Source organism: Lithobates pipiens, unplaced genomic scaffold, assembly GCF_037356315.1.
Source record: "Lithobates pipiens isolate NorthernLeopardFrog02 unplaced genomic scaffold, aLitPip1_a1.2 Scaffold_30, whole genome shotgun sequence".
Classification (NCBI taxonomy): Eukaryota; Metazoa; Chordata; class Amphibia; order Anura; family Ranidae; genus Lithobates; species Lithobates pipiens.
The window spans coordinates 8,962,458-9,024,306 of NW_027507791.1; the positions used below are offsets into that span (position 1 = coordinate 8,962,458).

The 61,849-nt window shown below is 46.2% G+C and overlaps 1 protein-coding gene across 1 annotated transcript; it reads left to right on the forward strand.

Moving 5' to 3' along the window:
- The first annotated feature begins 12,531 nt into the window (after positions 1-12,531).
- ZDHHC22 (zDHHC palmitoyltransferase 22) lies at positions 12,532-36,404 on the forward strand. The gene is made up of 3 exons (XM_077463617.1): positions 12,532-14,780; positions 25,035-25,641; positions 34,647-36,404. Exons 2-3 carry the CDS (start codon positions 25,146-25,148, stop codon positions 34,880-34,882), a joined length of 732 nt encoding a protein of 243 aa, XP_077319743.1. The 5' UTR covers positions 12,532-14,780; positions 25,035-25,145; the 3' UTR covers positions 34,883-36,404.
- The last annotated feature ends 25,445 nt before the right edge of the window (positions 36,405-61,849 follow it).

A 61,849-nucleotide genomic window follows, 5' to 3' on the forward strand; every position in this document is an offset into this window, starting at 1 on the left:
TTGTTTTTGGCTGCTGTAAAGCGATTTAAGTTTAATAAACCCTTTTTTGTGTGCAAAGCCTGTGTCCTGCGATCTACCTGGTCCCCCGAACATTACAAGTGGTGCTCGAATGCGGGCAGGACAAAGTAACAGGCGTTTTTTTCTTGCTATTTTTTATTTTTTTTTTGCATGGGATTTGAACTGACATTTAAAGGGACAGTACAGTGAATTTATGTCCTGGGTTAAAGCTGCACAGCTGTTGAAAGCTGAAACAATGGAGGAGCTAATTAAACAGCTGTCCTTAGCTAATATACAAGCGCAGACTCGCCATGAGGAAGCTAATCAGTGCTTAGCAACCCAGCTAGAGGTACAAAAAACGCACCACAACGAGTTGGTGGCCCAGTTAGCAGCCAAGCTAGCGACCCAACAAGAGGTTATGCAGGCTCAGATGGCGGCCTTAAAAGAAGCAGTGCAGCAGCTTTCTCAGGGCCGTGAACAAGTGGCCGTTGCCCCTGGCAACCAGGTGACCATAAAGGCAAGCCATTTTTTGCAGAAGTTGTCCCTGAGTGATGACGTAGAGGCGTTTCTGGCAACATTTGAGAGGACGGCAGAGAGAGAAGGGTGGCCCCAGGACCAGTGGGCCGGCTTAATTGCTCCTTTCCTCACCGGAGATTCTCAAAAAGCCTATTTTGACCTACCACCAGAAGATGCTAAAAATTATCAAAAACTAAAGGCAGAAATACTGGCTCGGTTGGGGGTGACTACGGCCGTTCGGGCCCAACGAGTGCACCAATGGAAGTATCGTTCAAACCGGCCACCGCGATCTCAAATGCATGACCTGGTGCAACTAGTAAAAAAATGGCTGCAGCCCGAAGTGTTGTCTGGCCCCCAAATTGTGGAGCGGGTCGTGCTGGACCGATACTTAAGGTCACTGCCAGATGACCTTCAACGGTGGGTCAGCCATGGAGACCCCAAAACCGCGAACTGCCTTGTTGAGATGGTGGAACGATATACGGTGGTGGAGGATCTGCTTGGCCCCACCAAGCGTCAAGGGCCCAGTCTGCCACGGCCCTTCCGACCAACTGCCGCCCTTCGAAAGGATGTCCCCAGGAGCCCTGGAACCAACACCCCGGAAGGCCAAGAGTCACACCCGTTACCCCCTCAGCGACCTGTTCCTGATCGGAGAGGAGGAGATGTACAATGTTGGCGATGTCATGCCTGGGGCCATACCCGGGCCCACTGCCCATTGCAGGAAGAACCCATGGAATGCGGGGTTCTTCGGAGGGAGTCTTTTTATGCCCATAAAGCGTGTACAACACATCTTGACCTTGGAGAGGGGAAGTTTGAGTGTGAAGTCCAAGTGAACCACCACCCTGCACAGGCTTTGCTGGACTCTGGAAGCATGGTAACCCTGGTTCACCCTAGAGTAATTGGGAAGATTGGTCCGGTAAGCAAAATTTTGCGGGTTGTGTGCATCCATGGGGACACTAGAGAGTACCCTCTCATCTCGGTGTCCATCTCCACAGCATGTGGCACTAGTACTCAAGAGGTGGGGGTGGTAAAAAACTTGGTACATGACGTTATCATAGGACGTGACTGTCCGTTATTTGCAAAACTTTGGAGACAAGGAGAACTATCTGAAAGGTCCAGAGACTGGGAAGAAACTAGTCCCTCTGTTCCTGTTGTTGAGGGTAATAACCCTGAGATGCCACATGTTCGTAATATGGACCCAGTTGATAAAAACGCCAAGACTTTGGTTAATAATGATGAAAATAGTGCTGATACTGTTAAGGATGTCAATATGTGGGGGTCTCAGACCTACCTGAACACTGAGGGGGGGGAACCTTCCCCGCTCCAGGTAATGCCGGGGGAAGAGGATGAGGAAATGGCCTCTACCCCTGACTTGCCAGATTTGGGTGTTCCCCAGGGGGCATTTGGTACTGCCCAGATGCAGGACCCCACTTTGGCCAGGGCACGGGAACAGGTTGTAGTAATAAATGGGGAGCCCCAAGAGCCAGGTGCTAATGAGCGGTGGCCACATTTTTCAATATGTAATGAATTGCTTTATCGGGTTACTAAAGTGAGAGAAAATGTGGTAGAACAATTATTGGTACCCCAACAGTATAGACGCAAGGTCCTGGACCTGGCCCATGATGATGTGTTAGGGGGACACCTGGGAGTTGAAAAGACGGAGGCACGGATCGCAGACCGGTTTTACTGGCCAGGCTTGAAAGCAGAGGTAAGGAGATACTGTACCTCTTGTCCCACCTGTCAGTTGACCGCTCCAGCGACCCATTTCCGGAGCCCGTTGGTCCCTCTGCCCATAATTGAGGTCCCATTCGAGAGGATAGCCATGGATATAGTGGGTCCCTTGGTAAAGTCGGCTCGAGGTCATTCTTACATACTGGTGATCCTCGACTATGCCACTCGATATCCTGAGGCGCTACCCCTACGGAATACCTCCTCTAAGGCTATTGCACTGGAGTTATTCCAGTTGTTTACATGGACAGGTTTTCCCAAGGAAATTCTCACAGACCAGGGCACCCCGTTTATGTCGAAGGTTATGGCTGATGTATGCAAACTGTTCCGGATTAAACAGCTGCGCACATCGGTCTACCATCCCCAAACAGATGGATTGGTAGAACGTTTTAATAAGACCCTTAAGTCTATGCTCAAGAGAGTGGTACAAAGGGATGGGAAAGACTGGGACTGCCTGTTACCAGCTCTCCTATTTGCTATCCGAGAAGTGCCCCAGGCCTCCACTGGGTTTTCGCCCTTTGAATTGGTATATGGGCGGAGACCTCGTGGATTACTGGACTTTGTTAAAGAAGAATGGGAAAGTGAACCAATTCAGCATAAAAGTGTTCTTGAATATGTCTCTCAAATGCAGGAGAGGATCCGAACGGTGATGCCGCTAGTTAAGGAACACTTACAAAAAGCCCAGGAGGCTCAACGACGGGTCTATAATAGGGCAGCCAAAATTAGGAACTTCCAAGTGGGGGATCGAGTAGCAGTGTTGATTCCCACTGTGGAAAGTAAGTTCTTGGCCAGATGGCAAGGCCCTTTCGAGGTTGTAGAAAAAGTGGGAGAGGTAAATTATAGAGTCCACCAGCCAGGCAAGAGGAAACCCTTCCAGATATATCATGTAAACTTGCTAAAGCCCTGGACAGACAGGGAACCAGTGACCTCCCTGGCTAGTACAAAACTTGAGCCTCGGGTTGGGGTGGAGAGTGTCCAAGTAGCAAATACCCGGTCTAAAACCCAAAGTCAGCAGGCAAAGGAGTTCTTGCAGAGAAATAAAGAAAAATGTTCAGACTTGCCAGGGCTCACTAGTGTCATAGAGCATGATATTGTCACAGAACCAGGAGTCAAAGTTTTTGTCCGTCCCTACCGCATCCCAGAGGCTCAAAGGAAGGCCGTTTCAGAGGAAGTAAAAAAGGAATCGCAGAGTGAGTGGTCGAGCCCGATTGTGTTGGTACCGAAGCCCAACGGGACTCTGCGATTTTGCAATGATTTACGGAAACTTAATGAAGTTTCCCGGTTTGATGCCTACCCCATGCCCCGGGTAGATGAGCTTATCGAGAGACTAGGTCCAGGCAGGTATATCACTACGTTAGACCTTACCAAGGGGTATTGGCAAATACCGTTGACTAAGGCCGCTAGAGAGAAAACAGCTTTTTCTACCCCAGAGGGGAGTTTTCAGTACAAAAGGATGCCTTTTGGATTGCAAACTGCTCCAGCCACGTTCCAGAGAGCAATGGATAGGATTTTACGACCTCACCGGAAGTATGCCTCAGTATACTTGGACGATATAGTCATTTTTAGCAAAGACTGGGAATCACATTTGCCCAAAGTGCAGGCAGTGCTGGACTCTCTTTGGAAGGAGGGGTTTACAATAAACCCTGAAAAATGTGCTTTGGGAATGGAGGAGGTGAAATACCTGGGTTATATCGTGGGTAGAGGGGTAGTGAAACCTCAGGTCAACAAGATAGAGGCTATACAGAATTGGCCCCGCCCCCTCACAAAAAAGCAGGTACGTGCATTCCTGGGCATGGTGGGATACTACAGGAGGTTTGTACCCAACTTTGCCACGTTGGCGGCTCCGTTGACCGATCTGACTAAGGGTCGGAAATCGGTCATGGTGGAGTGGAATGCAGACGCTGAGAAGGCTTTTTTGGAGCTCAAGTCGGCGCTGTGCCAACACCCTGTCCTTGTAGCACCCAATTTTTCAAAAGAATTTATTGTCCAGACTGATGCTTCCGATGTAGGATTGGGAGCGGTGTTGTCACAGGTTATTCATGGCGAGGAACACCCGATAGTCTTCCTCAGCAGGAAGTTAACACCAGCGGAGAAAAACTATGCCATAATTGAACGAGAGTGTCTGGCCATTAAGTGGGCTCTGGAATCCCTCAGATATTACCTTTTGGGAAGGAAGTTTAGGTTGATTTCTGACCATGCCCCTTTAACATGGCTGAGACAGGGAAAAGGGACTAATGCCAGGGTTACCCGGTGGTTCCTGGCACTCCAGGAATTTAAATTTGTAGTGGAGCATAGGCCCGGGAGACTGCATCAAAATGCAGATGCCCTCTCCCGAGTCCATTGTTTGAGCTCCACTGTTGCCTCCACCTCCTTGGCGTTGGGGCACAGGGGGGGATATGTACAGGACGCCGTGGCTGGGTCCTGGAAGGACGCTATATTTCCCCTCTGTTTGGGTTGTGGTCTTTTTAAATGAATAAAATTGATTAACCCACCTGTTAAGGGAGTGCCTTTAAAAAACAAGACAGGAAGTGGTAGGTGTGTGTGGAGGAGTGGAGAACACATGGTGGATGGTGTTTGTTTGGGTTGCAGCAGCTGAAGTGGACAGCAGTGTCCTGTTTGGAAGGCTCCTGGCAGGGGAAGCTACCTGCCATCAAGATCAAGCTCTGTTTCTGATAAAGACTGCTGGTCTGGACTTTGCAAGTCGGTGAGACTATAAACCTTTTTCCTTTTGTTTTTGGCTGCTGTAAAGCGATTTAAGTTTAATAAACCCTTTTTTGTGTGCAAAGCCTGTGTCCTGCGATCTACCTGGTCCCCCGAACATTACAGTATATATATATATATATATATATATATATATATATATATAATATAATATGTATACATACATGTGTATATATTCTGGATGTACTTCTGCCATTAATAATGGCCCAACTGTATATAATCCATTTATATATTGACCACTTGATTACAGTAAAATAAACTAAAACACCCCCTCCCCCCTTTTTAAAACACACCCTCCCCTTATTTAATAACTAATTTTAAAATTAATACATTTTTTGATTCCACAATTATCTGTACTGTTTTTGTCTGTACATGTACATTTATGCAGTCTTAAGATCATGTTTTTAACACTTATGCCTTGTACACACAGTTAGGAAATTCTGACGGAAAAGGTCCGATCGGATTATATTGTTGGAAAATCTGATTGTGTGTGGGCTCTATCTGACTTTTTCCATTGGAAATTCCGACTAAAAAAATTTGAGAGCAGGATCTCAAATTTTCCGACAAAAAAATCCGATCTGACTTTTTCCGATCGCTTGTAGAGAATTCCGATCGGACAAAGTGCCACGCATGCTGAGATCAAATTACGAGACCAAAGCTATTGGCTAGTAGCCTCAACGTAGTCCCGTCGTAACGAACGAACTTCAGCACGTTCCGTACGATCAGATTTTCCGACAAGTTTGTCTGACCTTGTGTATGCAACACCAGTTTAGGACAAAATCCATCGGAAAAAATCTGACAGATTTTGTTGTCGGAATGTCCGACCGTGTGTACAAGGCATTAGTGATTTTTATCAATTGTGATTTTTTTTTTATCATTATTATTTATACTGATTGATATGGCGTAGTCATTGATAATGTTACTGTATGCTATATGTCAGTATTACATTGTATATCCCTGTATGTTGTGGTCTTTCAGGAGCTTATCTAATAGTTTGTTGAATCTATTGATGCCCCTCGCTGAAACCGCCGCCTGTGGAAGGGAATTCCACATCCTTGCCGCTCTTGCAGTAAAGAACCTTCTATGTAGTTTAAGGTTAAACCTCTTTTCTTCAAATTTTAATGAGTGGCCACGGGTCTTATTACCCTTCCGCGTGAAAAAGTTTCATCCCTGTTGTGGGGTCACCAGTATTGTTTTTGTAAATTGAAAACATATCCCCTCTCAAGAGTCTTCACCAGAGAGAATTAGTTCAGTGCTCCTAACCTTTCCTCCTAGCTAAGAGCCTCCAGTCCCTTTATTAGTTTTGTTGCCCTTCTTTGTACTCGCTCCATTTCCAGTACATCCTTCCTGAGGACTGGTGCCCAGAACTGGACAACATACTCCAGGTGAGGCCAGACCAGAGTCTTGTAGAGCGGGAGAATTATCATTTTATCTCTGGAGTTGATCCCCTTTTTAATGCATGCCAATATTCTGTTTTCTGATTGCTTTGTTAGCAGCAGCTTGGCATTGCATGCTATTGCTGAGCCTATCATCTACTAGGACCCCCAGGTCTTTTTCCATCCTTTGTCATTGAGTAAAAGAAGTATGTGGTAACTCCATAACATCAAGTGTATTTTTTTATTTTCAAGATTTCACAGTGAGTACAGTCAGCAGCAGACTAGTTTCTGCGATAAGCCTTGTTCACAGCACTTTTCCATCCTTGATTCCTCAGAGGTCCCCCCTCCCCCCCAGTGAGTAGATTGCATTCATATTTTTGTCTCCCAAATGCATCATTTGTCCACACTAAACCTAATTTGCCATGTAGTTGCCCACCCCATTAATTTGTTCAGATCTACTTGAAAGGTTTCCACATCCTGCAGAGATTTAACTGTTTATCCCATCCTCCAGGTCGTTTATGAACAAATTAAATAGGATTGGTCCCAGGACAAAACCCTGGGGGACCCCACTTTCCACCCCTGACCATTCCGAGTAGTCCCCATTTATCACCACCCTCTGAACTCGCCTTGTAGCCAGTTTTCAGTCCATATATTCACCCTATGGTCCATGCCAACGGACCTTATTTTGTAAAGTAAATGTTTATGGGGAACTGTGCCAAATGCTTTTGCAAAATCCAGATACACCACATCTACGGGCCTTACTTTATCTAGATGGCAACTCACCTTCTCATAAAAGGTTAATAGATTGGTTTGGCAAGAACGATTCTTCATGAATTCATGCTGATTACTGCTACTAAGACCATTTTCATTACTAAAGTCTTGAATATAGTCACTTATCATCCCCTCAAAGAGCTTGCATACTATTGATGTTAAGCTAACTGGTCTGTGAGTCCCAGGGATGTATTTTGGCGCTTTGTTAAATATTGGTGCTACATTGGCTTTTCTCCAATCAGCTAGTCCCATTCCAGTCAGTAGACTGTCAGTAAATTAGGAACAATGGTCTGGCAATTACTTGACTGAATACCCTAAGGACCCTCGGGTGCAAGCCATCTGGTCCCGTTGACTTATTAATGTTACGTTTTTCAAGTCAATTCCTAATTCTGTCCTCTTTTAGCCATGAGGGTGCTTCCTGTGATGTGTCATGAAGTTAAACATCGCAGTTTTGGTTACTGATGCCCCCCAGATTCCCTCGTGAAGACTGAGAAGAAGATTACATTCAATACCTTCACCATCTCACCATCCTTTGTAACCAGATTCCCTTCCTCATTCTTTATGGGGCCAATATGGTCTGACCTCCCTCTTTTACTGTTTATATACATTTATTGCGTTTTTTTTTGTTCTCCTCCGCTATATGTCTTTCGTGTTCTATCTTAGCCGCCCTAATTGCACCCTTACATTTTCTGTTGCATTCTTTGTAAAGTTTGAATGCTGATGATCCCTCAGCCTTGTATTTTTTGAAGGCCTTTTATCTTTGCTTTTAAATCTATTTTTACATTGGAATTAAGCCACCCAGGAAAATTAAATTTATTTCCCAATGGGATGCACTGACGAATGCCCTTATTTAATATTCTCTTAAAGCAAACCCATCTCTCTTCCGTGTTCTTTGTTCCTAAGATTTTAACCCAATTAAAATCTTCTAGCAAGGTTCGTAGTTTAGAAAAGTTGTCTCTTTTGAAATGCAGTATCTTTATATTCCCCTTATGTTTCCTATTTGTGTTATTCATATTAAAGCTAATTGACGTGTGATCACTGTTTCTTAAATTGCCCCATATTTCCACATCCGTGATCAGGTCTGTATTGTTGGTAATCAGTAGATCTAGTAACGCTTTGTTTCTTGTCCTGCAAGATATTTAGGAACTGGCGAGCCTCAGACGAATGCGTGGTTCCTTCCACCCAGTCTATGTCTGGATAATTAAAATCCCCCAGTGGATGTTGTCACCCGCCATACATTCAGGGAAAGCTCTGATTGCAGCTTGCACTGTTGCTGAGTGGCGCAGTTGTGGCAGCAGGGACGCTGACTGGGTATTTGGGCAGGACGCTCTGGGAGGGGGGACCCAGCAACAACTGGCTGTGGCTGCGCCTTGGGGCGGCTGCCTAGTTCACCTAGTGGTAGCACCAGCCCTTTTAACATGTCAATGGCTTAACGTGGAAGCTGTAACTTGGACCAAAGATTGTCCATTGCAGTCTATCTGGTCACTGACTGTGTATGCAAATACATGTACGTGAGACCTCTGCGTTTTTTTTATGACTTTGAAAGTGGATTTTATGGCAGGAGATCCCATCTAGGTCATTGCACAGACCCCATGGAGGGGGTGATGACAGGTATAAATAATTTCACCCTGCTAAGAATGGAACCCCGTTGCTCATCTGGAGGGAGAAGTGTACCTAAGCAGAAAAAAAAACTATAAAAATAGAGCAGAAAGACAAAACCATCCTTCACTGGAAGGAAGTGACCCTATTTGCATCTGTTGGCAAGCCTGCCTTGTTCCACATACTTATACAAAACAAACAAGGAAAAAGGATCACAGCCAAAGAACACGGAAAATAAGCTAAATGTATCTGAAATGCCAGTCTGAAATATGGCCTGAGCCTGTAGTGATATATTCTTCCATGCAAGAGAAAAAACTATCTACACTACAGAGAGCTGTGCATACAGCTCACAGACATAACACAGACAGTGGGCTGTATACAGTGCAGACTTGAAGGGGATGTGAAGGTTAATCCTCAGTACAGACACACAGTGGCGCCTGGCCAGGTCCCTGGATGTAAGTGATGGAGAGGATGAGGGAGGTATCTGGTGCAGAATGAAGAGGAGGGATGCAGGGGACAGGGAGGAGGTATCTGGCACAGGATGCAGACAATTGATTTAAGGTATCTGGTACAGGAAGGAGAGGAGGGATGAGAAGGAGAAAAGGGGGAGTTATTCAGTACAGGGTGGAAAAGAGGGGTAAGGAGGCAAGGAGAGCAAATGCCAGGGGAAGAAATGAGAGCAAGGATGAAGGGGGGGGGGGGGTACAGGTATGAGGTACAACATGGAGAGGAGTGATGCAGAGGAGGAAAGGGTGGGTATCTGGTAGAGGATGGAGAAGAGAAATGAGGAGTAGGGGAGGGCAAAGTGTCTGATATGATGTAGAGAAAATAGATAGGAAGGGCAGGTATCTAGCAAAGGATGGAAAGGAGGGATTCAGAAGAAAGGAGGCAAGTGTCTAGTGCAGGACGAAGAGGAAGGATGAGGAGTAGGGGAGGACGGGTATCTGGTACAGAGTAAAGAGATGCAGAGGAAGGAAAGGGCAGGTAACTAATACAGGATTAAGATGAGGGGAGGAGAGAAGGCGGGTATCTGGTACTGGATGGAGAGAAGGAATGCAGAAGTAAGGAAGCAGGTATCTAATGTAGGGTGGTGAAGAGCAATGAGGAGTACAGGAGGATGGGTATCTGGTACAGAGTGAAGGGGAGCAGAGGGAAAAAAGCAAGGGTATCTGGTACAGGAGTAGGAGATGCAGTGCAGAGTAGAAGAGGCAGGTATCTGGGACTGGATGGAGAGGTGCAATGTGGAAATTAGGAGGCAGGTGTCTAGTTCAAGGTGGGGAAGAGGAATGAGGCGTATGGGAGCAGGGCTGGTGCTACCACTAGGCAAACTAGGCAGCTGCCTAGGGCACACTGCTGCCTAGGACGCCCGGCTACTGGTGTTCCTATTCTCTTCTCTCTGTAGCGAGCAACTAAGTCTCAGCATCAGCAGACGGCTGCCGCTCCATTTGCACATGGTGTCAGGGGCGCAGTGGCCCGAGGACTGTGTCTGTGTCCCGACTCCTGAATGAATGGAAGCAAGCAAGCATTCATTGATGGCCACTGGTAGGTTGCATTGATGGGCGCTGGTAGGCTGCATTGATGGGTGCTGGTAGGCTGCATTGATGGGTGCTGGTAGGCTGCATTGATGGGCGCTGGTAGGCTGCATTGATGGGCGCTGGTAGGCTGCATTGATGGGCGCTGGTAGGCTGCATTGATGGGCGCTGGTAGGCTGCATTGATGGGCGCTGGTAGGCTGCATTGATGGGCGCTGGTAGGCTGCATTTAATGGGCGCTGGTGAGGCTGCATTTAATGGGCGCTGGTGAGGCTGCATTTGATGGGTGCTTCATTAAAAAGGTGGGGTATACATGGGCAGGGCAAATGGGGGGGGGGAGTCAGAGATGGAGACAAGGGGGGCGGAAAAATTAGGTTTAGCATTTAGCAGGCTGCATTTGATGGGCGCTGGTGAGGCTGCATTGATGGGCACTGGTGAGGCTGCATTGATGGGTGCTGGTAGGTTGCATTGATCGGGGCTGGTGAGGCTGCATTTGATGGGCACTGGTGAGGCTGAATTTGATGGGCGCTGATGGGCTGCATTTGATGGGTGCTTCATTAAAAAGGTGGGGTATACATGGGCAGGGCAAATGGGGTGGAGTCAGAGATGGAGACAAGGGGGGCGGAAAAATTAGGCTTAGCCTAGGGTGTCAAAAATCCTTGCACCAACTCTGTATGGGAGGATGGGTATCTGATACAGAGTGGAGTGATGCAGAGAGGGAACGTGAGGGTAGGTAACTAGTACAAGCTTAGGATGATGGGTGTAAAGGAGAGTAGGCAGGTATCTGGTACTGGATGGAGAGGAGGAATGTGGAAATAAGGAGGCAGCTGTCTAGTTCATGGAGGGGGAAAAGAAATGAGAAATATGGGAGGATGGGTATCTGGTACAGAGTGAAGGGAAGCAGAGGGGGAGAAGTGAGGGTATCTGGTACAAGATTAGGACGAGGGGTGCAGAGGAGAGGAAGCAGGTTTGTGGTACTGGATGGAGAGGTGGAATGCAGAAAAAGGAGGCAGGTGTCTAGTCCAGGGTGGTGAAAAGGAATAAGAAGTATGGGAGGATGTGTATCCTGTACAGAGTGAAGGGAAGCAGAGGGGGAGAAGTGAGGGTATCTGGAACAGGATTAGGAGTAGGGGTGCAGAGGAGAGGAGGCAGGTATATGGTACTAGGTGGAGAGGGTTATGAGGAGAAGGGGAGAGAATGTATCCAGTACAGGATGGAGGGGAAGGATGAAAAGGCCAGAAGAGTAGGTACTGGATACAGGCCTGAGAGGGGTGATGCAGGTATCTAATACAGGATGAAAATGAGGAATGAGGTTTATGTTTTTCTGGAATGGGCTAGAAAGGAGAGGTGAAGAAATGAGGAGGACACTTGGCACATAGTCCATGCAGTAAAAAGAGAAAAGAAGTGGAGGAACGTTATCTGTTATAGTATGTAGGGGGAGGAGGGCAGGTATCTTGAACAGGATGGGGAGAAGGAATGAGGTGTAGGGGAGGGCAGATATATGGTACAGGATGAAGAGGATGGATGAGGAGTAAATCAGGATAAGAAGTAGGGGTGGGCAAGTGTTCAATATAGGATGGAGAGTAAGGACGCAGGAGTAGGAAGGGTGGCTATCTTGTACAGGAACGAGAGGAAAGATATGGAGGCTAGGTAACCAGTACAGGATGGAGAGGAGGTATATATCTGGTACAATACAGAGAGAAGTGATATGGAGGCCAGGATGGATGGAGGAGAGATGAAAAGGCCAGGAGAACAGGAATCCGCTACAAGAGAGAGGAGGAATAAGAAGTAGGGGAGGTCATGTATTTGGTACAAGGTGGATGAGGAGTATGGAAGGATAGGTATATGGTATAGGGTAGTGGAATGCAGAGGAGACGAGGCCGGTATGTGATACAATGTGGAGAGAAGAGATTGGGAGTAGAGGAGAGCAGTTATCTGGTACAGGACAGAGAAGAAAGATGTGGAGGCCAGGTATCTAGTATAGGATGAAGAGGAGGGATGCAGATGAATGGAGACAGGGATATATATGGAGGACAGGAAGGCAAGTATCCAGTTACAGGATGGAGAGGAGAGAAGGGCAGATACCTGGTACAGAATAAAAAGGAATTGATTAGGAGTTAGACGAGGGCAGGTATCTGGTACAGGATAGAGAGGAGGGATGAGGAGCAGAGGACAGCAGGTATATAGTACAGGATGAAGAGGAGCAATGAGGAGTAGGGGAGAGCAGGTTTCCAGCACACTGCGAAGCAGGGGGATTTCGAGGAAAGGAGGGCAGGTATCTGGCACAAAATGGAGGGGGGGAGGGGGAATGAAGAATAAAAGAGAGCAAGTATCTGACACAGAAAAGGGAGAAGGATGTGGAGGCCAGATATCCAGTACAGAATGGAGAGGAGGCATAAGGAGAAGGGGTGGGTGGAACTGGTACAGGATGACGAAAAGGGATGGAGAAGAAAATGGAGGCAAGCATCGGGTACATGGTAGAGAGGATGAACGAAGAGTACAGGTACAGCATAGAAAGGCGGTGTGAAGAGGAGGAGAGAAAGATATTGGTAAAGGATGGAGAAGAGTGATGAGTAGTAAGGAAGGGTGGGTGCCTGGTACAGAATAGAGAGGGGGGTGAAGAGGAGGGGAAGGCAGGTATCTGGTACAGGATGGAGAGGAGGGGAGAAGAGGAGGAGAGGCAGGTGCAGGATGGAGGAAAGTGATGAAGAGTAGGGAAGGGCAGGTGTCTGGTACAGGATAAAGAGGTGGTGTGAAGAGGAGGAGAGGCAGGTATCTGGTACAGGATAGAGAGGAGGAATGAGGAGTAGGGAAGGATGGGTGTCTGGTACAGGATAGAGAGGAGGGGCAAAGAGGAGGAGAGGCAGTTATCTGGTACAGGATGGAGAAAAGGGATGAGGAGTAGGGAAGGGTGGGTGTATGGTAGAGCAGTGGTAAAAAGGAGGAGAAGCAGGTATCTGGTACAGGATGGTGGAGAGTGATGAAAAGTAAGGAAGGACGGGTGTCTTGTAAAGGCTAGAGAGGAGGTGAAGAGGAGGAGATGCAGGTACCTGGTACACAATGAAGAAGAGGAATGAGGAGTAAGGAAGGACGGGTGTCTGGTACAGGATAGAGAGGAGGGATGAAGTGGAGAGGCAGGTACCTGGTACAGGATGGAGAAGAGGGATGAGGAGTAGGGAAGGGCGGGTGTATGGTACAGCATTGAAAGGTGGTGGTGATGAGGAGGAGAGGAAGGTACCTGGTACAGGATGGAAGAAAGTAAGGAAGGAGGGACGCCTGCTACAGGATACAGAGGAGGGGTGAAGAGGAGGAGAGGCAGGTTTCTAGTACAGAATGGAGGAGAGTGATAAGTAGGGAAGGACGAGTGTCTGGTACAGGATAGAGAGGAGGGGTGAGGAGGAGGAGAGGCAGGTATCTGGTACATGATGCAGATAAGGGATGAGGAGTAGGGAAGAGCGGGTGTATGGTACAGGATAGAGAGGAGGGATGAAGAGGAGGAGAGGCAGGTATCTGGTACATGATGCAGAAGAGGGATGAGGAGTAGGGAAGCGCGGGTGTCTGGTACAGGATAGAGAGGAGGGGTGAGGAGGAGGAGAGGCAGGTATCTGGTACATGATGCAGAAGAGGGATGAGGAGTAGGGATGAGCGGGTGTATGGTACAGGATAGAGAGGAGGGGTGAAGAGGAGGAGAGGCAGGTATCTGGTACATGATGCAGAAGAGGGATGAGGAGTAGGGATGAGCGGGTGTATGGTACAGGATAGAGAGGAGGGGTGAAGAGGAGGAGAGGCAGGTATCTGGTACAGGATGGAGAAGAGGGATGAGGAGTAGGGAAGCACGGGTGTCTGGTACAGGATAGAGAGGAGGGGTGAAGAGGAGGAGAGGCAGGTATCTGGTACAGGATGGAGGAGAGTGATGATGAGTAGGGAAGGGTGGGTGACTGGTACAGGATAGAGAGGAGGGGTGAAGAGGAGGAGAGGCAGGTATCTGGTACAGGATGGAGGAGAATGATGATGAGTAGGGAAGGGTGGGTGACTGGTACAGGATAGAGAGGAGGGGTGAAGAGGAGGAGATGCATGATACCTGGTACAGGATGGAGGAGAGTGATGAGGAGTAGAGGAGAGCAAGCAGCTGGCACATGATGGAAAGGAGGGATGCAGAAGAGAGGAGGGAAGTATCTAATACAGGATTGAGAGGAAGGATGTGGAGGCCAGGTATCCAGTGCAGGCTGGAGAGCAGGGATGATGAGTAGGGGAAGGTGGGTGACTGGTACAGGATAGAGAGGAGAGGAGGCAGGTATACAGTAGAGGATGCAGAGGAGAGGAGGCAGGTGTCTGGTATAGGATGGAGAGGAGGGATGGGGAGCAGAGGAGGATGGGTATCCATCCAGTACAGGATAGAGAGGAGGGGTGAAGAGGAGGGGAGGGCAGGTATGTGGTATAGGGGGAGGAGAATGGATGCTGAATGAGATATTACAGATGAAGCCACCCCAGGATGAGCCGGGACCAGCACTGCAGACAGACGGAAAGCTCCTTTTCTGGCCAAGGTCAGTGGGACACGGAGCGGGTGGGCAGAAGAGCTGACACACTACAGATGATGGGCATAGGGGAGCCCAAGACAAGACAAGATTCAATCTCTGCACAGTCTTCAACTTTTAGTATTTACTTTCTACAATTCACACCCAAATAACCTGCAGAGGTAGGACAGACAGGTTACCTGTGCACCCAAAACAGCCTAGGGCAAAGGATACAAGTACAGTGCAGTGTATACAGTGTGCGTACAGTATGTATAGAGTGCCATGTGTACAGTGTGTATACAGTGCCTTGTATACAAGGTGAGTACAGTGCAGTGTATACAATGCCATATGTACAGTGTGTGTACAGTGGGTATTGGAAAAAAAAAAAAGGGAGGGGGGGGGGGTAATGTGGCACTACCTAAATATAAGTGGACTCAATAATAAATATAAATATCAAAAAAATTAAATATTCAAGAAAAGTGGTAAAGAAAAAAATATATAAATAAATATATCATATACCTATTAAATAAACAAATTCATATGTATAAATTTTTTTTTTAAAATAATTTTATTTCATTATTTATACATATGAATTTGTTTATTTAATAGGTATATGATATATTTATTTATATATTTTTTTTCTTTACCACTTTATTTGAGTATTAATTTTTTTTCATATTTATATTTATTATTGAGTCCACTTATATTTAAGTAGCGCCACATTACCCCCCTTTTTTTCATTATTCATTTCATGGCGTAGAGAACACTTTTTTTCATGTGAGCGGCTTCCTAGAGTTGAAAGATTAGTAGATAGCTGGCAAGGTTTGTGCGCACCAGTACTGTTGTTTTATATTTAGTTTTGTACAGTGGGTATACAGTCCCATGTATACAAGGTACAGTGTGTATACAGTGAGATGTATATAAGGTGCGTACAGTTTGTATATAGTGCTATGTATATAAGGGGAGTACAGTGTGTATATAGTGCTATGTATATAAGGTGCGTACAGTTTTTATATAGTGCCATGTATATAAGGTGAGTACGGTGTGTATATAGTGCTATGTATATAAGGTGAGTACAGTGTGTATATAGTGGCGTATATAAGGTGAGTACAGTGTGTATATAGTGGTGTATATGAGGTGAGTACAGTGTGTATATAGTGGTGTATATGAGGTGAGTGAAGTGTATACAGTATGAGTGCAGAGTATATATAGTGCAGTGTATACAGTGTGAGTACAGTGTACAGTGTGGTGTAGTGTATACAGTAAGTGCATTCTGTTTATTGTGAAGTACATACACTGTGTGAAGTGTATACTGTATACAGTGTGCGTATAGTGCAGTATGTACAGTGTGAGTGTAGTGTACACAATGTGAGTATACAATACATTGCTGTGCGCAACATGAATACTGTATATATTGCAGCTCACTAAATGTACGTCTAGCACAGTGTATATAGTGAAATGTACAGATAGTATATAACTTTTCTGTGTATAGTGCAGTGTACAGAGTGTTTGTACAGAGCAGTTCATACAATGTATGGTATGTAGGACAAGTACAGCACAGCACACGGGGTACATATACAATGTTTGGTATATACAGTGTATGTGTGTGCACATATATATATATATATATATATATATATATATATATATATATATATAATATATATATATATATATATATATATATATATATATATTATAATATAATATATGGCAAGTACAGCATAGCATGGGGGGGGGAATTGGTACATATATATATATATATATATATATATATATATATAAGTACAGGATATTTTGTACAGTGCTAGAAGTTTCTTCAGATTATTTTGTGTCCAAAGGTGGCTGCAGACACAGAAATGTGTTTTGTGTCTATGGAGGGGAAAAGAGATGTAGAGAGATTCCTCCAATGCCACCTATCTGTGCACACCATAACATTAGCAACTATAAGGCCAGCAGGCTATTAAGACTCTGCTACAGAAGGAGGCAGGCAAAACAAGCTACTGGGAGAAACTGAAAGTGGTTTTGCTGTATGGTTTGAGGATGAATTATTCCACATTGCCTGAAGCTACTGAGGTCAATGAGGGCTTGATTTAAAACTTGTGTATTACTTGTTAAAATATGTAAATATGAATAGACTGGCCACAATTCTACTTTAACACTTAACACTGAGTAGATAAAAACAACATAATAATGCAGGTATTGTTTTTAATACAATGTATTTATGCAGAACGTCAGCCAAAAATAAAAAAAAGGAAGAATGAATAAACCATTAAAAAAATAAAATTACCAAATCAGCATTTGCTGCAATAACAACCTTCAACCCAGAGACTTCCACTACAGTACTTTTCTTATGCCACCTGATGTCCTCATTTTGATGGCTGGCGCCATTTTCTCCTATCCTAGGTCTTCCTGGACCTGCCCCAGCTCTACTTTCCTCCTATTAGGATACGTCTTGTCTTCACATAAACTGATTGGTCCCTTGTGCTGCTTCTCCCTTCCTGATTCTGAGCTCTGCTACACAAGGGCAGCAAGATGCTGATACCAGGTCAACCTGAGATACACACTGCTTGTAATGATGTATTAACAATTACAGAGCTGCAGTAATGTGTATATTTTATATCTGCCTAGACTATAATTTTTTTTTCGAGCTGAAAAAAATTACAGCTCGCGTATTAACATAAGTGATGTTAGTGTTGCAATCTGCCCCACTGAGCTATTGTGTTCTGACAGGGGAACTGCCCAAATCCCCCACGCCAGAACACACTGATCAGCACTTGCAAGCCATTAGCTGCAAGCACTGATAGGATGTTGGTTTTCCAGCATGCATGTTCCACAGAAACTGGTCATAAGACTGGCTTCTGTCAGACAGGGAGCTGTACACGGGGGGGGCAAAAGTTGGACAGTTCCTGCTGAACTGACTGTTTGCGGCTGATTTTTGGCCCACGTGAACCCAGCCATAGCTTCACTCTAGTCGTGCGACCTCTGCAGGCTCCCTCGCTGGAGCCAACATCACCTCCCCAGCGTTTTCCAGGTTCAGGGTATTTGACAATGTTGTTTGTCCGGTGTGTAATGATGTAACTCTTGCGCACGCACAGCTTGGTGTAGAAGAAGATTGCGAGAAGGAAGGTAAGAAGCCTTTGTTACAGAAGAGATATAGTGATACCCCATACACACGAGCGGAAATTCCGCCAGCAAAAGTCCGATGAGAGCTTTTGGTCGAAAATTGCGATCGTGTGTATGCTCCATCTGACTTTTGCTGGCGGAATTCCAGCCAGGAAAAGATTGAGAACTTGTTCTCTATTTTTCGGTCGGAAAAAGTTCAGATCGGAAATTCCGATCGTCTGTACCAAGTCCGACGCATGCTCAGAAACAATTCGACGCATGCTCGGAAGCATTGAACTTAATTTTCTCGGCTTGTCGTAGTGTTGTACGTCACCGCGTTCTTGACGGTCGAAAGCTCCGAGAACTTTTGTGTGACCGTGTGTATGTAAGCCCGTCAGAATTCAGTTGGAAAAACCATCCGCTCTTGTGTATGGGGCATTAGTCTCTTCTGTAATATAAAAACTTTCCTGCTCGCCATTTTTTGTTTGCAGGCCCCAGTTATGCATTCAGCCTAATCATTTAGGCTACTAGGACCAGTGCAGTGATTGTGCATTCCAGTGACGGCTGGTGCCTACCATTTTTGGGGGGGCAGCACAACCAACACAACTACCCCAGTAGTAGTTGTGAGACGGTCACCCCTCAGCACCCCCCCCCCCCGTGCGTGCAGGAGACACGGACAGCTGCGATCACCCTGCAGCACCAGACACCCCCCCCCCATGTGCTGAAGAAGACAAGGACACATCGGAAATCACCCCACAGCATCCCCCCCAGACATTGACACATCCAGCTGGCAGCAGCGAACACCCTGCAAAGGCCCCCCCCCCCCCCCGGCAGGAGACATGGCCAGCAGTGATCATCCCGCAGCATCCTCCCCCCCCCAGACACCGACACATCCAGCAGGCAGCAGCGATCACCCCGCAGCAACCCCCCGTCGGCAGACACAGTAGTGGAGGCATGGAGTCATAAGACTCCCTGGCCAATAGATGCTTCCTGATTGGCAGGGAGGAGAATGTGGCAGGATAGCAAATTTCCATTCGCTAGGGTCACAAAACTGGGTGGGATCAGGGCGCACTCTCTGCGCTCAAAGCCCACCCTATTTTGAAGCCTATTAGAGCCTCTGGTTATAATCAGGTGCTTCGAAATACACTCCCTCCGCCTATCCCTGCAACTGTAATATATGTGTCCGGCGTCCTGAAAGGGGCCGGGCACATGGATAGGGAGGGTGGCGGTGGTGTAAGGGGGGCGGCGCCCGCAATGCACGGGCCGCCACTGGTGCATTCTCTGTCTGCAAACCTATTTTGCTCTGATGGTGACTGGTTTGCTTTAATATAATTAAGGATCACCAAACAGAATTCAGCAAAGGTGATATTATTATATTAAAACATTATAAAAGGCCTTTTAACATGGACATCTGGATCCTAAACAGACATCTTTGACTTGCATCAAGGAGAGTCTGCTCTGCACAAAAATAGTCAGAACTAATCGTGTCTCTTAACTGTAGGTTCAAAAGAAAGCAATGTAAGTACCTGCGTCTGACCCTCTATAACCTGTTGCAGTCCCTGTACAGCAGAGCTGGAGAATGAGAGGAAGAAGCAGTAGAAGGAGCCAATCAGTTCATGTGCTAACAAGGAGCATGCTGATAGGAGGAGAGAGCAGAGTGAAAGATGAGCTCATCAGTCTTCTATTTCTCCAGTCAGAATCTGGAGGTAGAAACAAGACCTAGATGATGCTGGATATCCTCCAGCCAGGGAACAGGTTGGGCTCTGTCTGACATGGTGCAGTTTCTAATGCACACAGTGTACAGTGAAATCCAAGTAAGCAAATTGAGTATAGGAGAAAACTCTGTCCAACTGCACAAGACTGAAGGTAAGGCTGGAGTTTAGCATTAAAAGGGTTGTAAAGGTAGAAGGTGCATTCTATGCATTAGGATAAAAAGTCTTCTGTGTGCAGCAGCCCCCCAATACTTACCTGAGCCCATCTCAGTCTGGCGATGTTGCAGGAGTGTCTCATCTGCCATTGGCTCCCACTGATGTGAACCAAAATCAGGAAACCAATGAGGAAAGAAAGGGGGATGGGTTGGGTTGCGGCTCTGTGTCTGAATGGACACAGTGAGCTGTGGCTTGGCTCAGGTGCCCCTATAGCAAGCTGCTTGCTGTGGGGGCACTCAACAGGAGGGAGGGGCCAGGAGCACCGAAGAGAGACCCTAGAAGAGGAGGATCAAGGCTGCTCTGTGCAAAATCACTACACAGGGCAGGTTTGTTATGTTTAACTAAAAAAAAAAAAAAATGAGACTTTACAATAACTTTAGCCGCAGTAATAAAAGATGTCTGTGAAGGTTCTCATTGATCCAGGTCATGGCATATCTAGTAGTAGTTGGTCACATTCAGCTGGACTTGTCCAGTAATTTTAACCACTTCAATGCTGGGCACTTTCACCCCCTTCCTGCCCAGGCCAATTTTCATCTTTCAGCGCTGTGGCATATTGAATGACAATTGCGCGGTCTTGCAAGACATTTTTTTATCATTTTTTTGAGACAGATGGAGCTTTCTTTTAGTGATATTTAAATGTCACTTGTTTTTTTTTTAATATATAAAAAAAAGCTTATATTTTTGTTTCTGTTATAAAATTTTGTAAATAAATAATTTTTCCCCATTTATTAATGTGCACCGATAGGCTGCACTAATGCGCACTGATGAGGTTGCACTGACAGGACAGGGGGCATGCGGGAGCATGGTTCTGGAAGGATGCCCCTTGACACCCTCCCAGAACTGGATGACCATGCTGTAGCCGTCCTTTTGCTATAGCGCGGTTGGGAAGAGGTTAAAGACATTTTGTAGCTTATCCAAGCTACTACTGCCATTCTAATGAGCAGGAAAATACAACAGCCATGGACTTCCGCAGAACTTTTTTTCGGGGGGGGGGACATAATTTTAGGGTCACCCATGCGCCGCCCTTTTTGACAATGTCATTATCACATTATCATGGTCAGGGACTGCAGACATAGTACAATCCCTAGGATAAGTAAGGGATAATGGCCAACAGGTCCTCTTACCAGACCCAGCGAAACGACAGCAACGCTCACTCTGGGTTCCCCGGGGGCAATTCTGGTCAGTAGTGTAGCATGTCTGTACCCTGGCTCAGTCTTTCTCTCCCTGGCGGTGCTGGGCAGCGTGGCTCTCTCTGGTGGCGCTGGACAGCATGGCCCTCTCTGGTGGCTCGTGGCAGTGTAGCTCTCACTCTGGTGGCGCTGGGCAGTGTGGCTCTCTCTGGCTTCTGCCCAGCACACGCCTCGATCTTTTTCCTGTAGCACTCTCTCCCTCAGCTTTTTTCCAGGCTGCAGTCTCTCAGTCTCTCTCTTGATCGAGTTGTAGCCTCCTCCCTGTGGAAAATGGGGCCACCAATCTTTGGGACTACATGTCCCATGATGCTCTCCTCTCCTAGTCTCCTTTGATTGGCCCTCATTTGTGGCCAATAGGGAAGGAATGGAGTGGGCAGGAAGCTGGGCGAGGAACCTGGTGAGAGCCGTTGTCTCTTCTCCCTGACAGGAGAAAGGGGGGGGTGACTGGGGGTAACCTGATAGCCCTCAGCTCGCCTTTCTCCTGTCACAGCGCCGTCGAGTTCTCTGCTGGTCTGAGAAGGGAAAATAGCCCACAGTCACACTACACTGATAGGGGGGCTTGACAGAACCTTGATGGTGTCACCCGCTGGCGGGTTGCACACGGGTGTGGGCTGGCCGCACTCCAATAGCGATGGAACTGTGTTGAATTTAAGATCCGATCCCTGATTCCGGGGGGGGGGCACTTGACCCCCCTTGCCCCTACCTGTGGACACCCATGACAACAGCATTTATATTCGCACAGGTAGCACACACACCGTAATTCAATCACCATGGAAAGGCAGGTGTTATTGACCATGAACAGAATGGGAGGTGTGAAAGTTGTGGAACCCCCCCCTGTTCTTAGTTGCATAATCATATCCTTGGTGTCAGAAGGTGTGAATTGTTGTCATAACGCCAGGGCAGAGATATTAATTATGACATTATATGTGGAAGACAACAAACACAGAGTTTAAAGTCAAAGAACACCAATATTTCAAGAGGGCTTTCAAAGTCTGTGGCTACTCAGATTGGGCTTGTGTCAAAACACTCACAAGATCAACCAACAACATGGGACGTCAAGCAGAAGGGAGAAACAGAACACAAGGAACAATCCCTTATGTAGCTGGAGTGAAGGAAGTACTGCAAATCACCTTCACCAAAGATCACATCCCCGTGTCTTTCGTGTCCAGCAATACATTGAGACAGAAGCTTCTACATCCAAAAGACCCAACACCTAAACACAAGTAAAGTAATAGTGTGATAATACAAGGACCTCTACATTGGGGAGACTAGGCAACCTCTCAACAAACAAATAGTCCAACAGAGGAGGGAAAATTCCACAGGTCAAGATTCTTTTGAAGATAGTGAGGTACACATTTTGGATGGAAAGGACAACTGGTTCGCAAGAGGCATAAAAGAGACCATCAACGTCAAACTGGAACAGTCATCACTGAACAAGGGTTGGATCTTCAGCACCATTTGTCTTCCACATATAATACCATTTTAACATCTCTACCCCAGCGTTTTTATAGCAAATTCTGCCACGTAAATAGAAGAATGAACACTAAAGCCCCGTACACACGAGAGGACTTATGTCCAACAGACTTCCGAAGGAGTTCCGTCGGAGTTCTGCTGGAATTCCGACGGAGTTCTGACAGACTTTTCGGCTGAGCGGACTTGGCCACACACGATCACACTAAACTCCGACAGATTCGAACGTGATGACGTACGACTCGGCTCAAATAAGGAAGTTCATAGCCAGTAGCCAATAGCTGCCCTAGCGTCGGTTTTAGTCCGTCGGAGTAGCATACACACGAGCGGATTTTTCGAAGGGGACCGGGTCCCGCGGTGTTCCTTCGGAAAAATTTGAAGCATGTTCCATATTCTAAAGTCCTTCGGATTTTGGCGAGTCAAAAGTCCGTTGCAGCCCACACACGATCGGATAGTCTGACGGACTCAGTCCTTCGGACTTTGGATGTTGAAAAGTCCGCTCGTGTGTACGCGGCATTATAAGGTCTTTCTGACATCCAGGATGAGATCATGTATCTAGAACTTTCACATCTCCCATCCAGTGTTCATTTTTACATCAATTTCAATTTTGTTTTAGTCATAACCTTTTGAATAAAATGCAATTTTAGTTTTAGTTGGATTTTAGCCTACTAAAATCTCTGTTACATTTTAGTCAACTAAAATCGAATGAGTTTAGGTAAACTCTAATGCATTATTTAAAGCAAAAAGTTAAAAGTCAGCAGCTACATATACTGTAGCTGCTGACTTTTAATATTGGGACACTTACCTGTCCTGGAATCCAGCGATGTCAGTGCGCCAGCCGATGTTTCCATCGAATCTCGGGTGCTGCAGCTGCCATTGTCTGTAAGGGAAACCGGCAGTGAAGCATTGAGGCTTTACAGCCGGTCCCCTACCGTGCATGCATGAAGCACGCTGCGCTTTCTGAATGGCCTAGTGGGGGGGGGAAGGAGGAGGGGGGTCGAACTTCCGAGTGAAGTAGGGACGGTTATCTGTCGAAAACAGGTACCCCCCCCCATTCCCGAAAGGTGCCTAATGTGGCACCGGAGAAGTCAGATAAGTGGAGCTTCCACTTTTGGGTGGAACTCCACTTTAAGAATTTCTTTAGAACTTCCAAACTCATTATACACTGGAGTTAAAATGTAATAACATGAGTGTAGATGGGGAAGTAAATGGGAGCGAGGGAGTGCACATGGCAGAGAACTGGTCTGGGGAGGCTGTTCTATTACACAGTGCTAAGCACTACTACCTTACTGGGAGGCAAAACACTCACCACATGGTTTGCAGGACATTGTTCCAGAACTCCCTGGCAGCAGGCAGACAGAGGGAGCCAGTGTCCCTCAGCCAATACAGCTTGTCAGGGGGCTGAAGCTTTAATAGACATGCAGAGCTCGGAGGAAAGGGGCCGTCCGGGTGGGTAACATCCCTCCCTCATATTTCTGTTCCATTTTGGTTCTTTGATGAATACTAGAATTGATTTTCCTCTTAGTTTTTGGCAATTGCCACAATTCAATTTTTTTTTTTCCGTTTAGTTTTCATTACTGAAAACATGCAGCCGACGAAAATTATGAGGAAAATAACACTGCACCCATCCTGTTCTTGAACAATAACATCTGCCTTTGCATGGTGATTGGATTAAGGTGGCTTTGCTACCTGTTCCTGACACTCATTGGAACCAAAGAAGTGGCTTAGATAAGCTACAAAAAAAATATCTTCGGTATTACGGAAGAAGTCCAGATGAAAGTGACCAATAACTACTATACGCAGTAATAGAAAATCAGGTTTCCAGGCTGGCTGTGCCGTCTGGCAGGGCTCTGTAAATCCCAGGATTTAGTGGACTGAAATTCATATAATTTAGCAGGTATAACAACTCCCGTGTATATATTTCATTTGTGTGTTTTAGTGGTTTACCTGGAGTTCAGCTTCAAGCTTCACCAATAGTCATGATGGCTGTAGTAAGAGAAGACGGGCCTCCAAGTAAGGCAGGCCATGGACGGTGCGAATTTGGAGGATTCCATCATCAATGCAGACAGTGCTGGTAGAAGAATTCCTCTTGCTGAGCAAATGTCTTCTCCTGGCGGGGGGAAGCTGTCCCTGCCGGGAGAAGACAGTGATTATTGGTAGTGGCTATAGCAGCCACTAGCGATAATCACAAGTGAATTTGGCAGGCTGGTTGTACCCAAGTTGATTGATCGATTGACTTGACACAATCAGCCTGTCCACACTTTGTTCGAATCTCAGCCAGTTCCCACTGAACCGGTCGATATTCGAACCGTCTTTGGCTGGCCTTAATCTTATGAGGGAGTAGTCATTGGTAGTTCCTCATTATCCTGTGTCTTATATCAAGCAGTGAATGGCAATGCTACCGTTAAAGTGTGCCTGAATCAAAAAGAGATATTTACTAGAAGGATATATTGGTGAATACAAGCTAATAGTTACCTGTAATCTTTTTGTATCAATGTGTAGCAAGACACAGAATGGCATTTTGGCCTGTGTGAGTGTGACATGTCTTCTTATAGGTTGGTATTAACCTACTTTTTCTGTTCCCTGCATAGGAACATTGGTCATTTTGGTGGTCCGTCTAAAAGTTGGATATTAATGCTCCCTGCAGGCTCAGTTTATTGTGTGGACAGACCTCCTGCCATGCTAGGGCTGCTCTCTACGTCATGCTTCTCCTGCATATACTAAATCTAATGGCCCCATTTTACTTCCTGTGTCTCCTTGCTGTGACGTTCTGTCTCCAAATCTTCTTCTTCCTCCCGGGCATGTGCGATGGGCACTCTTTAACACTCTCTGGCCTCCTTCATTCATCGATGTTCTTCTTTTTTCTTATCAATGTTGTTGGGAATTACATTTTGGTCATCTGGAAGAGCCCAGCTACTGGTGGACATGGCGGAACGTCTGAAACAGCAGATAAACCATTCTGCTGGATATGCGTACGAATATTGGGGGACAAGGAACACCACTGCTTCTTCACCGGAACATGTATTAGTCGCAGCAATCTGCGCAGCTTTGTCTTGTTCTGCCTCCATGCTTCCTGCAGCTGTTTCCACTCCATGGTGGTGGGACTTGGCTACATCTCAAGCAACTTCTCCCTGTCTTTCTCTGAGCCCTTGGCCTACTTCAGACTGTTGCCTCTATCTGTCACACGCTTCTTCTCAGGTCAGATATTAGGAATGCCTAATTCTTCCATTGAGATAAACCCAGGCTGTGGGTGTAGAAGTCTGAGGATGCTCTGGCTTGGGTAGATCTAGTATTGCCCAGTGTAAGATATAATTGGCCCCAGGGCAGGAAAAAGCAAAACCCAAACAGGCATCCCACTACCTAAAGCCTGGTACACACTACCAGGCTTTAGGGTTGAACGAAAAAAAAAAAACAGTCAGCTCCGGTCAGAGCTGCTGTACTAAAGATCCAACATTAGTACAGTGATCTTCCCTGCTGAGCTGTTGTGTCCTGACAGGGGGTGCCAGAGGGCATGAAAACTCTGATCAGTGCTCTCAGCCATTGATTAGGAGGCGGTTGGCTGCTGGTTTTCCAGCATGCTGATCTGACAGGAGCCAGCCAATTTGCCAGCTTCTGTTGGACTGGCTGCCATACACATGGGCCGATAATGGCTGGTTTTTATTGAACCAGCCGAAGTCACCCAGCATTCAGCCCGTGTATGTGGGGCTTAAAGCAGGACATAGACAGCACAATTTTCGGTTCCCCACAGACAATGTTGATGGGGAAATTCTTCCTGCTGAGCCATTGTGTTCTCCCAGCAGGAAGCTATCCCTCCCGGCAGAACACAGTGATTATTGCTAGCATCCAGCAATAATCACATGTAAAATCCGGCAGGTTGGTTTTACCCAAGTTGATCAATCGATCAACTTGGGTACATTCAGCTTACTCATACATGGTTCAAATCACAGCCAGTACCTGCTGAACCACTCGGGATTCAAACCAACTATGGCTGGCTTTAGTAACAAAAAATGATTCAGTTTACGTTTTAAACAAACTGTAGCTTGTGAAGGTTTAAAGCCGGCCATAGATGATTCAAATCTTGACTGGTTCAGTAGGAACTGGCCGAGATTCGAACCATGTATGGGCAGGCTGAATGTAGCCAATTAAATTGATTGATCAACTTGAGTGCCACCAGCCTGCCAGATTTTACATGCGATTACCGCTAGCATCTATTATAGCTGCTAGCCATAATCACTGTGTTCTACAGGCGGGGACTGCTCCCCACGCTATCTGTGTTGAATGGGGGAATTAAGAGATTTTCTTTCCTGCAGTTGCTTCCCCCTGTAGTTGCCGTCCCTGCCTGTAGAACACAGCGATTGCATTGTCTGTGGCTTGCTTATCTTTTTGTATCTCCCAGAAGAAAATATCACGCTGTAGCTCTAATGAGTAGGCAAGAATGAATTAAGATTAAACAGTGTATTGTATGCACTTTTGAATTTGCCCCAAAAATTCTAAAATAATATTATCTCATGTATAAAGAGAGCTTCCACACCTTAATAGGTAAATTATTCCACAAAAAAATTAGCAAAGCCTGCAGGAAAAGCAAAACATAATTGTTAGGAAATATCGGAGGATGCAGAATGTAAGCAGACAGCCTATGACAGAGAGACATTGGTTGGCAAGCTTTGTACTCCCCACTCCCATCTACCTACAGTCTGTGTTGTGTTGGCTTACATGAAGAATGTACAGTCTGCACAGATCCTGCCTCCCCGTATCCCAGGTGAAAACGAGAGGCAGACAACGCTGAAGCGCATGGAGCTGGACAATTTGCTTTTTTTTTTTATGGGTTTAGATATTCTTTATAACAAGGGGGTCTCCTGACATTGTGAAACATCAGGGAGGCAAACTCCTTTAAGTGTGCATATACCAGACTATGTATGGAAAGTATTTACAAGCCAAATTAAGTCATTAGCAATAATGACTTAATTATTCAATGGCTGGAAAGGTGAGTGGAGGCTTGTTTTAGAGAGTTGGGAGGGGGGGGCTTGTTTTAGAGAGATGAATGGGGGATTGCTTTAGAGAGTTGGGTTTTTAGAGAGGGGAGTGGGGGATTGTTTAGAGATGTGAGTGGGGGGCTGTTTTAGAGAGTGGGGGGGGGACTGTTTTAGAGAGTGGGGGGGCTTGTTTTAGAAAGGTGAGTGGAGGCTTCGTTTTAGAGAGTTGGGGGGGCTTGTTTTAACCACTTGCTTACTGGGCACTTAAACCCCCCTCAGTCCCAGACCAATTTTCAGCTTTCAGCGCTGATGCACTTTGAGTGACAATTACGCGGTCATACAACACTGTACCCAAATGAATTTTTTATCATTTTTTTCCCACAAATAGAGCTTTCTTTTGGTGGTATTTAGTTACAGCTCGGAGTTTTATTTTTTGCTAAACAAACAAAAAAAGATGCAAAAAAAAAAAAAAAAAATCATGTTTTAATAGTTTGTTATAAAATTTTGCAAACGGGTCATTTTTCTCCTTCATTGAAGTGCGCTGATTAGGCGGCACTGATGGGCTGCATTGGTGGGCACTGATGGGCTGCATTGGTGGGCACTGATGGGCTGCATTGGTGGGCACTGATGGGCTGCATTGGTGGGCACTGATGGGCTGCATTGGTGGGCACTGATAGGCTGCACTGGTGGGCACTGATAGGCATAGTTAAGGCGGCACTAATAGGCACAGATAAGGCGGCACCGATGGGCACAGATAAGGCGGCACTGATGGGCAAAGATGGGCACAGATAAGATGGCACGGATGGGTGGCACGGATAAGTGGCACGGATGGGTGGCACGGATGGGCACTGATAGGTACCACAGATAGATGGGACTGATGGGCACTGATAGGTGGCACTGATAGGTGGCTCTGATAGGTGGCACTGCTGGGCACTGATGGGCGGCACTGCTGGACACTGATGGGCGGCACTGCTGGGCACTGATGGGCGGCACTGGGGTGCAGCACCTGAGGCAGATTTTGGGTGGCACTGTGGGTGGCACTGCTGGGTGGCACTGTGGGTGGCACTGTGGGCACTGCTGGGTGGCACTGTGGGCACTGCTGGGTGGCACTGTGGGCACTATGGGCACTGCTGGGTGGCACTGACAGGGGGGCACTTACTTTATTTCAGGATGGCACTGCGGGTGGCAGGTGGGCACTGGCAGGGGGCAGGTGTCCTTTTAAATTGCTGGCCGTGATCGGGACTGATGTCCCGAACACGGCCGCCGGCGATCGGCTTTTTTTTTTTCTCCTCGCGCTGTCAGCGCGAGGAGGAATACTAGCCGATTACCGGCTCCGTTTTATCACATGATCAGCTGTCATTGGCTGACAGCTGATCACGTGATAAGGGGTCGGGATCGACCCCTTACACGGATCGGTGATCAGGCGAGTCTCACGGACTCGCCGATCACAGAGCGCGCCGCGCGCGCCCCTCAGGGGGCGCGCAGGCCGCTCGTAACCGGGACTACGTCAATAGACGTAGTCCCGAAAATGTGGGTCCGCGCTATTGCCGTCATTTTGCAATAGCGCGGATCCCAAGTGGTTAAAGAGATGAGAAGAGGCTTGTTTTAGAGACATGAGTAAAGGCTTGTTTTGGAGAGTTTGGGGGGCTTGTTTTAGAAAGGTGTTCTAGAGAGTTGAGAGTCTTGTTTTAGAGAGTTGGGGGGACTTGTTTCAGAGAGGTGAGAGGAGGCTTGTTTTAGAGAGTTGGGGGAGGGGCTTGTTTTAGAAAGGTGTTTTAGAAAGTTGAGAGTTGGGGGGATTGTTTTAGAGAGGTGAGTGAGGGCTTGTTTTAGAGAGTTGGGGGGACTTGTTTTAGGGAGGTGAGAGGAGGCTTGTTTTAGAGAAATTAGTGAAGGCTTGTTTTAGAGAGTTGGGGGGGGGGGCTTGTTTTAGAAAGGTGAGTGGAGGCTTGTTTTAGAGAGTTGGGGGGGGGGGGGGGCTTGTTTTAGAGAGGTGAGTGGGGGCTTGTTTTAGAGAGGTGAGAAGAGGCTTGTTTTAGAGACATGAGTAAAGGCTTGTTTTGGAGAGTTTGGGGGGGCTTCTTTTAGAAAGGTGTTTTAGAGAGTTGAGAGTCTTGTTTTAGAGAGTTGGAGGGGCTTGTTTTAGAGAGGTGAGAGGAGTCTTGATTTTGAGACATGAGTAAAGGCTTGTTTCAGAGAGTTTGGGGGGCTTGTTTTAGAGAGGTGAGAGGAGGCTTGATTTTAAGACATGAGTAAAGGCCTGTTTCAGAGAGTTTGGGGGGCTTGTTTTAGAGAGGTGAGAGGAGGCTTGATTTTAAGACATGAGTAAAGGCTTGTTTCAGAGAGTTTGGGGGGCTTGTTTTAGAAAGGTGTTTTAGAGAGTTGGGAGTTGGGGGGCTTGTTTTAGAGAGTTGAGTGGAGGCTTGTTTTAGAGAAGTGAGTGGGGGATTGTTTCAGAGAGGTGAGTGGAGGCTTGTTTTAGAGAGTGGGGGGGGGGGGGGGGGCTTGTTTTAGAAAGGTGAGTGGAGGCTTGTTTTGGAGACATGAGTAAAGGCTTGTTTTAAAGAGTTGGCGGGGCTTGTTTTAGAAAGGTGTTTTAGAGAGTTGAGAGTTGTGGGGAGGACTTGTTTTAGAGAGGTGAGAGGAGGCTTGTTTTAGAGACACGAGTAAAGGCTTGTTTTAGAGAGTTGTGGGGGGACTTGTTTTAGAGAGGTGAAAGAAGGCTTGTTTTAGAGATATAAGTAAAGGCTTGTTTTGGAGAGCTGGGGGGAGGGGGGCTTGTTTTAGAAAGGTGTTTTAGAGAGTTGAGAGTTGGGGGGACTTGTTTTAGAGAAGTGAGTGGGGGATTGTTTTAGAGAAGTGAGTGGGGGATTGTTTTAGAGAGTTGGGGGGGGCTTGTTTTAGAGAGGTGAGTAGGGGCTTGTTTTAGAGAGATGAGTGGGGACTTGTTTTAGAGAGGTGAGTAGGGGACTTGTTTTAGAGAGATGAGTGGGGACTTGTTTTAGAGAGGTGCGGGGAGGCTTGTTTTAGAGATGTGAGTAAAGGCTTGTTTTAGAGAGTTGGGTGGGGGCTTGTTTTAGAGAAGTGAAAGGAGGCTTGTTTTAAAGACATGAGTAAAAGGCTTGTTTAAGAGAGTTGAGTGTGGGCTTCATTAGAGATTAACAGAAGGTGTAGAGAAGAAGAGAAGGGTAGGGGAGGAGAGGTAGGGAAGGAGGTAGAGATGATCAGGGATGTTCCATGTCTTCACACTGGGGTCTCAACCATCGACCCCGCAGCTCAGAGTTCAATGAGACAGCATTAAAATTTCTTGGAAGACAGAGGGAAATCCAGGGGTCCCAGATCTGACACAATTTTGTCATGGTGCCTTGAAATCTAGCTGTGAAATTTTTATTACTCAGAACCCATTGTATACAGGAGGTAACCTCAGATATTGATAACGTGTTAAACAACTATCCCCTTGCGATCCCCTGCTTTGCGGCTGTCAGGACATAGACCATCAGAGCATGTTGCTCTGTTAGTTGTAAATTGAGGAGGGCTTCTTGTGGGTTTTATCGTTATTTTGACCTTACTGACTTCCCTTAGCTGCAGGTGTTAAGGGCTGCCAGGCTTTAAAAATTCTCCATAGAAATCAAAGGAAAGGAGTTGTTATTTCAGTGCTTCTTTTAGGAATTTTGAAAATTAATTTCTCCACAATACCTACAGCTACAGAGGCGATTATATGCTTATGGTTGGGTTCACATTTTGGGCTGAATTCGGACCTGAAACGGACCAAAAGATGCACAGGGCTCCTGTGCAAGTCACACTGGAACCACTGCAGACATGTGTGAGCCAGCTCAATAGAGAGCCAGTCACTATTGTCACTGCTATGCGAATTGGATGCTTGTGCTTGTTTGGAATATGTGAATACTTCAGCATGCATACTCTGGGTACTTCAGCATGCATACTCTGGGTATTTCACCATGCATACTCTGGGTACTTCAGCATGCATACTCTGGTAACAGCCTCACCATCCAAATGTCATCACAGCGAGTGGTGGGCCCCGAATCCTGAGAAGCCCTGGTGCAAACAAGTTTTTGCAACTTTATTATAATGGTCCTGTGTGTACTCACACTAGGTACTATATTCTAAAAATACTGACAATTTCTGATTGTATTACGGTATCAGAGTACACCAGACAATCTATCCTAAAGGCTAGTATATACAATCAGAAAATCGGACGTAAAATAGCGCTTTTGAAGCGATTTTACAATAATCTGATTGTTGGTACACAGCTTTCATTGGTACACAGCTTTCGGAAGCCAATGGCGACAGTTCATCAGAAATTATCCGGAGGGACAAACACAATAATTTTTCTTGTGCGATACCAGATTGCACAATTTTCATTAAATCAGTACAGTTTTAATTAGAAAAAAGACTACACATGCTCAGAAATTAAAGAATACATTACAATACGTTACATCACTTCCAAAGATGTATTCTGTCATACAAGAATTTTTGTAAGTTGAGTAACCTCTTCATTTTCGAGCACTGCAAAAAAAAATAAAGTAAAAAACGGATGATCATTTGTCCGATATTCTCATCATCTGTACGAGGCTTAAAGGGGTTGTAACCCCTCAAGGTTTTTCACCTTAATGCATTCTATGCATTAAGGTGAAAAGCCTTCTGTAATGCAGCAGCCCCCCAGAGCTACCTTTTTACTTACCTGAACCAGATCGTTCCAGCGACAGGGACGAGCACAGCAGCTCCAGCCGCTGTCTCAGGTCCTCATTGGATAGATTAAGAGCAGCAGGAGCCACTGGCTCCCGCTGCTGTCAATCAAATCCAGTGACACAGCAGCCGAGGGGCAGGGCCAAGTCCTGCTATCTGTGTCAATGGACGCAGCAGCAGGACTCGGGAGTGCTCCCGCACCAGTGCCCCCCCCCCCCCCCCCATGGAAGGCAGGTCCCATTGGGGGCACTCGAGAAAAGGAGCCAGGAGCGCTGCTGGGGGACCCCAGAAGAGGAGGATTGGGGCCGCTCTGTGCAAAACCCTTGCGCAGAGGAGGTAAGTATAACATGTTTGTTATTTAATTAAAAAAAAAAAAAAAAAAAACCTTTACAACCCCTTTAAGGCTGTCAATAGCTCTAGCATCAGCACCAAGATAAAGATTATCAGTACTGGGGTTTGCGCCTCTCAGGGAACCTTCCTTAAATCCATAGACATTCCTTAAGTCCATAGACACCTTAATCACCCTGTGCAGTTCTAATTTCCCTTGCTTCCTGGTGCCCCGTCTCCCCCCTGCAGTGCTGCCCGCTTCCCTCCTCTCCCACTGGCTGCTGTGGGAGATGTTTCAGGATGGAGAGCAGGCACATAGGCCAGTAAACATTTAATTTACCAGCCCCTTCCTTTTCTGAATAAACACAGTGAGTGATCTGTACCGGTCGCTCCTGTGTTCATTCTTAACTGAAGCATTTCCTATGCTTCAATTTGTGATTGAACAGGAAGCCGCTCAACACAGAGCACTTCCCATTAGTTCACTGTCCATTGCAGCTGAGGCTGCATAGAAAAGGACTGGGGTAGCTCTGTCCTCAATCCCTTTCTCTCAAAAATAAGACGTCAGAGGTCTGTTCAGACTCTTGTGATTTCACCAATGCCTCCCAAAAAAAATAAAAAAATATTGTAAACAAATAATATTAAAAATAAAAACAATTGATGCCAATCTCTGCTCTACTGACACTGTCCACTTCTCTGCTGATATACACACATGTGTGTATGTTCTTTGGGGCGCACACCCTAATGCAATAGGCTGTACACGCCAATGCTTAGGTCATAAACCCAGAATCCAAGTGTCTCAGCACACACCTCTATACTTCCCTTCCAGATCTCCCCCTTCTACTGTACACCAGAGTCAGTAGAGCTGCAGGTCCTTCTGGATATAATGGGACAATAGCAGGACATACTGGGGTATGTTATCAAGGAGATATAAGTTCTGCCTTTCTCTTCTGAACAGGTGGCTAGTCTCAGTTTTGGGGCACTTGTGTGAATTGTTAATACATAATGGACTAAGCTCTGGTAGATCAGGTGGTCACGTTAATTTTTCGTGAGCAGTTAAAGACCCTGCATTACCCTTGCCCTCCATGCCAATATAAGTAAAGGTCCGATTCTAGGGTGAAGGCAGAAGTCAGGACTGAGACTTATGCCGCGTACACATGACCGGACTTTTCGAGGGACTAGGTCCGACAGACTTTTGACGGAGTTCTGACGGACTTTCCGAATGAACGGACTTGGCCACACACAATCACACTAAAGTCTGACGGATTCGAACGTGATGACGTACGACTGGACTAGAATAAGGAAGTTCATAGCCAGTAGCCAATAGCTGCCCTCGCGTCGGTTTTTGTCCATCGGACTAGCATACACACGAGCGGATTTCTCGGTAGGAACTGGGTCCGGCGGAGTTCTGTTGGAAAAATTTGAAACATGTTCCATTTCTAAAGTCTGTCAGACTTTTGCAAATCAAAAGTCCGCTGCAGCCCACACACGATCGAATGGTCTGCCGGAATCATTCCGTCTGACTTTTGATGTTGAAAAGTCCGGTCGTGTTTACGCGGCATAAGCCATCAGTGATAGTCACAGAAGCTAACTTGTGTTAATCCTCTTTCATATCTAGCTTATCCGCTTCTGTTTCCAGAACATCTATGTGTAAATGTAATTATGTTTTCTAGATATGACGCAGAAGCAGATGGTACAATCAAATCATCTGTTTATTCATCTAATTTGTAGAGATTGGAGAATTACTTAGAAGGATGTTTTGGAAGTGTATTTTAGCAAGATAAAAGATTATGCTGTGAAAAAGTGCAGATTAAACATCAAACCCACATGTATAGAGAGGGTTTAGATATACTCTCACCAGTGCCAGGAATAGAAGCAGTTAAATCGTCTTGTGTTCTGTGACATTGATAAACGCTGCCCCAGTTTTGTGTCTTCATATGACAATGACACATGGGGACCCAGCCAAGAGCAGGCCTCTATTTATAGAAGTGGGGTAGGAGAGGTTGGTCCTGACTCTGAATGTCGTCTGTCATATGTCTGTCTCATCTTTTCTCCCTCCCTCTGTCTTTGTTCCTGACCATGGTCTATCCTAGAGCTCTCTCATCTAACAACACCTGGCTGTCTGCACCATCACCATGTCCTCCACCATGATGTCCACCTCTTGGCCAGTCTATAGCCTGTCTCTGTCTCTGTCTGCAGGTTCTCTTCTCAGCTCGGAAATGTTGGCCGTCCTCATGCTTTATCTCTGGTTTGGGGTGGGTATAGCCTGTGCTGCCTTCTGTTCTCACCAGCTGCTGCTCATATCCAGGGGACCGGCCTGTCACCAGAGCCCAGGAGCAGAAGCCAGCCCCATCCGCTGGGCTGACAACTTGACAAGTGTCTTTGGAAAGAGATGGATGCTGGCTGTTCTTGTGCCTCACCTGAAGGAAAAGTGATGACGGGATCCTGGAAGTTCAGATGGCACCTTCACCTTTAGACTATAGCACAACATACTGCGAGTATGACCAGAGGGAATCTATAGTGAATGCACTTTGTAGTTTGTCGTCTGCTTTCACTGAATTACAAGCTAAACCCTTCAGTACTGCACTGAGGGCGACATAAATGCAATAACATATCAGTAGCTAAACCTCCCAGCTTTGTCCTGAAAGGCTAAGCTATAAAGATTATTCTCACAGTATATACCACAAATAGCCCTTACAGTGCCACACTGGCAGATCAGGCTTGCAATATTAAAGATCAGTCTATAGACACTGTGATAGGTCTCTTAATATTGAATTACAGCAGTTAGGCTTTACCATCAACAGTGTACGCTTTATATCCTCAGACCTCTATATTCATATTCGCTCAAATCCTTCTAATAAGGCATGACTAATACTGTACTTCATTTTTGCTGTATGCAGCTAAATACCCACAAAGCACAGCTCTGTGTAGTCCTCTCTAGGATTTACTTAAGGCCTCTGGACTCTTTGCTTCCTGTAGCTGGGGGATCACATTGCTAAATAGCCTATGTATGTAAAACTAGTAGATGAAAGCTTTACTGCCACTATTATTAGAAACCTGAAGCTTGATAATGCTTGCAGGATCTTATACTGAACTATGATGTCTTCACTAGTAAGTAGTTTTTATGAGATGTCCATGTCTAAGCCACCTATACTTCCTCTATGCAGTATAACCATTGTAGCAAAATAGCTGCATCCACTGGCTGCTCTATCCTGACCGCAGGCTCCGTCCCAAGAACCAGGTCCAATTATGGATTGGTTTCAAAGCCCGGACCACCGGAATGACCGCCAGCCAAGTCCACTCTTAATCCATCCCAACAGCCAGGCCCACTGGTTCCTCATTACCCATAGTCAGGTCAACTCGCTGCTCCATCCTGACAGATGGGTCCACTTGATGCTCCGTCCTGACAGATGGGTCCACTCACTACTCCGTCCCAAGAGCCGGGTCTACTCGCTACTCTGTCCCAAGAGCCGGGTCTACTCGCTACTCTGTCCCAACAGCCGGGTCCACAAGCTGCTCCGTCCCAACAGCCAGGTCCACTCGCTACTCCATCCCAACAGCCAGGTCCACTCGCTACTCCATCCAAACAGTCAGGTCCACTTGCTACTCCATCCCAACAGCCGGGTCCATGCGCTACTCCATCCCAACAGCTGGGTCCACACGCTACTCCACCCCAACAGCTGGGTCCACGCACTACTCCACGCCAACAGCCGGGTCCACTGGCTACTCTATCCCAAAAGCCGGGTTCACTCGCTGTTCCATCCCGACACTTGGGTCCTTTTGCTGCTCTGTCCCGACAGCTGGGTCAACATGCTGCTCCATCCCGACAGTCAAGTCTACATGCTGCTTTATACAGACACATGGGTTCCGCTGGCTACTATGTCCCAACAGCCAGGACCACTTGCTAATCAATCCCAACAGCCGGGTCCACTCGTTACTCCGTCCCAACAGCCATGTACACTCCTGTCCTGATAACACAATCTGCTCACTTTCCTGCATAGCAAGTCCATTAATTCCTTTCATTCAAACAGTCAGGTCCATTATCTGCTCAGTCTTGATTACAGGAAAGGTTTAAATATTTTCCATACAAGTATCAGCACTTCCACATATGACGTCAGCAATCACCACTTTACATTACATTAACTCACAGGCTCACCCTCCGGTCAATTACAACCGCTGTTAAGAGATGAAGATAAGGAAAAGTTGTTCTTATCATTAAGTTATTTTTCTCACATCACCCCGGAAAAACACCACTGGCCTGTATATCAATATGAAACTGTCACCAGTGTGACCAATAAAAGTACAGTACTGCAAAATGTGTCCTGTGTGTTTACTGCAAAGACTGAAATATAATGACAAAAGCCACAGATAAACAATTCACTACATTATAATTGATGGTACAGAGAAATGTACACTCGTATAGTCAGGGCCAGTTTTACACATCTGCAGGTTAAAATTCTCCTCAAACAAAAGTGCAAAAATTCCCCATCCTTACAGCCCAAATCCCCCTCCCAGCACATATCTTTGCCCTCCAATCCCACCTTCCAGATCAAATCCCCCCTCCAACACACCCTGCCTCTTTCCTTCCAAATCCCCCCTCCTAGCACAAATCCTCTCTTACAAATCCCCCCTCCTAGCACAAATCCTCTCTTACAAATCCCCCCTCCTAGCACAAATCCTCTCTTACAAATCCCCCCATCTAGCATAAATCCTCTCTTACAAATCCCCCCTCCTAGCACAAATCCTCTCTTACAAATCCCCACTCTTAGCACAAATTCTCTACCCTAAATCTCCCCCCCTAGCACAAACCCTCTCTTACAAATCCCCCATCCTAGTACAAATCCTCTTTTACATATCCTCCCTCCTAGCACAAATCCTCTCCCCCTAGTGTAAGTTCTCCCCCAAAATTACCCCTCCTAGCACACATCCTCTTTCCTTCCAAATCCCTCCTCCTAGCACAAATCCTCTCTTACAAATGCCCACTCCTAGCACAAATCCACTCCCCCAAGCCTAAACCTTGCCCTCAAATGTCCACTCCTAGTGTAAGATCTCCCCCAAATCCCCCCTCCGAGCACAAATCCTCTCCTCACAAATCCCCCCCACATCCACCCTCCCAACACAAATCCCCACCCCCCAAATCCCCCCTCCTAGTACAAATCCTTCCCCAAAATCCCTCCTCCCAGCACAAATCCTCGCCCCAATCCTCACTCCTAGTACAAATCCTTCTCCCCAAATCCCCCTCCTAGTAAAAATCATTCCCCCAAATCCCCCCTGCCAGCACAAATCCTCTTCCCTCAAATCCCCTCTCTTAGTACAAATCCTTCCCCCAAATCACCTCTTCTAATACAAATCCCCCCTCCAAATTCCACGTCCCAGCACAAATCCTATTTCCCCAAATCTCCCTTCTAGTACAAATCTTACCCCCAAATCCCACCTCCTAGCACAAATCCTTCCCTCAAATCTCCCCTCCCAGCACAAATCCTCTCCCCCAAATCCCCTCTCCTAGTTCAAATCCTTCCCCCAAATCCCCTCTTCTAATACAAATCCTCCCCCTGATTTTCCCATCCCAGCACAAATCCTATCTCTCCACAACCCCCCTCCTATTACAAATCCGTCCCCCAAATCCCACCTCCTAGCACAAATCCTTCAACCAAATCTCCCCTCCCAGCACAAATCCTCTCCTCCCAAATTCCCCTCCTAGTACAAATATTCTCCTCCAAATTTCCCCATCGCCTGGCAGTCATATAGTAGGACACTCTGCTCCAGGATCCACTCCTCCAGCTGCAGACTCTTCTTCAGCTCCTTGCTGTCATACTCAATGGTGACTTTGCCTGGATGTTTTCTTTTTGGCTTCTCTGCGGTCTAGCTGGGGTACTGGCTAGAGCCAGGGCTGCTTAGCGCAGCCATGGGGGGAAGTAATTACCAATAAACCGGGGGGGAGAGAAGTGGAGGTCAAGTGACAGCTGGGCGGACAAAGGCAGGTGTCAGTTATTGGCGGAAGTGTCGGGATCGGAGAGATCAGCAGAGGCACGTGTGTGCTGGAGTTCCCGCACTCTGCTGATCATTCCATAACAGTGTGAGCACTCCCTGCTCTGAGTGGTCAGCTGTCTCCGACCACCCCTTCCATCCACTTGACTGACTGCCCTTTCTCCCCAAGGTGGGCTCTCTGCTCTTCCCGATCTATTCTTCATGTCCTCAGTGCTGGTGTTTTGTCTACGCTGGGCTCCAAGGGGGAATGCATTTTACCTAAGACAGCTGTCTAAGGCTTCATGTACACTTGAACTACTTTGACCACCAGCCACGGAAATGCGCAAAACGTGGCAAAATCATGCCAAGATTTTACGTGTTTTGCGGCCAATGGTCAAAACGTTCTTCCAAGTTCAGGAGAGGGAGGTTAGGGGAGGTTGAACCTCCCCTAACCACAGCAGCTCCTAAATGATCCTAAAAGCCTATGTGTACATACAGTGGTGTGAAAAAGTGTTTGCCCCTTCCTCATTTCCTGTTCCTTTGCATGTTTGTCACACTTAAGTGTTTCGGAACATCAAACCAATTTAAACAATAGTCAAGGACAACACAAGTAAACACAAAATGCAATTTGTAAATGAAGGTGTTTATTATTAAAGGTGAAAAAAAATCCAAACCATCATGGCCCTGTGTGAAAAAGTGATTGCCCCCCTTGTTAAAACATACTATAACTGTGGTTGTCCACACCTGAGTTCAATTTCTCTAGCCACACCCAGGCCTGATTATTGCCACACCTGTTCACAATCAAGGCATCACTTAAATAGGAGCTGCTTGACACAGTAAGGTCCACCAGAAGATCCTTAAAAGCTACACATCATGCCGAGACCCAAAGAAATTCAGGAACAATTGAGAAAGAAAGTAATTGAGATCTATCAGTCTGGAAAGGGTTATAAAGCCATTTCCAAAGCTTTGGGAATCCAGCGAACCACAGTGAGAGCCATTATCCACAAATGGCGAAGACACGGAACAGCGGTGAACCTTCCCAGGAGTGGCCGGCCGCCCAAAATTACCCCAAGAGCGCAGCGACGACTCATCCAAGAGGTCACAAAAGACCCCACAGCAACGTCCAAGGAACTGCAGGCCTCACTTGCCTCAGTTAAGGTCAGCGTTCATGCCTCCACCATCAGGAAAAGACTGGGCAAAAATGGCCTGCATGGCAGAGTTCCAAGGAGAAAACCACTGCTGAGCAAAAAGAACATCAAAGCTCGTCTCAATTTCTCCACAACACATCTTGATGATCCCCAAGACTTTTGGGACAACATTCTGTGGACCGATGAGACAAAAGTGGAACTCTTTGGAAGGTGTGTGTCCAAGTATATCTGGCGTAGAAGGAACACTGCATTTCATAAAAAGAACATTATACCAACCGTAAAATATGGTGGTGGTAGTGTGATGGTCTGGGGCTGTTTTGCTGCTTCAGAACCTGGAAGACTTGCCGTGATAAAAGGAACTATGAATTCTGCTGTCTACCAAGAGATCCTGAAGGAGAATGTCCGACCATCTGTTCGTGTACTCAAGCTGAAACGAACTTGGGTTCTGCAGCAGGACAATGATCCTAAACACACCAGCAAGTCCACCACCGAATGGCTGAAGAAAAACAAAATGAAGACTTTGGAGTGGCCTAGCCAAAGTCCTGACCTGAATCCTATTGAGATGTTGTGGTATGACCTTAAAAAGGCCGTTCATGTTTGAAAACCCTCTAATGTAACTGAATTAGGACAATTCTGCAAAGATGAGTGGGCCAAAATTCCTCCAGGACGCTGTAAAAGCCTCATTGCACGTTATCGCAAACGCTTGGTTGCAGTTGTTGCTGCTAAGGGTGGCCCAACCAGTTATTAGGTTTAGGGGGCAATCACTTTTTCACACAGGGCCATGATGGTTTGGATTTTTTTTCACCTTTAATAATAAACACCTTCATTTACAAATTGCATTTTGTGTTTACTTGTGTTGTCCTTGACTATTGTTTAAATTGGTTTGATGTTCCGAAACACTTAAGTGTGACAAACATGCAAAGGAACAGGAAATGAGGAAGGGGGCAAACACTTTTTCACACCACTGTAGGCTTTAATGGAGTTGAGTCTAGGAATTTTGGCAAAATAACACCAGAAGCTCCTAAACTCAAGTTTAGGAGCTTCTAGTCTACATGGAGCCTTATGCTGACGCTGGCCCTGCATGCACATGCCTACAATGCCTAATGGGAAATCTGGCTCTGCTCATTGTATAGAGCAACTTATCATACAACACATCAATAAGCGTGCTACCAAGTGAGCTAGTGTGGGCATAAAACTAGAAAGCGTTGTGTAGTATGGAGTTAGACCACCTTAGGCCTTTTAATGACTAACACACATCACGGCATTGACTCCTCAAAGGATCTGTAGTAAAAAAATGTGGCCACAAACACGTCCGTTATTATGCAACTGTCCACAATTGATCTGTGATTGCCACTTTCCATAGAAACAACTGTCTAGTGATGTTCAGCAAGTTTTTGTTATTGTGGTTGTCCAACTGGAATCAAGATTTAATGGACCAGACAAGATTTTCCAGTCAACGACCAGATCAGAGGCTCTTTTTATTGCTGCAAATGCTTCCGGCAGTTTTTACAAGGATATGAAAATCAAGATTCAAAGGACCAGACCAGTTTTTTGTTCTAGTTACCACCAGAGCTGTTGCTGTGTTACTGCTGTAAATGCTTCCGGCACTTCTGCAAGGATATGAGAGGTACCCGGCAGGGTCACCATCTGCTTTACCCTGTACAGCCACAACAGTCAAACATCAACCAAATGTATCTATGAGCTGCCTTCCAAGTAGCAAATATTTGAAATGCTGTCCTGACCCACTCACTGTAAATCATTGAGATATGGCTGCCACTGGAAAGTCTGGAAACCCTACAGTCTCCCCACCATGTTCCACGTTCACATGCAAAGAAGGCCTACAAAGGCCACCAATGCTGTATGTATTGTTTGAAATGCATTTTCTGTGTTGGGCCATGGACACAGACACACAGAGATACATAGATAAAGATTGCTCCACCTAATTCCCAGCAGTCTTTGTGTTCTTTGGTTTCCTTCCAAAATGCAGCCAAACCACATCAGTGAAAATGTGCCCATACAGGTTTTGTTGAAATCAACCACTGGTGTCTTACACCTGAAAACCACTCCAGAGGAGAAATTAATATATATTTTTTGCATTCCCTCCATGATGGCAAAGTTAACCAACAGTAGTCTGCATCCCTGCCCAGGGTGAGATTGATGCTGTGTACTCACGATCGGACTTTCCGGAGGACTTGGTCCAGCGGACCAGAGTCCATGGGACAATTCGATCGTGTGTGGGCTCCAGCAGACTTTTTCTCCCCAAAAGTCCGGCAGACCTAGAAATAAGACTGGCTTCAAATTTGTCGGACTCTGCTTTTAGCAGACAATCCGTTCGTCTGTGTGCTAATCCGACGGACTAAAACCTAGGGCAGCTATTGGCTACTGGCTATGAGCTTCCTTATTCTACGTCATCACATTCAAATCTGTGGGACTTTTGGAGTGATCGTGTGTGGCCAAGTCCGTTCAGTTGAAAGTTTGACGGACCTCAGCTGCAAAGTCCGTCGGATTGTCCACCGGACCAAGTTTGTCGAAAAACTCCCGTTGTGTGTACGCGGCATTCCACGCAGTAGTTTGTTCCTAAACTACACCCACAAATATGAGATTTCTCCAAAATAGTATTCGTCATCATCCCTTCCACAATGCTGCGTTTTCCCCCACAATAGCTTGTTTCTCCCACAATAGTGCGACCTCCCTGTTGTAGTTTGTGTCTCTGCTCCTCCCAAAGCAGTGAGACTGAAAGTGGAACTTCACTCTCCCACTCAACATTGATTATTTTTAATACTCATGCTGTTAGCATTAGTAAATACAGGTGCATCTCATAAAATTAGAAAATCATCAAAAAGTTAATTTCAGTAATTCTATTCAAAAAGTGAAACGCATATATTATATATAGATGTGTTATACATAGAGTGATATATTTTAAGCATTTCTTTCTTTTAAATTTTTCGTGATTATGGCTTACAGCTAGTGACAACCCAAAATTCCGTATTTTAGAAAATTAGAATATTACATAAGATCGAAAAAAAAAAAAGGATTTCTAATACAGAAATGTTGGCTTACTGAAAAGCATGTCCATGAACAGTATAGTATGCACTCAATACTTGGTCGGGCTCCTTTTGCATGAATTACTGCATGAATGCGGCGTGGCATGGAGGTGATCAGCCTGTGGCACTGCTGAGGCGTTATGGAAGCCCAGGTTGCTTTGATAACGGCCTTTAGCTCGTCTGCATTGTTGGGTCTGGTGTCTCTCATCTTCCCATTCACAGAATCTCTATGGGGTTTAGGTCAGGCTAGTTTGCTGGCAAATCAAGCGCAGTGATACCATGATCATTAACCCTTTCATGACTAAGCCTATTTTTGGAATTTGGTGTTTACAAGTTAAAATCCATATTTTCTACTAGAAAATTACGTGGAACCCCCAAACATTATATATATTTTTTTAACAGAGACTCTAGAGAATAAAACGGCGATTGTTGCATTATTTTATGTCACACGGTATTTGCGCAGCGGTGTTTTAAATGCAACTTTTTGGGAAAAGGGACACTTTCATGAATAATAAAAAAAAAAAAACAGTAAAATTAGCCCAATTTTTTTACATAATGTGAAAGATAATGTTACGCCGAGTAAATAGATACCAAACATGTCACACTTTATAATTGCACGCACTTGTGGATTGGCGACAAAGTACGGTACCTAAAAATCTCAATAGGCGACGCTTTAAACATTTTTTACGGTTACCAGGTTAGCGTTACAGAGGAGGTCTAGTGCTAGAATTATTGCTCTCGCTCTGACGATCGCGGCGATACCTCACATGTGTGATTTGAACACCGTTTACATACGCGGGCGCGACTTCCGTATGCGTTTTCTTTGCTTCGCGAGCTCGCGGGGACGGCGGGCGCTTTAAAAAATTTTTTTTTATTTTTTTATTTATTTTATTTATTTTAAAATGACTAAATTGTTTAAAAAAATAAAATAAAAAATTGATCACTTTTATTGCTGTCACAAGGAATGTAAACATCCCTTGTGACAGTAATAGGCGGTGACAGGTACTCTTTATGGAGGGATCAGGGGTCTAAAAGACCCCCCACCCCTCCTTTAGACTTCAGTGTATTCAGATCGCCGAAAACGGCAATTCTGAATACCGGATATTTTTTTTAAACCGGCGCCATTGGCAGCCGAGTAAACGGGAAGTGACGTCATGACATCGCTTCTGTGTTTACAATGAGACTGGAATGAAGCCGATTACGGCTTCGTTCCAGTTCCTACCCAGCGGCCGGAGGCATCGGATGGCGAATCGGTGCTCCCGATCGAGCGGGAGCACCGGTAACAGCGGCGGGAGGCGGCGGGAGGGGGGGACGTCCCTTCCCGCTCCTCCGGCATAACAGCCGAGCGGCTTTTAGCCGCATCGGTTGTTATGCCTGGATAGCCAATCGCCCGCTGAACAAAACGGTACCGGGATGATGCCTGCAGGTGCGGGCATCATCCCGGTATACCTCCCGGAAGCCGAGTACGCACATCTGCGTACGCTCGGCGGGAAAGGGTTAAACCAGGTATTGGTACTTTCGGCAGTGTGGGCAGGTGCCAAGTCGTGCTGGAAAATGAAATCAGCATCTCCATGAAGCTGGTCAGCAGAGTGAAGCATGAAGTGCTCTAGAATTTCCTGCTAGAGGGCCGCGCTGACTTTGGATTTGATAAAAACACAGAGGACCAACACCAGCAGATGACACGGCTCCCCAAATCGTCACTGACTGTGGAAAATTTTGCATTTCATTTGGAAATCAAGGTCCCAGAGTTTGGAGGAAGAGTGGCCAGGCACAGAATCCAAGTTGCCTGAGGTCCAGTGTGAAGTTTCCACAGTCAGTGACGATTTGGGGAGCCGTGTCATCTGCTGGTGTTGGTCCTCTGTGTTTTTATCAAGTCCAAAGTCAGCGCAACCCTCCACCAGGAAATTCTAGAGCACTTCATGCTTTACTCTGCTGATCAGCTTCATGGAGATGCCGATTTAATTTTCCAGCAGGACTTGGCACCTGCCCACACTGCCCAAAGTACTAAAACCTGGTTTAATTATCATGGTATCAGTGTGCTTGATTGCCAAGCAAACTCGCCCGACCTAAACCCCATAGAGAATCTGTGAGGTAGTGTCAAGAGGAAGATGAGAGACACCAGACCCAACTATGCAGACGAGCTGAAGGCCATTTTCAAAGCAACCTGGGCTTCCATAACACCTCAGCAGTGCCACAGGCTGATCGCCTCCATGCCACGCCACATTGATGCAATAATTCATGCAAAAGGAGCCCGACCAAGTATTGAGTGCATTCTATACTATACATGGACATACTTTTTAGTAAGTCAACATTTCTGTATTAAAAATCTTTTTATTTTTTTTATTGGTCTTATGTAAGATTCAAATTTTCTGAGATACTGAATTTTGGGTTTTCACTAGCTGTAAGCCATAATCATCAAAATTAAAAGAAAAAAATGCTTGAAATATATCACTCTGTGTGTAATGCATCTATATAAAATATTTCACTTTTTGAATTGAATTCATGAAACAAAGTAACTATTTGTTGATATTCTAATTTTATTAGATGCTACCTGTAGATAGGAAAGTATATCCTATTTACTTGTTTTAAATATTTTTTTTGCTTTCTTGCCTAGGCAAATGATACATACATCCAAGGAGTCCTCAGGAGGGGAGGAGAGGTTTTCTCAGCTAAGCACACTCCCCTGCATGCATGCTTGAGCTAAGGGCAGATGGATTCCAAGATGTACATGAATCATTTTACCTTACTCAGGATGGCCACAGCCAGAAATACTAGGGGGTTGTTTTTCAAAGTGATTTCTCAACAAAATAAAACATGGAAGCATGAATAGATGGGGGAGTTTGCTTTGAATATTAAAAGTGGAATAAATAGTGTTTTTGGTATGTGGTGCTCAGATGCAGTGAAGATCTGCTTTAAAGTGGTTGTAAACCCTTATATATATCCAGTGAAGTGACTGGCCTCAGGTGATACACAGAGATGAAACAATTCCTCCTACATCTGTTTATCTGCAGAAGTCCAAAATTTATAAAGCTTGTCTGAGCTGTCAGAAAAAAGGGGGCAGAGAACTGAAATTACACACTGCATAGCTCACTGAGGAGAGCTCCGACAGCTAATTGAAGAGACACACTGTCCTTCACACAGCACACAGGAAAAAAGCAGAGGCTCTCAATCTGCTGGAGCTCCCTCCCCTGTCACCATGTTTTCTTGGTGTCAGGAAAACTCATCAGAAGTGACTCATTCTGATAGAATGAGGCAGCAGATAGAAATGACACTTGCTCCTAATTAAGACAAGCACACACTATAGAGGGATGTGCTTTGTTCATATTTCCTGTCTGAGATTTACAATAGGGTTGCCACTTTTTCTTCAAGCCAAACCTGAACACTTTAGCAGTGCACAGCAATTTTTTCCTTTACACTATAGGATTATAATAGATCTGGGAGATCTTAGGTCACCCCAAAGAGAATAGTAATGTGGTGCGCATAGTGCCCCCTCACCCTTCTATCAGCTCCTGTTCCGAGGTACATTCCTGTCTGAATTTTGTGTTTGGGTGTCAGGCACACTGAAACCCGGACAAATGATTCAAAACCCGGACTGTCCCTCCCTATCCACCCATAATGGTGACATTTCCTTGCAGTACTTTGCGTGTCTTTCCTTCCCACAACAATAAAAGTGGACAGCCCAAAAGGGGAAGCTCTTGTTTGCCTCCTCAATCCCCTCCGCTGCCACATTTGGCACCTTTTGGGGGGAGCGACGAGGGCACCTGGTATTGACAGGTACCCGCTCCCCATTTTGGCTGAGTTTGCCGTGGTGAAGTTTGGCCCCCTCCTCCTCGCAAAACACCCCCCCCCCCAAAGCCATTCACAGACCGCAATGCTTCACTGACGGTTTCCCTTTGCCAAGATGGCGGTGCCAGCACCTGAGAGCTCAGGTAAGGACATCACCGGATGCCTGGACAGGTAAGTGCCCTAATACATAAAGTGAGCAGCTACAGTATTAGTTGGTGCTGACTTTCATTTTTTTTTTTGGGGGGGGGGGGGGGGGGGGGGGAGAGAATTTTGCTTTAAAAGAAAGCATTTGATTAGGAGAGTACACACATGCTGATTACAGTGCCCAAGCCATTATATCTTGGTGGGTGTCACCACAGAAATCAATATGCTATATAAAGAAAGTTCTGTGGAAAAGCGACTTGGGAACAGTCTTCACATGCCTGACGAAGGGATTCTGGACGGGTCCAAAATTTTGCACTATGTTTTCTCTGATGTGATTGTTCTTCAATAAAGGTTTTGGACGCTATTCGACGATCCATGGTGTTCTGGCGAATATATGCATATGATTCGGGATCGGGAACAGTGCAGGCACAAATATTATATATATGCAATACTATCTTGTGTATCTTATTAATAATCTCTAGGCTCAAGCAGTAAATGGAAAAAAAAAAAACTGCAAGAAAGAAATCTCATGAGCTATATGAAGAATAAAACCATCAAGATGTATCATGCTGTTTCTACATGGGAAAATAGTCCAGCTTAACGGGAGGAATATCATAAGGTGGAACGATGGCCAGACCCAGCTCTCTTTGTATCCAATGAAGCGGCACAAATACCCTGCGATGAAGATACCACCCAACGAGGAGCCACCCCAAGTACATCTCCTAAAATGTAAGGGAAACAGGCAGGTTGCAGATTAAATCGTTAGACAACTGTGATAAGTTTAGACATGAATCTAAATTCAGAGATTTGGCTGTATACAAATCTCAGAATCACAATAGTAACGAATTTCAGTGAAACCAAAATAAATTATAACAAAATCATTTTGAATAGGAAGCCGCCCCTACCCTGAAAAAATGTAAGGAATAAGCTTTGGGGTCCAACCTAAGTTTGGCAGTAGGGTGTGGCAATTTTTTATGAACTGTGCCATGGAGAGGGGAGTACTAGGGAAAGGTAAAAGTGGACTATCCCTGGGTTTATCTTCAGTGATTATCTGAAACTATGACCGGGCCCGGGTATTGCTGGTCTCGAAAAATCTAACGTCAGTACCGGCTCCTTACTGCTGCATCCTGCAAGCGACCAGATGAAGCCGGAAATGATCAGGGTACCAAACTAACTCATAGATCAAGAGTATGGGATTTCATCTCTGTACCAGTGACCCACCTGGCCTGAGGAAACCATAGAAAATCAGATACATAACTGCCTTAAGGACCAAGCTGGGTAGCAGCCCGAAAGGAGACCTAGAGAGTAAATCGGACATGCTCCAGAAATATGCCCTGTAATGGAGAGTCTGCTAACCATAGTAGGGGGGCTTCTCTTCTGAATCTCCTTGAGAATGGCCTTGATGGGATGTGCTGCAAAAATGGATGCCCTATTAGGGTCCTGCAAGGGCAACAATGCTGGATACCTGCAAGAGATGTCTTGGTAGTGCTGTAGGACAGCTTGAGTTGTGAGTGGCAGAAAGCTAGTAGATATAAAATGATGTAGCAATCACTCCTAGGATACCTAGACTGGAAAGCCTGAAAGGCATCCAAGGCCGTGTCATAAGCGTCGGCCCAGTGGGGATCTAGTCCATTGTTAGTAACGAGAAAAGCGGGGACAGTGTGACACAGATCTGAGTCTGGGACCTGTCGGGAAAATAGCAGGTGGTTCAAAACGAGGCAGAGCATCCGCTGCTGTATACTCAATGTACAAAAGTCATAATGAGTAAAAAGACCTGGATCTACCTTGTTAAACAATTCTGATGTAGCCTGATTGTCCATGGAGAAAACCACCGTTTCACCTATCCAAAAAAAAAAACACGCCTGCTCTGCCGACACTATGGGGTGAATCTTAAACAAAGTTGATATCTCTGCAACCCCTGGCCATGGCCCAGCTGCCAGTGAGTGCCAAAAATAGCTGCATAGCCCTTAGTGGCTGCTGCATCACTTAACTTTGAGGAGAAATCCGACTCTGCAAGGATGAACATGGTGACCCTGTTCCAGTGTTGAAGAAACTCATCCCACATGCAAGTCAGATAGAGCCGCTGAATCTAACTTGACCCGAGAGTCTGAGTCAGTGGCTAAGGGTAACAAGGCCAACAATGAGAAATGAACGATCTACCCTGGGGAATGATCACATGGCAAATTTAGCATACCTAGCAGTGACTGCAATTCTACTCTGGAACGGGCTTGCCTTTGATGTACCCAGTAGAATGGGAAGTTCCATATTCGGGCAACAGTATGTGGTGTGAGAGGATGACAGGCATGTCACACAAACTCAGCCCAGCAAAACAGCTCAGAGTCAAAATTGATCCAGACTGTTACCACCTGGTGTTGAGCAAAATGGCAGTGGCTTTAGCGGAAAAACGATGATAATCGTAAAACCGACCCCCCATACTTCTGACCTAACTCCACTACCTCATAGAGGTAAAGATCCTGCTCCTCCCTCTTCTGGGGGCTCACTGAACAAATAATGTCCCTAACAACTTAAAGCCAGGACAAACTATGGGATGGAAAGCTTATGGTTGAGCATGTAGTCCCTGGTCTTAAAAACCATGGAAACATCATTGCAAGCATACAACTTATTGTTGGTTACATTGTGGGTGCCTATTAAGAGGGATGCCAAATACACGTCTTTGCCGCCTGAAACATCTTTTTTGATATTCCCAGGAATGAAGTGAGCACTTGCGCTTTACCTAATTGTCTGTGACAATTGGGCCCAAAGTGTCAATATTTTGTGTAGCCACCAGTATTTACCAGCACTGCCTTAACCCTCTTGGGCATGGTGTTCACCAGAGCTTCACAGGTTGCCACTGGAGTCTTCTTCCACTTCTCCATGATGGTGGATGTTAGAGACCTTGCGCTCCTCCACCTTCCGTTTGAGGATGCCCCACAATTGCTCAATAGGCTTTAGGTCTGGAGTCATGCTTGGCCAGTCCCTCACCTTTACCCTCAGCTTCTTTAGAAAGGCAGAGGTCGTCTTGGAGGTGTGTTTGGGGTCGTGATCATGTTGGAATACTGCCCTACGGTCCAGTCTCTGAAGGGAGGGGGTCGTATTCTGCTTCAGTATGTCACAGTACATGCTATCATTCATGATTCCCTCAATGAACTGTAGCTCCACAGTACTGGCAGCACTCGGCAGCCCCAGATCATGACACTCCCACCACCATGCTTGACTGTAGGCAAGACACACTTGTCTTTGTATGCTTCACCTGGTTGCCACAACACATCAAACCACAGGAGTGGTTCCAGTGATCCATGTCCATAGTGTGCTTGTCTTCAGCAAACTGTTTGTGGACTTTCATGTGCAACATCTTTAGAAGAGGCTTCCTTCTGGGACGACAGCAATGCAGACCAATTTGATGCAGTGTGCAGCGTATGGTCTGAGCACTCACAGGCTGACCCCCCCACCCCTTCAACCTCTGCAGCAATGCTGGCAGCACTCATATGTCTATTTGCCAAAGACAACTTCTGGATATGATTCTGAGCACGTGCACTCAACTTCTTTGGTCGATCATAGTGAGGCCTGTTCTGAGTGGAACCTGTCCTGTTAAACCACTGTATGGTCTTGGCCACCATGCTGCAGCTCAGTTTCAGGGTCTTGGCAATATTCTTATAGCATAGGCCAGGGATATGCAATTAGTGGACCTCCAGCTGTTGCAGAACTACAATTCCCATGAGGCATAGCAAGACTCTGACAGCCACAAGCATGACACCCAGAGGCAGAGCATGATGGGACTTGTAGTTTTGCAACAGCTGGAGGTCCACTTATTGCAGATCCCTGGCATAGGCCATCTTCTTTGCCATGAGGTGCTATGATGAACTTCCAGTGACCAGTATGAGAGAGGGAGAGCGATAACACCAAATTTAACACACCTACTCTCTATTCACACCAGAGACCTTGTAACACTAACAAGTCACATGACTCCGGGGAGGGAAAATGGCTAATTAGGCCCAATTTTCACATTTTCATTTAGCGGTGTACTCACTTTTGTTGCCAGCGGTTTAGACATTAATGGCTGTGTGTTGAGTTATTTTGTGGGGACAGCAAATTTACACTGTTATACAAGTTATACACTCACTACTTTACATTGTAGCAAAGTGTCATTTCTTCAGTGTTGTCACATGAAAAGATATAATAAAATATTTACAAAAATGTGAGGGGTGTACTCACTTTTGTGAGATACTGTAAGTAATCTCCTGAAATAATGAATTAACACATTAAAACAAATATAGTCAATCTTCCAAAGTACAAAATCAATTTGGAACTAATATATGAAATGAATACGAATATATGAAATTAACTACAAAAACAAATATGACGCAATGAAATAATAAACTTAACAACATTTTTCATTGTGCACATCTCTATAAATCGCCAGATGTTGATGCCGCGATTTCCTATCTCCCATCAGCAGTATGCCTGTGCTTAAGCTGGGATATGATTCTATTTGGCCATCACAGATTATAGTAAGCACTAGTGATGCCGACACAGGCAGGGCTGTTATGTATCCATTAAGCCGAATCATCAGCTATGTGTGATAAGCCAAAACTGTTAAAACTGTTGGTGGTGTGCTGGGCTAGCAAACACAACCTGATGGAATGGTCTAACCTGCAAATTGCCCGATAGGTTGCACTAGGTCTGGTCTGTGATTCCACTGCTGAGCCCGATACCACTGGACTACCCGGACCAAACACCACAATGCATGGACAAGTCAGCTTCCCCCCCTTTCCCTGATGCCCACAATTGCTGGTTGCCCTGGGTTCAGGCAAGAAGCTTTGAAGATCCGGTGTTCTGCCATATAGCGTCTGGCCATCTAGAAGTGTCCGCCCCGTACTGCGCAGGTGCAGCGCTTGCGCAGTATGGAGCAGAAGGAGATTCGGAAAATCTCAGAAGAACGGCGCCTGCGCCGTGAGTCGAGGTGCAAGCCCCACCATCCAAGTGGACATAGGGCTGCACATATTAGAGGGTTCTCGCTGGCTCGCTTTGCTCGCCACGCTTCGGGCACGGCCTCGCTGAGCTCGGCTCTTTTTATTATAACTCTATGTCCACTTGGATGGTGGGGCTAGAACCTGGACTCACGGCCCAGACGCCGTTCATCTTCGGCCATTTTCGGAATCTGTGTGTCCTGTGTACTGCACATGCGCAGTACATAGCGGACACTATCCGATGGGGGACATTATGTGATAGTACACCGGCACAGTAAGCTGGACTTTCAGAGCGCATGCGCTGCTGACGTCAACGGCTGCATGCAGGGTGAATAACTCCTAAATCGTACATGTTTAGGAGATATTAATTTTACCTACTGATAAGCCTTATTATAGGCTTACCTGTAGATAAAAATCACCAAGCGGGGTTTACAACTGCTTTAAATAACATTTATCGTGAAAACAATGTGCCTGAAAGGTTTCAGCTGCATGGAGAAGTGTGTCGTTGTCACAGGGATACGGTGAAGGTGTTGCTGGAGAGTTTTATTTCCCATTTTTGTCAGGATGACAGCGTGGCCGGTGCTATTTGAAAAGCGCATAATGATCTCCTTTATGTTGAGATCTGATGATTCGGCTACACATCTGTGGTGGAGGAATCACAGTGCACATATTTACAGTGGGTATAGAAAAGAATCGCCTCATTTAACCACTTGCCATCCGCGCTATAGCCAAATGACAGCCACAGCGCAGACCTGAATTTATATGACGGCCTCCCCTGTGCACTCTCCCTGTGCACGCCCTGTGATCACCGAGTCTTGGGTGATCACAGATCCGAGTCCCGGCCCCTTACCACCCCCTTGTCAGTCAATGACAGCTGATCAAATGATGTAAACAAAAGCTTGGTAATCATTTTATTTTTTTTCTCCTCACGCTGACAACGCCTGCCAGTGCCACCTATCAATGCCCATGAGTGCCACCTATCAAAACCCACAAGTGCCACCTATCAATGCACACCAGTGGTGCTAATCAGTGCCACCTAGCAGTGCTACCTATCAGTGTAACTGATCAGTGCCCATTATTGTCACCCATCAGTGCCCATCACTGCCACCCATCAGTACCCATCACTGCCATCTATAGGTGCCCATCAGTGCTGCCTCATCAGCATACATCAATGAAGAAGAAAAATTACCTGTTTGCAAAATTTTAACAAAAAATAAAAATCGCAGAGGTGATCATATACCACTAAAAGAAAGCTCAATTTGTGGGAAAAAAAATGATACAAATTTCATTTGGGTACAATGTTGTATGACCGCGCAATTGTCATTCAAAGTGCATCAGGGCTGAAAATTGGTCTGGACCAGTGTTGGTCATCTTACTTTAAAAAAGTAATTAGCTAAGTTACAAATTACTTCTCCCAAAAAGTAATTGCGTTAGTAACTCGGTTACTACATTGGAAAAGTAATTAGTTACTCAGCAAAGTAACTGTGACAGGGGTGGCAGCGGTGGTACTTGAGGGGGTGACAGCGGTGGTACTTGAGGGGGTGACAGCGGTGGTACTTGAGGGGGTGGCAGCGGTGGTGGTGTACTTGTGGGGGTGGCAGTGGTGGTGGTGTACAGTACTTGGGGGGGTGGCAGCGGCGGTACTTGGGGGGGGGGGGGTGGCAGCAGTGGTGGTGCCATCCTCTCCCACCACCACCTCTGCCTCTTACTGATCCCATCCCCCACCACCACTGATCTCAGCCCTACCGTATCCTCCCCCATCACCTCTGTTGTAGAAGTGATGGTGGGTGGGTAGGGATGGGATCAGTAAGAAGCAGAGGTGATGGAGGACTTGGGATGGATCGATTGCACTGCAATTCGAATCGTCAGACGGTAACTTATTTGAATGCCTCCAGGGATGCCTTTCCTCATGGGGAGATAGAGAGACCCTTCCCTTCACTCGATTGGTGTCAGCTGGTCAGCTGACTTCATTTTTCAGTGTCCGCCCCACCTCCCTACATTCTCTCTCTCTGGATAGGTGGGGCGGGATGGGGCGGTCCAGACAGTCTCTCTGAGTCTCAGCCTATTCTCACTTCAGCGGGCGAAAGCCCCCCTCCCCATGGCGGAACAAACAGCCAGGCAGCGCGGCCACGGCGGTAGATGTAATTGCGGTAACGCCGCCCGAGTAATGGCAACTGAGTTACCATGAGGGGAAGAGTAATCAGTTAGATTACTCGTTACCCTCTAAAGTAACTGCGTTACGTAACTCCGTTTATTTTAACTGAGTTACTTACATCACTGGTCTGGACAGGAGGGGGGTTTAAGTGCCCAGTAAGCAAGTGGTTAAAATATCACTTTTGTTTTGCTTTAAAGCCTGAAATGAGGACAGACACAGTTTTTGTTTTATCCAGATGCATTTACTAGTGCAACTTATAACATCCAAGTGAAAAATACAATACCATGTCAGAAAAAAATAAATAAATTAAAAACAGAATCACTGAAATGGAAAAAGGATCCCCTCCCCCCACCCCTATTGTCAGTATTTTGTTGAACCACTTTTTTCTTTACTTCCAGCATTTATTCTGTTGGGATTTGTCTCTACTAACTTTGCACACCTAGACTTTGCAATATTTGCCCGTTCTTCTTCTACAGAACTGCTCAAGTTCATTTACATTTGATGGTGACGGTTCGTGGACTGCAGTCTTCAAGTCATTCCACAGATTTTCACTGGGTTTTAAAGCAGAGTTTCACCCATAAGTGTAACTTCCGCTTTAAGTGAAGGTGACCCTCCAACATGCCACATTTGGCATGTCATTTTTTTTGGGGGGGGGGGGGGGGGAGGCAGTTACCATCTTTCTAGAGGCATTCAGCTCCCACTTCCTTCCAGGGGCTCCGCGGTGCTGAAAGGAAGTTCACCTCTCTGCCCTCCTTCGTCACAGGTCCCAGAAGATTGCCCTGCAGTGTGGCTTGCGCATGTGCAGTGTGTGCCCGGCTGTGAAGCCACAGCCGGGTGCTCACAGTCAGAATACTGGCGCCATGGAGGGGGAGAGGAGTGGGGCTTAATTCGCCCCACATCGCTGGACTGTGGGACAGGTGAGTGTTCGATTATTAAAAGTCAGCAGCTACACTTTTTGTAGCTGCTGACTTTTATATAGGTGGAACTCTGCTTTACGGCTGGGCTCTGAATAGGCCATGCAAGGACATTCACCTTTTTCTCCTTCAACCACTGCGTGCTTATTATTGTAGTGTGCTTTTGGTCATTGTCATGTTGGAAGGTAAACCTTCTACCCATTAACAACTTTTTGGCAGAGGGCAGCGGATTTTCCTCAAGAATTTGATGGTATTTTGCCCCATCCATTTTTCCTTCTATCCTGACAAGTGCTCCAGTCCCTGCTGCAGAGAAACACCCCCATAACAGGATATTGTTACATAAGGCCAGTTGTGACTGGTTCCCTTCAAATCAAACACACTACCTATATTACCAAAAGTATTGGGACACCTGCCTCTGTGCACACGTGAACTTTAATGGCATCCCAGTATTAGTCCATAGGGTTCAATATTGAGTTGGCCCACACTCATACCTCCCATGTATTTTGAAATGGGAATTAGGGACACCTATGGGCAAAACCATGCAGGCATAGGGCACAGCCCTTGCCACGCCCCCTTAAAGGAGAATTGTACAAAAAAACAAGATTGGTTAAACCCACAAGTGTTTTTTTTTACCACTACTATTCCTTTAAGCAATATAGAATTAATATGAAAGGTTTAGCGCTGGAAAACACTTCAGGATAGATAAAAAGTGCATTTTATATACATCTATATAGATCAGACCAAAATGAGGAGAAATTAGGGACATTGCTCCAAATCAGGGACAGTCCCTCGAAATCAGGGACAGTTGGGAGCTATGCACCCTTCACTGGAACTAAGGAGCCAAGCCCAACCCCTGAAAAGCAATGTCACGCCATAATCCCCCCTCCACCAAATGATTTGGATCAATGCACAAAGTGAGGTCCCTAAAGACATGGATGAGCGAGTTCACCTGCCTCTTGAGGATTGACCACATGTTCTCAACCCCACACATGAATGGTCTCAGGATGCTTTACTGTTGGCATGACACAGGACTGGTGATAGCGCTCACTCCTTTTATTCTCTGGACAAGGTTTCTTCCAGATGCCCCAAACAATCAGAAAAGGGATTCATCAGAAAATGACTTTCCCCCACTCCTCAGCAGTCCAATCCCTGTATCTTTTGCAGGATATCAGTCTGTCCCTGAGTTTTTTCCTGGAGTGAAGAGGCTTCTTTGCTGCCTTTCTTGACACCAGGCCATCCTCCAAAAGTCTTCTCCTGTGCCTGTAGATGCCCTCACACCTGCATGCTGCCATTCCTGAGCAAGCTCTGCACTGGCGGTGTGATAAATGTGGTGAGGGACGCTAAAAAAAAAAATATATATATATATATATATATATATATATATTGCCACTACTCAGTGATAAATATCAACAGTGACTTATTTAATCACAACTACCAAAAAGGTTTGTTATAAAGATTGAAATAAATTAGAATCACCCAAATATCTCCAAACTTAGACATAAAATAGTGCTTATAACAATAACTAAAGTCCAGTCATAGATGTTTAAAAAGTCCTGAACATGAACTTTCTTCAGTCCTAAAAGTAAATTCTTTGTGAAAATTCAAATCCAAAGTGTAGATAAACATGTGCAGAAATGTTGCTTCCGCTGTACAAATGGACCATCTCCACCAGCTGCACTGAACACCCAAATGTGCTCTGAAATAGATGTCTCCTTACCAGAAGTTGACCTTAATGGTTAGAAAAAGGTCACATGAGCCTTATGCAAGAAATCACTTGCACCAATGGGAGCAGCCGGAGTATTATGCAAAAAAAGATGCAAACATCAAAATAGTGTAATCCCATTTTAATAAAGATAAAATAGATAAAAACAAGGAGCCAAATGGCTGCTTACATTCCGAAGTGCCTATGCCCGGCACTGGGACTAGTGAGCTGGTAGTGCGATGGGGAATCCGCTCTGTGTGTGGTAGTTCCTGGGCGTGCGTTCCACCGCTAGCTGCCGACAACCAGAGGGACAGGATGTGAGATAGGATTGCGTAATCTGCCCTGGTGGTGCCCCGATCCCGTAGATGAATCAACTGTAGGAGGCGGCCCTGGCGCTTGCTGGACTTTCTTGGGCGTCCTGAAGCCTTCTTCACAAATGCAGTTGTAGCGGATGACATTTTGGACAAAGTGTCATACAGGTGTAAATTTTGTTTTTGCCTCAGAACAGTAGGGGTTCTGAGGGTTAATTATATAGGTTGACCTTGACATCAGTTTGGCTGGGCTGTGTTAGAAGTTCTGCTTGGTCATGTGTGTAGTGAGGTGCACATGACAAGCCAGAACCAGGCCTGGTTGGACGTTTTAAGTATCAGCCTTCTCGGAACCAATCAGTGGGAGTGCTGGGCATCGATGAGGAGTCTGGGAAGGGGTACTTAAGATGTTGGGGGTCACGTGTTTAGGGAGAGGAGTTTGTGAGGCCTGTGTGGTCTGTTCTTTTTCCAGGACCGGGGTAGCCCCGCGAGGGGTCCCGGTCACGGGAGGCTCAACATCCCGCAACATGTTCCTGCTAGTTACCCCCAATAGACCCGTCTGGAATTGGGGTAGGGATCCATCTGTTCCCGAGTCTCGGAACCGGCTGGTCCGAGGCGCAGTAACTGAGGGAGGATTCAAAGTGTCCGGGTGTGCTCTCGGCTTGCAGGGGCACCACAGCTTGTGGAAGTGACCGGGGGAGGACTCCTCTTCAGAGGAGGGCCGCAAGTGGCATCCTGAGAAGTACCTGGTTACTGAGTTGGGAAGGACATTGAGGAATCCATGAATCAACGCGCTGACTGCCATGATCTCTGACTAGAGATCTGTTCAGCCTTGAAGTACCCAGCTGCGGGTGGCTACTCTCTGGGTGGAATTAGAGACTTTGTTATATCTGCAGTTCAAGGTACCCGAGTTCTTCACCCCTGCCCTCTTTTCCCATGAGAGACTGTGTCATTGGATGTTATCACTGCAAAATAAAACCTTTCAAAAGGACTTTATTGGTGTCAGCGTTCAAGTTGTTGGGTATCAACCCTGGGAACCCCTAGACGTGGAAGAACAAGCCAAGCGGAGGTAACCGGTAAGCCCAATAAGTTACGGCCGCCCTACAAAGGGTTATGGCCGCTACACAGTGGAAATGTTTTTTATGGCACTAAGTTAATTTTCTGGGCAAAGATGGACTTTGCAATTAATTGTAATTCATCTGATCACTCATCATAACATTCTGGAGTATATGCAAATTGCGCTCATCAAAGCCTGAGGCAACAGACTTTGTGAAAATTTATATTTTTGTCATTCTCAAAACTTTTTGGCAACGGCTGTCGTGTATGACTGGATAATGTGAGCCCCATCAGGGCTATGTACTGCAAAGTGTCAGAGACCAATCTGCTTCACAGCACTCGATAATGGCAGCTAGGACTGACTAGCGGCTGCGTTTGATCTGAAGTCCTTATAAGAGTCTGATGTAATGAATGGTTGGCAGGATGCTGACTGTTAAGGGTCAGTACAGAGCCTGGGGGGGTCTTGCCTGGTGGCTGTGTTGGCAGCAGGGATGGCTCCATGAAGAAGGGGCTCTAGAAAGGGAACAAAGTCCTCCCTGAGGTCCTCCTCTAATCCTGACACATACTCATTCCGGAGTGGTGTGAATAATTGATGCAGAGTTCTCCCCGTGCGATGGGGCGGCTGCTACCCGTCACATGCAATTTGTTCAGATCCGTCACCCTGCATTATCCTGTACAGCATGACATTTCAACCAGAGCCCAGCTTGGCTGTTTGCTGGTGACTCAGCTTCCCCGCAGCCTCGGCATTTCCAGCGCTACAGTGTGCAGTCTGCAGACACCTCTCCCCCCGGAGCTGTCATGTAAGATCTGGATCACTGTGATTTGGCTGGACTCGTACACGTATGCAGGGAGAGGAAGGTTTACATGGAGGGCAGCGGGCTGTACTCTGTTTATTAGTGCAGAAAATTCTGTCGGGTGCTTCTGAACCCCCAAATATAGAAGGTGACCCAAGAGTGGATGGGGGTCACAGCAGACAAGTTGGCATCACTTACATAGTCAAAAGTATATTCACTGACGTCAATAGTAGCATAAAGCAGTTAAAATACACACTATATTGTCAAAAGTATTGGGACGCTTGCCTTTACACCCTCGTGAACTTTAATGGCATCCCAGTCTTAGTCCGTAGGGTTCAATATTGAGTTGGCCCACCCTTTGCAGCTATAACAGCTTCAACTCTTCTGGGAAGGCCGTCCACAAGGTTTAAGAGTGGGTCTATGGGAATGTTTGACCATTCTTCCAGAAGCACATTTGTGGGGTCAGACACTGATGTTGGACGAGAAGGCCTGGCTCGCAGTCTCTGCTCAAATTCATCCCAAAGGTGTTCTATCGGGTTGAGGTCAGGACTCTGTGCAGGTCAGTCAAGTTCTTCCACCCCAAACTAGCTCATCTGTGTCTTTATGGACCTTGCTTTGTGCACTGGTCCAAATCATTTGGTAGAGGGGGGATTATGGTGTGGGGTTGTTTTTCAGGGGTTGGGCTCGGGCCCCTTAGTTAAAGTGAAGGCAACTAGGCGTCAGCATACCAAGACATTTTTACAATTTTATGCTCCCAAGTTTGTGGGAACAGTTTGGGGATGGTCCCTTCCTGTTCCAACATGACTGCGCACCAGTGCACAAAGCATAAAGACATAGATGAGCGAGTTTGGGGTGGAGGAACTTGACTCGCCTGCACAGTGTCCTGACCTCAACCTGATAGAACACTTTTAGGATGAATTAGACTGTAGACTGCGAGCCAGGCATTCTTGTCTAACATCAGTGTCTGACCCCACAAATGAACTTCTGGAAGAATGGTTAAACATTCCCATTGACACACTCCTACACACTGTGGACAGCCCTCCCAGAAGAGTTGAAGCAGTTATAGCTGCAAAGGGTGGGCCAACTCAAAATTGAACCCTATGGACTAATGCCCTGTACACACCGTCGGAAATTCCGACAACAATATCAATCAGATTTTTTCCAACGGATTCTGTGCCAAACTTCTCTTGCATACACACGGTCGGACAAAGTGATCGGAAAATCCGATCGTTCTTAACGAGGTGAAGTACAACACGTACGTCGGGACTATAAACGGGCCAGTAGCCAATAGCTGTGGTCTCTTAATTTATTCTGAGCATGCTTGGCACTTTGTCCGTCAGGAATTGTCTACGCACGATCGGAATTGAAATGATCGGATTTTGTTGTCGGAAAATTTTACAATGAGGGTTGGGTAACACTGTTGCTGAATGATACTAAGATACCGTTTGATATTCAATTGTTTCTACAGTCAGTCCTTACTAGCTGTATTGCTAAGCCCTTATGAAGTGTGTTCCTCCAATACCTATTGGCTGTTACATCTTGTGACAAACTAGGAGCACAGAGAGCACACGGAGGCAGATCACACAAATCCTGACGTGCAGGCATTTATTGGGGAACAGACAGTAGGAGAACTAGTCCCCTGAACAACAGAAGGCACAGCAATGACATGAAATGTTTCTCAGGGTGGCAATATGGGACAGCAAAGGGAAGGTAGTCCACAGGGCAAATAAGACTTGGCACAGGTGGGGGTTAAGACCTTGGCACACGGGCAGGGCAAGGTGTGAGTACAATAGGGGTGGAAGTCCTTGGCACCCAGTGCAGAGCAGTCTGTGGGTAAAGCAGGGGTGGAAGTCCTTGGCCCCCAGGGCAGAGCAGTTTGTGGGTACAGCAGTGGTGGAAGTCCTTGGCACCCAGGGCAGGGCAGTGTGTGGGCACAGCAGGGGCGGTAAGTCTTCAGCAGATAAAGAACAAAACAATAGTGCTGCGCTCCCAAAGTGAAATGAAAAAAAAAAAAACGTATAAAATAAGTATGTGTGGCCTTATAGTACGTGATCTACTCAGATACACTCGGGACTAGCCCAAAGACCCTAAAAAAGTGTTCATATATAAATCTACACTTAAAATAGATCAACATATAAGTGAAATATCCAACCAATATACATGTGACGTGATCAGGAGGGGTACCCCCAACTAAAGTGCTCACAGTGTGTATATGTAAAATCATAGATCTAATGTGTATATACATGACACAATTATTTCATAAACGACAAAGTGTCATGCATGGTAAAGTATAAATAGTGATCAAAGTCCTTTAAAGTGCTGAGTGCACAAAAAAAACCATAGAAAAAAAAACACAATAGTCCAGCTAAGTGACAAAAAAATCCAGTGAGAGTATCGGATGCAGTCATAAAGTGACTCAGTGCTTGCAAGGTGCAAAAAAACACTTTCTCCACTCCGGTGATTCCACGTGTTACTAGGCACACTAGGTAATTACCTCACCGCTGTAAGGTATACAGCGTATCTGCAGCCTTTTCAGAGATACACAGGGAATCAGGGGGGGTAACTTCAAATAGCCACACTGTAGTCACCATCCATGTAACCGCTCCATAGGTGGGTTCCAATATTGCTCAGAAGATAAATATGAGGGCGACCATAGTGTAATATTTTTAAAACACAAATTTATTAATCCATTAAAATTACTCACAAACAGCAGAGGTGAGTCAGACAGTCACAGCAAAGCTATGAGCAAACCGCTCGGGTGTAGGCGTCGCTTCCGGTCTCCGTATCCTACGCGTTACGTCACTTCCCGTGACTTCAACTGGGAAGTCCTCAGCAGAGGCGCAACACGAGAGGTTAGGTCCTTGACACACATAACAGGGTTGGTACAGCAAGGCAGTAAGCCCTTGGCAGAGGCAGGGCACAGTGGGGTAAGTCCTTGGCACACAGAGCAGGGTTGGCACAGCAGGGCGGCAACTCCTCAGCACAGGCAGGATGTTAGGTTCTCAGCACAGGCAGGGCACAGCAAGGGTTAAGGACTCACCAGACAGCCCCTCAAGGCAGGCGAATACCAGGACTGCTAGGTGAGACTGGCCAGGCAGGGTTCTGTAGTCCTAGATTGTAAGCTCTAACGAGCAGGGCCCTCTGATTCCTCCTGTATTGAATTGTATTGTAACTGTAATGTCTGCCCTTATGTTGTAAAGCGTGGTGCAAACTGTTGGCGCTATAGAAATAATGCATAATAATAGCGTGCTGGGTCCTGGTGAGAGGGGTCTGGCTGCAGCGCAGGACCACACACAGCCTGTCAGTAGGGGAAAAGCAGGAAGTCGGTAACTGAGGCAAGCCAGGCAGGAGTCTTCCACGGGGTCCTGGAACAAGGGGGGCTGTGGGGTCTGGCCAAGGCACTGACCTCTCACAGCA

Excerpts from the sequence above, each read along its gene's own strand:
- ZDHHC22 (XM_077463617.1), top strand. The coding sequence starts at position 25,146 with ATGCTTCTCCTGCATATACTAAATCTAATGGCCCCATTTTACTTCCTG. Across the intron at positions 25,642-34,646 it reads TGTCACACGCTTCTTCTCAG|GTTCTCTTCTCAGCTCGGAA; the intron begins GTCAGATATTAG and ends CTCTGTCTGCAG.